Source organism: Mytilus californianus, unplaced genomic scaffold, assembly GCF_021869535.1.
Source record: "Mytilus californianus isolate M0D057914Y unplaced genomic scaffold, xbMytCali1.0.p SCAF_4, whole genome shotgun sequence".
In the NCBI taxonomy this organism is placed as follows: domain Eukaryota; kingdom Metazoa; phylum Mollusca; class Bivalvia; order Mytilida; family Mytilidae; genus Mytilus; species Mytilus californianus.
In genome coordinates this window covers 94,563,082-94,627,865 of record NW_026262690.1, presented here as the reverse complement: position 1 = coordinate 94,627,865, position 64,784 = coordinate 94,563,082, and the positions used below count along the sequence as shown (strand labels likewise).

The window sequence follows — 64,784 nt, the reverse complement described above, 5'->3', positions numbered from 1 at the left end:
GACAGAGAGCTAAAAGTGGCATACAACACACATAATCAACCAATCTTTTCAAATTACTTCTAAACGTATACCTATCATTGATCATTATTAGCCAAAAAATATATACCATACTGAAAAATACACGTGACGAAAGAATATACATTTAAAGAAAGCGGATGCACGAGCAGAAATAGGAAACTACAATCTTATTCAGATCTCAAAATTTTAACTCTTACCCGAATTTTTACTCTAACTCAAAGTATAACTCGGAAGTTTAACTCGAACTCTTACTCCAACTAAAATTCGAACTCAAAGTAAAACTCGAACTTTAACTCAAATTTTAACTAGAACTCGAACGTTAACTCTAAATCTAACTCAAAGGTTAGCTACAATCTCATTTGTGAGCTAATAAAAAGTTAAATAAAATATATCAATATGCTGTGTCCCAAATTAAAAAAAAAATGTTTGTAATTAGTTTTCACATTGATTTTTATATATCACTGAAAGTTTAGCAAAAACCTATTAATCGATGGTTTGAAGAAAACAACGAAAAAAAACAAAATAAATAGTTCAGATGTATTGTAGGTACTAGTTCAGATCACCCACTGTAATCACTTGCCTGTCAACAGTGAAATGGGGAGATCGTCGGATTCCGATCTTAACTGACAAGGATAACTAGTTTTCAAGTAAAAAGATAGCTGATTTTCTCAGGATACCTCTGTTCCTTCACCGAAAAAAGTGTCCACCATGATATAGGACAGAGAGCTAAAAGTGGCATACAACACACATAATCAACCAATCTTTTCAAATTACTTCTAAACGTATACCTATCATTGATCATTATTAGCCAAAAAATATATACCATACTGAAAAATACATGTGACGAAAGAATATACATTTAAAGAAAGCGGATGCACGAGCAGAAATAGGAAACTACAATCTTATTCAGATCTCAAAATTTTAACTCTTACCCGAATTTTTACTCTAACTCAAAGTATAACTCGGAAGTTTAACTCGAACTCTTACTCCAACTTAAATTCGAACTCAAAGTAAAACTCGAACTTTAACTCAAATTTTAACTAGAACTCGAACGTTAACTCTAAATCTAACTCAAAGGTTAGCTACAATCTCATTTGTGAGCTAATAAAAAGTTAAATAAAATATATCAATATGCTGTGTCCCAAATTAAAAAAAAAATGTTTGTAATTAGTTCACATTGATTTTTATATATCCTGTTATCAAAATCTTTGGTTTTAAGAAAAACAGTTTTGACAATTGCAAGTTTTTATCATTGGAATAAAGAATAACAAATATGATCATTAATATTTTGACTAGAGGACAACGCTATCTCATAATTTTGGTAATTTATCACCCATACAATTACTTTGTACACACAAAAGTATGTACTATGAAACCTTGAGAAGGGAAATTAATGCAACTTGATGATGATTATTTTTAAACTTTCTTGAGCAACTTGATCCATTCCATCACGAACTGTAAAACTGTGATATTTATCATCTTCTGATGGACAAATGATAACGATAAGTTGCTATAATAATTTTCCCGCCTTTTTTATGGAGAAATATCTACAAAAAAATCAAGTTTGATAAAAATTGACCGATGTGTTCTTGATGAAAATTCAACAGAATATGCATGGTTAGTTATTAAACAAATTAAGGAAATAAAAGCGTAGGGTAACCGTACTGGAAAAAGATATATCTTTAATAATTGCACCTTATATAAGAATGCCGGATTTTGATTGGTTGTTAGCCAGTGTATTTTTCGCTAATTCTAACATTTTTCCTCATTTCAAACGAATTTGCCTAGCGGCTTGGGAAATTTCACAGTCCCTTGACTGGTATTTTTCGCAAATACCCCTCCATAACATGATATATCTGTTCAATATACGTTAAACATTCATTTGAATTTGCGATAATACATTGCGCCAATGCTGACAGCAACGCCGAAAAAAGTGAAGGCGAATTGGCGATGTTTTCACAGGTTATGGACAATTCAATTCCTATCTATTTGCTGTTTTGTTTGTTTTCAATTACACTAAATGTACATTAGGATATCCACATGATGGTAGTTAAGTTTTTTTTTTTGGTGTAGACAAGTAATTTAAAAGTGATAAGTAGAAAACAATGCGTTGTACGAATATCTAGAATGAAAATTTCGATTTAGTTAATAAGAATGTTTATTATTTGAGAAGAAATTCCTTTTTAAACAACGAACATTTGTTTCTTAATAATTATCTGAATAGCGATGTAAATGTACAAATTTTATGAATAGTGAAAGGAGATCAAGATCTCTTAGACTTTGTTTTTTTTGCTGAACTACAAGATGGGGTCTAGTTGAGCAATATGCATACGTTGTTTAACGCATGCTTGCATATTATAACGATTGACACGTACGAATAGAAAGGGAAGTATCATTAAATCATAATTTGGGTGACCCATCTTGATGACAAATTTTCCGTTTCGGTTTTGTTTCTTGAGTTTTTGGTTTTGTTTTTTGGATTGCTGTTAAGTTGACGTATACCCTCGTCACCTCTTATTCGTATAAAAAAGGTAGGCCTATTCCGTCATTATAGAACATAACTGACCACCTTCTGTGGGGTATTTGTTTGTTTGCATTTATGTAAATTCCTTCCTTTTTCTTTCTATTGTTTCTTTGTATACTTCTTTTTTATATGTATATTTTTTATGTTTCCTAAATTGTTCTGTTATGTTGTTCCTCGAAAACGAAAACCAACAAAACATTTTTTTTAATATAGGAACATGTTAATAATCTTAGGACACTTTCATTTTCTTCTCAGCAAGTCGACCTTGCTGAACAATTGTCTTGCTCCTTCATCGGATCAAACAGAACTCTCATAGACGTTTCCAGTTCGCGGAAACCGCGACGTCATAAACCGTTGACGGCACAATACTGCTGCGCTTGTATGTGCACATCCCGTCACATTCTGTATTTGCTTGTCCAAAGTCAGGAGCATGTAATCAATTGGTGGTCTTTAGTTGTTGTCTGTCATATTAGTATTGTGTCTGTTAATTTAGCATACATCAGGCCTTTTGGTTTCTATACTGTGTGGGTTTTGATCATTGTTGAAGGCCGTACCGTGCCCTATAGTTGTGTACATCAAGTTGAACAACGTCATTTGATCACTTGTGAATATTTGTTTTATTAGCAAACATGACACATCTTCTTATTTCTATAATTTTTTGGTATGTGTATGATGGGGAGGTATAAGTCGAGTTCGCGTTTCGGATGACCTACTTTTCACAGGATTTCATTTGTTTTTAAATGAGACTAAGAGATCGAACTTGTATTTCCGGTTCTGAACGACGTACATCTTGCGTGAGGCAGGTTCATTCGTGTTGTCCCTATATACCTAATTCCATTTTTACTTCTCATTTAGAAAATAGAATATAAAAACAGTGATAAAAAATATAAAAAATTTAATATAATACAAATTTTTTTTTTTAAACTACAGCTTTGTCTTTTTCCTGTCGTTTGATACAAGAAAAGATTCGAAAAAATGCACGAATGTTTGCTGAAATTGTGTTTTTCTTTCCGTCATTGGTGGTATCCATTTTATCAATGTTTTCGTTCTTAATTTTCATAGACTCTTTCTTCTTTCCATCTTTGTTTTTCTCTGTCTCTTTCTTTGTTTTGCTTTTCTTCATACCATTTTGTTTAGCCTCTATAACATCTATAGTTTTGGCCTCTTTCTTCTCATGACCCTTGTTATTCCCTGTCTCTCTTTTTGGTTTGCTTTTCTTTTTATCATTGTGTTTTTCCTTTAAACCCATAGTTTGGGCCTTTTTCTTCTTTTCATTTTTGACACTTCCTTTCTCCATCTTCTTCATTTCTATAAACGCAAGTGTTAAAACAAATAAGTTCATGATTTTTAAATCATAATATAAAAATAAGCAGAAATGTTATAATGCTCAACGAGACACTTTTGATTTAAGACCAAAGGACAACAAATCTTTTTTTTTTATTGCATTCAACATATATTTCAGTATTAACTTGGTATCAGCTTTTTTAATCCCGTTGTTTTATTCATGTTTAATAAATTTAAATTAACTGTAATTTAAAGAAAAAATATATATATTGCACGAAAAGCGTCAGTAGCAACTCGACAAGCGATTGGACTTTTAACAATTAATGTGTTTTATTTGTTCTTTTTAAAGATTTATTAGTGTGTAATAAATAAAAAAAAATACAACATGTTAAAGAATAAATTTCATATTTTAACATGTTAAAAATGTTGGTTAAATTAAAAATTCATAAATTTCGAGTTTGTACGATGTTTTATACATCATCGGCATGTGTTGGTTGAAATTAAAAACTATTGCTCGTGCTGTAAAAGACGTCCATATGGAATCGTTTAAGGAGAATAAAATGAATACCTTTCTCCAACATCTTTTGAGCTTTTCTCTCCGTCTTCTCCATCTGTTTTCTCCTCTTAACTTCCTTTTTATGTAGTAATTTGACATCTTTTGTGTACCTTATCATAATCTTATCTACCAACTTAAAGTACAACTGAACAATCTTTTCCTCCTCTTTAGCTATTTTCTCTCGAATTTTCTCCTCTTTCTTCATTTTTCTTTTTTCCCTCTTTTTGTCCTTTTTCGTTTGTTTGCTAATAGCTCCATTCAGTTCAGAATTCTGCACTGTATCCTATAAAAATACACATCGTTTATGTAGTTCAACATGTTATACTTTCCCACTGTCCTTTGGGAAAAATATCTATAAAACATAACACCACACCAACCATCATCTCCTCCTTACTCCGAAGAAGAACAAACAACACATAGTCCAGATAGTTTAACATGTGGTGGGGTTAAACCTGTTTGACGTGTGCACAAACCACCCAATTTGCTTACCTAGACCATAAGTCGAAAAAGTTAAACACACAATTAAAAACCTTCACAGTACAACCACCGACAGGCTGACCACTATTAAGGAAAATTGACGGTACATAATTCGGAAAGTAGGTTCAAAATGTGCTACTTCAGGACGCTAGCTATAACAGGTTCCATTGAATATATTTGTTAATGGCATGCTTCTTTAGCACTTTATATTAGAAGTTTATATTTTTTTGCTTAGGGTAAACAAATACATACCATATATTCTAGCTACAAATTTTTAAAGTTGTATTATTTTTCTTTTTATTGTGACGTTGCTGCTTTAATTCCAGTTATGAAATATTTGCTGCTGGACATTATCAAATAAAACTAGCAATCAATCAACCATTGTAAAATCTGTCATCAAATAGTAGCATTTAATTGCCTAAACGCTTGGTATTTTGATAATGTGCAATTGACGGACAAAATGTAACAAGGCTTTACCGGTTGATTATGTAATGAATTAACTTCCTTGTGGATCGAATAGGGGAAAACTAACCTTAATCAAACGAAAAACTTAGATTGATTGATTGATTGATTGTTGTTTCCTTAAAGTCCAGTGGTACATATTTCGTGCATATCCAAGACAAAACTTGATGGATATAATTAGAATAGCCTTTGGTAGATGTAAGGGGCATGTTGCCTTTAACTTGTTGTGCACATGAAGAAAAGCAAAACAAGAATTGTGTCCACTGGTCTATTATTATTTCTCAGTATATCACGTGATTGTAAGTAACTGTCATCAACATCCCCCCCCCCCCCCCGTTCTTATTTACCAATATTCTACTGTACCTTAAAAACATATCCGGCATTCTTCGGCGTTTTTTCTGTTTGTCCTAGAAAATAAAAAAATTAAAAAAAATGAAATCCCCTCACCTGTCTTATTAAGAATCACATTAATACATATACTGTGATCAAAGTTGTCATTATCATTGAAAATAATGATGAGATAACATAAGATATACAGATCCTGCAAATTATGATGATGATAATTCTTAATCTCCAACTACAATACCGATTTCGGATTTACAATTTATAATATTCTCTGTTGTTAAATAAACGATCAGACAATATGACATTGTTCAGTTCGGAGTAAATAGCATAAAACAAGGAAATATCTAGTTGTAATTGTTTAGAAAGTATTATTTTACTTATATAAATCAAAAAATGAAAAGAAGTCCAGAATTAAAACTCGTAAAAAAAAAACAAATGGCAAAGGAATTCAAGAAACTACGTCATTACCTGCTGCTCTCATAGATGCATCTTGTTCTGCTGCGTCCATTTCCTCCTCCAAGTCTCTCAACTCATTAGCTACACTTTGAGTGTCGTCTTGAACTTTCAACTCATTCTCTTCTCCTTTAATAGTTTGTTTTTCAGTTGTGTTCTGTTCTTTTAATTTGTCTAAATGGAGAAACACATATCTATCTTAATGCTCTTGAACATTGGGGAATTAAGTGTTGCTTGTAATGAAGACGATATCGGGTGTATGGCAATGAGACAACATCCTAACAACTCAAATAAAAAGAAAGTATCTGGTGAATTTATTTACAACTTGTATAGACTCGAGGTTATTTTTACCTTGACATATTGTTAAGGACGTGTGTCTACTGATTTAGGCTGTTTATCGACATATGATGGTCGTACGTTTTGTGTCATTTGATTGCTGTCTCATTCCTGCTATACACGACGCCTTCATGTAATATTACACTAAGGTGAGCATACCCTCAGAGGGATGAAGACCATACCCCAGAGTGATGAAGACCATACCCCAGAGTGATGAAGACCATACCCCCAGAGTGATGAAGACCATTCCCCAGAGTGATGAAGACCATACCCCAGAGTGATGAAGACCATACCCCCAGAGTGATGAAGACCATACCCAAGAGTGATGAAGACCATACCCCCAGAGTGATGAAGACCATACCCCCAGAGTGATGAAGACCATACTCCAGTGTGATGAAGACCATACCCCCAGAGTGATGAAGACCATACCCCCAGAGTGATGAAGACCATACCCCAGAGTGATGAAGACCATACCCCAGAGTGATGAAGACCATACCCCCCAGAGTGATGAAGACCATACCCCACCCACCAAGCAGAACTGGAAAAGAAATGATAACCACAATAATGAACTTTGATTTGAGAGACATAAAGATTCAAATGAAGCATACAAGAACAAAGAAAAGATATAGACTTAGAAACAGTGAATCAAAATGACAATTTTTTATCTGAGAAATAATCCATTTATACACATTGTACATTTTACTCAATTTTGACTAAATACGAAACTATCTACAAAACATTTATTAATATACCCAATATCATCTCTAAAGATATATTTTACAAAACATAAGGTTATCATTTATCCATAGATTAAGGGAAATACTAGTAGTGGTCAAAAATGTACAAAAGGATCATAAGAGACAGGCTTGATTTTGTTTTATATTCAGAAGTGTAAGCTAGAACAGGGGAGGGAAATTATTTGACGGACATACCTAATTCCTTTATCAAGGCGGTTTCCCTGTCCTCGGCTGCACGTATGTCTTCTTCTACCACTTCCCACTGTTCAAATGTAAACTCAAACACGGCAACACTTAGGATCGCTTCACATAATCCAGCCACTGCCTGATTTTCTTTTTCATCTTCTTGCGCTATCCACTCCATACTTATCCTGTTGATTGTTGAGTCAGATGAAAATTAAAAATGCATTATGAAGTCCGTTGTAACCCCTCCCCGATATCCACCTTTAAAATTATGAATCTGCTTGAGCAACTATATATTATACTTGGACTACTTATTGTATTGTATAAATGGACAGAACACAAAATTTACAAGCCCTGCTGTCATGTTTAAGTTAATACTTAAACATTCATTGACCAACGCAATTATTCTAAGTAATCAAAAGTATCCGTCCTCAATCTAAGTTTGCTCATTTTAACTTTTCAAAAGACATTCAAACCCCGGAAGCACGATAGTTGTAGTCAGAATTTGAAAACTGATACATATCTATTATTTTCAAAAACACTTCTTGACTCTACAGTATCCTAGACTGAAGATCTAATTTGCTGATTTCTAAGCCAGAACGACAAGACAAAGAGAAGTTTGAATTTGCCCTGCGTGCATTTTATCTGAGACTACTGCGTTATAGTAATCTCAGATTTTAAGGTCAAAAGTACTTCGGCCAAAATAAAAATATTAATATTAGCTGTTTAGGCAAACAAAATTTATCACAAAATCTATGGAAGTCTAGAGGATTATTAGCAAGTTTAAGATACACTGAATTGTCTTGATAGGAAATCATACAACGACTTCTAATTAACACAAAGAACTTAGTTCAAGACAATTAATTACAAAACTCACATAAACTTGTAGACGCTGAAGGCCTCAGAATCAAATTTACCTTAAATGTCGTATTCTTTTTTGTTATCTCAGTAAGTTTAAAATGGTAAACAGAACAAAAAGCAAAGTACTTGAGAAAAATGCTTTAAAATAACTTACCACCTTCTCTTTCGATTCCTACTTTCTTCAGAAAAGCTGCACGGGATCAATTTTTTTAGACTTCCAAAAACTTATCCTTGTGCAATGTATCGGCGATGCTTCGACGATCTAACGTTGTCAGGAGAGACGTTTATGACGTCGATGAATGGTATTGGCGCAAGCGCAAGGTTTTCTCGGATTTCTATTTTGTGGTGTAGTGACGATCAATTTTCAATGTGTCATCATTTTCGTACATGGTACATTAATCATACCCCGCCTTTTATAGTGATGGAGGAGTCCGTCCGTATGTTTTTTCGTCCGTTCGTTATTATGTCCCGTTTTTTGTATCCGCATCAGCTCTGGGCGAAAATTTGTGAAAATTTTACTAAATATTACTGACATTATTTACTTTTGAACCTATTATTTCATTTTATTATCTGAATAAATTTTGGGTTTTACTTTTGGATGACATCATTTCTGCACATTATAGTAAATATTTCTGTCCGGTTCTCCTCCTAATCCCCTTATCAAAATTAAATGAAATATCAACCATATAATGCTATTGTACACTTTCTAAATGGGATTTTTTTTCTGAGGGAGGATGGGGCCCGAATTATTCTTGGGGTTTCCCTTAGTAAAGCATGGACCTTGCCATTGCTTTATTTTGGACCTACCGATATTATTTTTTTGGGCCCCAAAAAATGACTAGTGTAAAACCATTTAAACAGGAAAACCAACGGAAAAAACTAGAAACGAGAAACACTTATGTTTTCATCAACAAACGACAACCACTGAACATCAGGTTCCTGACTTAGGACAGGTGCAAACAAATGCAGCGGGTTTAAACGTTTTAATATGACTTCTTATTTTCTTATTTCATCAGAATTATTTTGGGAGTTCCCTGTAGCCAATCGTGACTTTTGCAAGGTATTGGGGTATAATTTTGTTAGCTCTGCCCGCCCAAAATTGTCCAGAGGCCTATTGCTAGTTTCTTTTCCTGAGTTCATCCCCGTTTTTTTGTGAAGATTATTTTGTTATATCTGCGATATTCTGTTTAGTGTTGTGTGGACTGTTGTACGTTGGTTTTCTTATCATCATTATGTTATCAGTTTTACTTCAACTCAAATGTTTGTGCGTTCTTGTTGCTTTCTCTGCATTTTTTCTAAAATGTATCCATAGAATAAAAACGTTATGCTAACCTTAATATAAAATAAGGAGACATGGAATGATTACCAATTAGGCAACTACCTGCCAGAGACCAAAGTACTTGGATGGAAACAACTGTAGGTCGACATTCGGTATTCAACAATGAGCAATTCCCGTACCGTATAGTAAGCTATAAAAGTTGCCGGAATGACAAAATGAATCCCATTCAAACGAGAAGACCAACGGACTGATTTGCGCTAAAACAATAAACGAAATAAAAATATGTCAAACAGTAAACTCTCAGAATTATATTAGTGTATAGGGTTAATACGTTTGTTATATTGGAAAGGTCAAGGCCATATTATATGTATAATTATCTATTCACCAAAAAAACCCAGATAATCTGTCAATTGTACTATTTCTGGTCTTCTTTACCATCAATTAGATAGTTTTAAACTTGGTTGTTCTAGTCCAAGCTTCATAACCCCTGCATGTTTTGTGCTTTTCTCTCCATATTTTTCATCTGCTTTCTACCCTTTACCTCCTTCCTTCCATTGTGACTTGACATGCATTTTGTATCTTTTTATTATACTCTTGTCTATTGTTTTAAAATGCTTCTGCACCTTCTTTGTAATTTGATTGGAAACTAATATTTTTAAACTTCTAGCATATGAGGTCAACAAAAAAGTAGAAAAATAGAAAAAAAACAAATCTTGCATTTTATTACATTTGATTAAAAGTTCTTTTTTCCTTTTTATTTGAAATTGATTATTCGGCCACGATTGTTCTTACTCCTTTGGACATTCACTTGGAGGAACGAAGACGTTTTCATCTCTGATGCCTAGTGACAGATCGAAGTACCTGTTAAAACAATTAAAATACGAATAAAACTTGGGTGTGTGAGTTGGGTTGTTTTTTCCTTTTTCTTAACTTTGATTTTCTGTAAAGACGTATTGGTTCAGGTTGCACATTTGTATTTTTTTTTTTATGTTTTTGCTTCGGTTTTCAACGTTAAGTAATGTAATTTCATCTTGAGATTTAAAGTTGATTTAATAATTATACGCTACCTATGATAGGTAATTGTTATTCGTTTGAAATTACAAGAAAGATGTGCACGTGACAACAAACCATGAAAAATCTTTTATATAAACTAGATTAAACCAGTTTAACAACCGTAACAGTGATTGCTGTTTGTTGTTTTAACATTCGCTGGATTGCCATCAACTATGAATGCATCAAATGAGATGCTTAGATTTTATCCAAATTGAACCATGAAATGTAAAGGAAGTTAACCAAAATACTAAGGGCAGATACATGATAGGTACAATGCAGCATTTAATTAACAGATCAACTTTAATATTGAAATGCACATTTATACCCTTAAGGGTTAAAGGCAGTAATAGGTAGATCTATTTCTTGCCTACCGAATTAAATGTATAACCGGATTTGTTCTTACATGAGCAACACGACGGGTGCCACAAGTGGAACAGAATCTGCTTACCCTTCCAGAGCACATGAGTTCAACACCGGTTTTTGGTGGGATTCATCTTGCTTAGTTTTTTGCTTTCTATGTTGTGTTTTGTATACTGTTGTTTGTCTTTTGGTCCTTTTCTTTTTTTTTGTCATGGCGTTGTCAGCTTATTTTCGACTTATGAGTTTGAATGTCCATTCGATAACTTTCGCCTCTTCTTTTGAACAGAAAAAGGAAATAATGAATACACAAAAAAGGGGTATGGAAGACATTCATGAATTATTTTTACAAAATATATGATAATCTAATTGATATTTCATACCGAAATTTAAAGAAAAGCGTCACACAATTCACATGCCTCCGTTTACGTATATATAACGATTGCTTGAAAACAAACGTACGGGCAACCAAAGATCAATAAATATATAGGGAGTGATGAAGAATAGGGTCTTCAACTGCAATAACCACGTAAGACCGACCAATCAACTAAATTTTATTTCCAGAATAATATTCCTGGCAAAAACACTTACGTCGATGTTACGAAACCAACTGGTGGGCTGTAATAAATGTATTCAACCGGGAAACAGTCAGGAGTAGAAACAGTTCCATAGTATCTGTTCGGTCCTTCAGTGAAATTCCAGCTGGCCACGTTAAGAAACTGTCCTTGCAAACCAGAAGCTCCTAAGGTCGTGTATCCCCTGAAAGTAGCTCCTGTTGGTACACCAAGTGGTCTAAACGGCATGGTAACAGTCGTTACATTACATTGTCTTGTCTTTAAGTTTACTATATATTTCTTGTTCTGAAATTATAAATTTACAGAGGGATGGATAGATGTTTTCATTTCTGTATTTTTTAATATTTTTGACGTCTATTCTATTTTCCCTTTCATTCTCTATTCTTTTATTTTTAGCACCAAATTATTCTTTTTTCTTTATTTTTCGGCCCATTTTTCTGTATTCTTTATTTCTCCTAGTATTCTCTATTCTGTGAACCCATCTCAATTCCCTTTAAACATTGAAAACGTGTTCACGAAATTTTAAGTGGAGGAACCGCTAAATACCAAATGCTAGAGTTGCGAAAATAATAAAGGTCATATCAAAAGTACAATGAAAACTGCCCCATGCCAATATTTGATGATTCACTAATATTCTACAAATTAATTGACATATATATTAACGTAACTTACAAGTTTATGAAGATATAACACTTCATACATTGGGTTGTCTGACGTGAAGGAAAATTCATCTATTTCTCTGATCCTATGGTTCACTTCGTCGTAGCTCACTTTTATTCTTTGATCCAGTAAATGCAGTGGAGCCTTACTCCTATCAACCTACAAGACACTACCTTAACACAGAACTATACATAGAACATGTCGTTGGTTTTCTCGTTTGAAGTGTTTCACATTTGTCATGTCGGGGCCTTTCATGGCTTACTGAACATTATGGGTTTTGCTCATTGTCGATGGTCATGGGGTGACCTTAAATTGCTTACGTCCAGATGAATATTTGTACCTATTTCCATTGGCGAGCATATCACATCTCCTTATTTTGATATGACATATTGCGGTTTTATTTTCAAAGCTGGTAAATGAGCAAATAAAATGTAGAAAATGCAGAACTGACTTCCTAAGTTTAATTGCCGTATAGATATGTCTAGTTACTGGAGAGTCTGCCTATTGATTCTGTTCTTTTTTTTTAAAATGTGATTGTATATAAGATTACTTGGCATCTCAACGCATGAGCCAACTTATCACCGTATACTAATTATCAAAAATATAATAATTCTTTGAAGTTATTGCCCTTCATATTAACTGCCTATACATTAACGTTTGTGTTTGTTTCTTATGACTATGGATTTCACTTACCCTTAGAATGTTACCTTCCCATTGTTTCGGAGACTCTGAAAGTAAACAGTCCTGTCTTGTACACTTTTTAACTAAGATGGATAAAGGAGGGAACATATAAAAAGAAAGTGTGAAATGAACGTTGCAGACTAAAGCTATAGATTAAAAGAAACTGGATTTTCTTCAAGCACTACAAAATAATCATAAGATAAAAAAAAACGTAACATGTTTAGATGGGGTGCAAGTTCTGAAAACATCTCCGGACTCAGAATCCCAAAAGGGATTAGTCTATTTGTTGTTCATAACACGTTTTTATACACTCAAAATAACATGAAAAGACAGAAAAGCAAAAAAGATAATGATTTGAAAGTATCTTTCTATTCAGAAAGAAAACGCAAAGTATGCTAAAAAAATTGAAACTTGAAATCTTGATAAAATTAAGATTTACTATATGACATATCAAACTTACCACAAGGCGTTGGTACCTGTGATTGAACAAAAACCAAACAACACAGGATGATTATTATTTTCATTATGATGTTCCGAAATGTATGGCTACCAAAAATCAGTTCTATATATATAAAATGGGTTATCTTATTATATAAATGGGTACTGAGTTGAACAGCTACAGTACTATGCATAATTGAGATAGCAGTACTTAATAAAGTACTTATGTTAGAGGTTGATACCAAGAAAGATAACCCAGTTAAAATACAGAATACACATGTACTAAACTTCAACTTCAAAAACAATATTCATACATACTGTGGCAAATTTAGGGCCGTGAAATAGTACCTATGAAAAAGGCGGCAACTGAATGGTCGTTATTGATATGTTCCAAGTTTTAAGTCGCTTGAGTGCATGACTTATCATGAACACATTTTGAATTATATGCTGATAAATTCCATGATTTTGACCCCAACAATTAAATAAAGTAGCATCTCAAGTTTTTCTAAGACAGTTTTGGAATATTTTTATTTTAAAGTTCCATTGGGCATTCAACTTTTAATTAATATCAGTACGTTCCTGATGAAGGTTAAACTAGAGCTTTGAAAGAAGCATTACAAGTAGTCCATGGAATAACCTTGCAAAATTGAGATTCATCTCACGAAAGGTCATATTGACTAGTTTTGTCCCTCCTTTACAATATAGGTGTAGATGACAGAAATCAAAAATATTTTCCAATCACTTCCTTTCCAAGATAGAGAACGCATGTTTTACAATATTTCTAAAATATATTAGCAGTTTCTTCATGATTAACTACGAGCGTTAAAACAACACCTGGGGGAATCACATTAACTTCAAAAAGAGCGAGAAATGGTGCATAGACAGGGTAAGCGTCTACTGCAATGCATACATCCCCCGCTATGCGAAACCACACTTAATAAAATATTACAATAGGGAATAGGACGCAATCAGTAAATTTTCAATCAGACAACCAACTTGCACCTTAAGATCTAAGACCGCGGAAACATGTCGCTAGTGAGACACAAACACATTGTATCGGTCAACCTGTTGTGTGATTTTTATAAAGTGTCGATTTCAGTCGTTCTTACTCATATCCCTGTTGAACAAGTTCTTGCGTCATGTTCACAAAGATTTGTTCTTGTCTTTTTAATGCACCATAAGGTTTTTATAACTTGAAGAAACACTGGTCAGTTATAAGGATAGACGTCATTTGCCCGGTAATAGCTTCTTTGGGCTATTTGTTTTAGTTCACTTGCTGTGTTCGTTTATAACGTGATCAAATTTTAAAAAGTAGATGATGGAGTTTGTCGATGAGATAGCTATCCAACAAAGACAAAAACTGAGAAACCATTTTAAGAGGTCAACTAAAGTCTTCAACGAGGAAACAATATAAAAATAAGGAGATGTGGTATGATTGCCAATGAGACAACGAACTATCCACCAGAGTTCAAATGAAGTGGAATTAAGCAACAATAGGCAACCGTACGGCCTTCAACAATGAGAAAAAAAATCATATCGGAAAGTCGGATATAAAAGGCTTCGACATGAAAAACATGACACATGGGAAACAAGAAAACTAAAGAGCTAATTTATAACAAAACAATATAAGAAAAACAAATATGACAGACATGGACCAACGACAACCACTGAACTACAGGCTCCTGACTTGGGATAGGCACATAAAGAACGAGGCGGGGTTAAACATTTTTGTGAGCTCTCAACCCTTTCCAAACATAGGACAGTGATGTAAAAGCACAACATAAGAACAAACTGTAAAATTAGTTGCAATTTGCTTAACTCAAAATATCGGTACGAGAAACAACAACAAGTATGTTTACAATATGCCGAGCTATAAACCTCAACGGGTTTGCTTGCTACCACAGTTCAGACGTGCACACCCAAATCTTTAAAAGAACAAAAACAGTCTACATACAAATAAGAATTATTTCTTCATTTATGTTAAACTAGTCGTCTTTTTTCTGAATTTAACGTCTTAAGTTGTACCTTACTCTATTGACGTTCTTTATTCATTGTGTATCACACAGGTTTTTTTCCTCAGAAAAATGAAATTTGATAAGATAATTGTTCCTTTTTGTACCTCTGAATTATCTCAGTGGTTTAGATATATTATCATAATTAATAACTTGTAATAAGACTTTAAACAGACTGTTAAAGGCTCATAATTCCTAAATATGCAGCTTAACGTAACTAGTCCATGCAACCGTAATATCTTCTTTTTTTTTAATTTTATTTGCTTTTTTATTTTTATTTGCTTAACTCAAAATATCGGTACGAGAAACAACAACAAGTATGTTTACAATATGCCGAGCTATAAACCTCAACGGGTTTGCTTGCTACCACTGTTCAGACGTGCACACCCAAATCTTTAAAAGAACAAAAACAGTCTACATACAAATCAGAATTATTTCTTCATTTATGTTAAACTAGTCGTCTTTTTTTCTGAATTTAACGTCTGAAGTTGTACCTTACTCTATTGACGTTCTTTATTCATTGTGTATCACACAGGTTTTTTTCCTCAGAAAAATGAAATTTGATAAGATAATTGTTCCTTTTTGTACCTCTGAATTATCTCAGTGGTTTAGATTTATTATCATAATTAATAACTTGTAATAAGACTTTAAACAGACTGTTAAAGGCTCATAATTCCTAAATATGCAGCTTAACGTAACTAGTCCATGCAACCGTAATATCTTCTTTTTTTATCTTTTTCTTTCTGGCGAAATTCATGTTAAGGAGTTCTTACAAGGACAGCTTATGTAGAAACTCAATAAAGTAGGGGAATAATTAATCTAATAAGTCAAGAAACAGAAGGAGTACCTATCATCCACACCAAGAGGCATTATATTATAATCCATCACCAAATTATCGATTCTTTAAACCACATAGGGTTTTTCAAATGATGCACCAAATGTTACAACAGAGCATGATTCTTTATCCAAAATAACCAATGCACCTGTCGGCGATCGATCGCTGAAAAATGTATATTTTTTTGGTTTTTTTTTTTTTGGTTTTTTTTTGCTGGCATAATAAACTATCGTTGTACCACCTGTTAATGATAAAGGAGTACAAAATGTATCTCATCAACGCGATTGTGCTAGATTAAGAGAAGTACCGCATCACTAATAAAACCTCGAAAACAGTATACCAAATTTGATATTATTTTTTTCCCCAGTAAAAACTGTTATCATAACACCAATATTTTATTTATTTTTTAAGATAAGGTTTATTGTGTCATAATTTATTCTCGATTACACTCCAATTTATTCTTGATTACACTCCAATTCATTCTTGATTACACTTCAATTTATTCTTGATTACACTCCGAGGGTGGTGTGAACACACTTAAATCGTTTATTCCAAGATTTATGTCGAAATACCTGTAAAAAGATAAAACATTGTAAGAAATGCATTTGTAAATAATCTAGATAAGGGAATAAGTGAAGAATACCATTTTATCCAAAACGTTGATATACATTTTGACAATTGACGTATGGTTATTCAAAATATCTCCAGACAATTGAAAGTTTGACTAAAAGCCTTTTGATATCCAATTTAAAATTTTGAGGCTTCATGACACCTTAAACAATTGTTCTTACCCCTGTCTCAAAATTAAAGCTAAACTTATTTCATTTCTAGACCGATGTCGTGTTAGGATATTTGTCGGCGTGATGGTTTTTCACAAATCTTTTATCGTTTCAATTTGAATTTGGAATAAAAAAATATACCAATGTATCAGACATGGGGTCAATTACTTTTGAAAGTAATTAATTACATTCAATAACAATTACAAAATCTTCAATTAAATTACACATTACATTTGACTTTTTTTGACAATGTAATTAATTACTTTCCAATTACTTGGCAAATGTAATTAATTACTTCAATTACTTTTGAAAGGAAATTTAGAACATGCATTTATTCTATCGTATGTACATAACTATCATACATTGCTTTATAGTAATAACAAATGAGATCTACAGTGACTATTTTCAAATTCAGCCAGTATCAAAGAAGAGTAAATGTTAAATATCTGGTGTGTTACGGGAATAAAGAAAAAACAAACATAAATGTGAAGTGCACATAATACTTTGTCTATCAGGAATCGTTAGGACTAGATGTCTGGTTTAATTTAATGTGCAAAATGATAAAAAGCCTTATTCAATATTTGGAAAATATTAAATTTTGTTTAATTACTTATTGAAATTTTATGTTTTAATGTATTTCATTGAAAATGATACAAGAAGAGAGCCCTATAGATAAAATTTTATTTTTTTATTTTGATCACAACTTATTAAAATTATTTTTCCTAAAGATATGATTTAGAAAGTCTGACTTTTTTAAAAATATAATGTAGTTTTAATCACAATTAATTAATCAAAAAAAAAAATCATGTACCTAGGGGTATATTTATCTCTCTCTAATTGGCTTAACACCTGTTTAACATGCAAACATAAATGTTGTAAAAACAGTCATTATATAGTTTATGATAAAACAAATAGCCAGAGGTTATATTTATTGATTGACTTATGACCTTTCAAATTTATTATGTTAAATCAATGTCTAACAATACCCATCTGAATATACATGTAGGTAACAAGCTAATTAAGGTATAAGACAGTGACTTACTAATGGTTTCTTTTAAACACAAATTATGGCATAGTTCTACAATATTTTTTTTTTCTTTTTAATTTTTTGTTCATTCATTACAAAATAAAGAATCTTCCATGGTTGTGTAATTACAGAAGGTATACTGTGTAGGCTTTGATTTGTCAGCTAACTACATTTGCTAAGGTCATGGCTTTTCATAATTTTTTGAGAAAACACAAGATTCAATCTTTCTGATCCCAAATTTCAAATGTAATTGAATTGTAATTGAAAAGTAATTGTCAGTTACAGACAATTTTGGCTTTGTAATTCATTACTTTCAATTACTTGTAATTGAAAAAATGCTCAATTACACATTACATTCAATTACTTGAGAAATTGTAATTAATTACAGCCAATTACAATTACGTATTTCAATCACCCCATGTCTGCAATGTATATGAAATTACTACTCACGATCTTCATTCTAGTCATTTTGATTGTAATTATTATTGTAAAGTATGTTAATTTGCACACAAACAACTGTTGTTTTTTTTTAATTTGGATATCATTCCGAACAAAAAGATGTTAATTTCAAAAAAAAAAATGTTGTTTGAAATGCATTAATTAATTTCGAACTGGTTTTTACAGTTTTTTCTTATGTTGTGCTGTTGTACCACTGTCCAGGTAAGGAGATGTTGACCGTTCACAAACATGTTTAACCCCACCACATTCTACTTTGGGAGCCTGTGGTTGAGTGGTTGTCGTTGGTTGCTGTCTGGCATGTTTGTTTTACGTTTATTAATTTGTCATAAACCAGGACGTTGGTTTTTTCGTTTGAATTGTCATGTCGGAGCCTTATATAGCTTACTCTACAGTATCGGGTTTACTCATTGTTGAAGGTTGTGAAGTGACCTTCAATTGCTTACATCTACGTCATTTGGTCTCTGGATAGTTGTCTCATTTGGAATCATACCACATCTCCTTATTTTATATTCGATGATGATTTGTAACGTGATAATAGTTAAGATCTACGCATATTCAAGGAAAATGCCTACGGAATAAAATCCTTTCTAAATCTTGAAGTAACACTATTCTTAGTTGTCGTACTCACGATGAAACGATGGTACTTGCTGGAGATATGTAATGTGTATACTGAACAGGGATGCAGTCAGGACTAGTTAGTACGACAGAGAACCTATTGTTAAATACTGATGTTTCCCAGTCTTGTACATTCAGACTCTGTCCAGTGATACTAGAAACACCTAAGGTTGCAAATCCATTGAAGGTGGCATTTGGTGGAATTCCAATAGACATGAAAGGTCTTGTTATGGTGGATACGTTACATTTTCTTGTTGTTATGTTGATCCTGTACTCCTTTTTCTGCAATGCAATGATGAAAAATGTATCTAATTTTATAAAGAAAAGAAAGCGTACAACTGATTTCCAAAACGCGAATAAAGCACTGAAATTTTTCAAAAGAGGTTTTAGCTCTAGGTTTTATATAAGTGCCAAACTAAGAATTTTGAAACGGTATGATTTATTCACTATCACTGGAACGATACCATCGCCAACGGACCGTTAGCCCCGAGAGTATCATAAGCTCAGTAGTCAGTGCTGTGGTACTGATATGATTTATAACATAGTATTAAATTCTTTGTCGGTGAATTAAGATAATTAATAAGAAACTTAGGTTACAACTCCCTACGGCACAATTAACCTTAAAAGAATATTAGGTCCCTTTTGGTCATATAGCTAATATTGATTTAGGTAATTATACATCCTTTGGTCTCAAATTGTTTGCTTTAAGCGTTCCTGATGAAGGTAAGTCCAGAATAGTGTTTCGGATGCACAAAATTTATAAAGTCTTATTTTCATTTGGAAGAAAGAATAAGAATGTATAACTAAAAGAATAGGTACACAATTGTAGTGTCTCATTACATTGCACTACAGATACGGCATTGGCCCCCATAAGCTGTTACATTATATTCTGACAGCATATATATATATATATTGCTGACAAAACTACTTCAATTATGGTCAAAAAGATTGCAAATATGAAATATTGTTTTATATAGAAGCTCCAGATAGACATTTTTGAATTAAAATCTAGTTGTTTGGTTATGCCTTGTATCAAACTGTTATTCATCTTGTATCTAATTGCATTGTTATTCATTTGTTTATAATTCTATGGTTATTCATTTGTATCTAAGTGTATGGTTATTCATTGTTACATTGTGCTTTATTGTATGGTTATTCATTTGTATTTAATTTAAATAAGAAGATGTGGTATAAGTGCCAATGAGACAACTCTTCATCCAAGTCACAATGTATAAAAAGGTAACAATTATAGGTCAAAATACATTATATTTGTATGGTTACTAGTATTCAATTGAATCTAATTGTGTGATTATTCATTTGTATCTAATTGTATGGTTATTCATCTGTACATTGAATCTAATTGTAATGTTACTCATTTGTATTTAATAGTATGGTTAAAATTGAGAATAAAAATGGGGAATGCGTCAAAGAGACAACAATCCGAACAAAGAGCAGAAAACAGCCCAAGGCCACCAATGGGTCTTCAACACTGCGAGTGAATCCCGCACCCGGAGGCGGGCTTTAGCTGGCCCCTAAACACTAATGTATACTTATTCAGTTAAAATAGACGTCATACCAAACTCCGAAACATATAAATGAACCAAAAACATAAAAAAAAACACAAACAAGACTAACAAAGGCCAAAGGTTACTGACTTGGGACAGGCGCGAAAATGCGGCGGGTTAAACATGTTTTGTGAGAACCCAACCCTACCCCTACACCTCTAGCCAATGTGGAATAAACAAACACACAGCAATACGCACAGTAAAATTCAGTTTACAAGAAGTACAAGTCCGATGTTAGAATAGGTAGCGAAAGAAACTGAGCAGAAGAAACTAAGCAAAATGACAATTATCAACATAGATTATCAAATGACTACTAGCAGTTACTGACATGCCAGCTCCAGACCTCAATTAAACTGATTGAAATATTATGTTTTCATCATATGAAAATCAAGCACAATCCCTCCAGTTAGGGGTTTATCAACATACCATCATAAAATATACAAGAAGAACATAACCCGTATCGTGCTAATAACTGATTTTAGAATAAATGTGTTTATTTCCGATGCGAAGACCCTTTGAGTGAATCAATATTAATTCCAAAAAATGCCATCTTTAATGACTTTACAACAGTATCGTAACATTATCCCTTCTGAATAAGTCTGTTTAAAGGTTTGGTTAGCTTTTGACGTGAATGACGACATGTTTGTGCTTTGTATAGAATATTACAATAAAAGATGGGATGTGAAATACTTGAACGTATAAGATGTCTGCACGTTGATTTATATTTACGAATGATGTCCTTGTACCGATGATAAAATTTGGTAAATGTTTTGACAAGTTTGTGATATCGAAAACCCTGGTGTAATAATCTTTCAGTAATACAGAGATATCTTTTGTTAAAATCCAATACGTTGTAACATACACAAGCGAATCGAACACGTTGATATACATAAATCCCATATGATGATGCCAAGGGAACGTCACCATCTAAAAATGGATAATTAACAATAGGAATTGAAAAATCATCTCTTTCATCGTAAATTTTAGTATATAGCTTTCCGTTAAAAATATATAGATATCAAGATCCAGGGAAGGGCAGTTTTTATTGTTAGTATTAGCTTTATTCAAAGTAAGTTCAGCAGGATAAATCTCTTTCTGTACATACTGAAGTCATTACTGAGAGCCAATATATCAGCCAAATATCTAAAAGTATTATTCAATTTTTGTAACAGATGTTGTTTCGATGGATCATAAATTGTAACTCGTAACAATACAGAAACAGGTCTGCAATAAGTGATGCATAGTTTCCCCATTGGAATTCCGATAACTTGACGATATACGGAATCTCAATAGCGAACAAAAATGTTATCTAGTAAGAATTCAAATGCATTTATCGTATCCAAGCAGTTCTTATTGAACTAGTTCTTCTGTTTGTTGTTACTAAATATTACCTAAAAGAGTTTGAACATATATATTCGCATTCCGACTTTTTAAATTGTTCATTTGTTTATAATTGTATAGTTGTTAAATTGTTTATAGTTGTATGGTTATTCATTTGCATCTAATTATATGGTTATTTATTTTGTAATTTCGTGTATTAAATCATTTATATCTAATTTGTGGTTAATCGTTTTCTCATCTCAATGTATGGTTCATGAATATGATAAGACACGCATCTGCTGAAAAAATAACCCACCTTTTACCTCATGAATATAAGCATAACTTACAGTTTGGTGTAGATAAATAACTTTATACATTTCTTGTCCTGGTTTAGGTGGAAATGAAGACTCAGTTATCTCTCGGACTCTTTGATTGGTTTCATCGTAACTGACTTTAAGTCTTTCATTCTTTGGTTTTATAGAGCTTCCTCTAGCGACCTGTTTATCATAAATATGAAAATAAAACCAGAAAATCAGATGTTTTCCCTTCATTTAACCCTATTGAGCAAGGGCGTTATTTTCGTGCTTTTACTCGATTATTTGGTAAAGGCTTTCACAGAATTGTGTCAGAAGGTTTAATCTAACGACAATGTGGTAGTTTTTAGCTGAAAAGAGAGACATTAAATTCATTGGTATAAGTTACACGAGTGCCACTAGGGAAGCAGGATCTGCTTACCCTTCCGGAGCCCCTTAGATCAACCCCGGAATTTTGTTGGGGTGCGTGTTGATCAGTATTTAGTTTTCTGTGTTGCGTTTAGTTTTCTGTGTTGCGTTTAGTTTTGTTTACTGTTTTTTGTCGTTTTTAGTTTTTTGCCATGGTATTTTCAGTTTGTTCACAACTAACGAGTTTGAATATCCCTTTGGTATATTTCGTCACTCTTTTACAATAACATGTCTCACAATGAAACTGTTTTAAACTTAACCATGACTAATTTGACTGACACCGTTTAATTGAAATCAGATATTTCTCCATGCTCCCTTCGATTTATTAGTCGCTCGGGTAAGTTTGTTTTTTTTTTTTGGACGGATGAAAACTATAACATGTTGTTTTCATTTTTTAATCATTTAATCAACATATCAAACTGTAAAATTTTGTTTCAACTGTGACAGTTTATGTTTCACCATGTAGAACCTACATGCTAAGTGTTGGCTATGTTTGACACGTGGTGGCGCGAAGCGAAAAAAAAATGATCAAGGAAAACAAAAGGTTTCAAATTATATTTTTTAGTATGGTTAGCACCAAATAATGTATTGCATGGAAGGTATCAAACCGTAATCTATTTTCAACAAGCAAAGGCAGACGTCCCCAATGCTCTGTTTCTCAAACAACTCTCGTCAGTATTCTGGGTCACATATTTTTTTTTTACTTCAAATGCTAGATTCAGAATAAAAACTACTTTTTGACGACATATTTCAGCTTTTTTTTATATAGAAATTAATTCATATCATATAATTTGACCTAATGCCAGCTTCTCATTCAACATTTCCTGGTTTTAGAGTTAATGCTAAATAAATCATAAACTTTTCTGATCCCACCCCTATACCATGCATAACCTGTACTGCTATGAAAAGACATTTTTAGTCCAACCTACTCATATTATCAAATTGTTAAATATATATATATATATAAAACGTCTGAATAATAGTCAACGATTTTTCCCACGAGGGCGCTGGATCGTTACGAGTAACGATACATGTACACAATAAATAAATTATATAAACGCCTAAAAAGTGTACACAACAACACCAATAACAAAAAAAGGAACTATAAATGTAATTATTTATAAATATTTCGGATAACAGATATCCTTCATCAGTAAATATGATTGTGATGTTGAATGAATCATATATCAGTCTACTTAAATTAAACTATAACATCTTGAAATATATATATATATTCTTATTTGCAAGACAATACCTATCAAGTACTAGAATATATGAGTTGTACTTCTTGTATACTTTAGAAACTTCTATACATGATATAGATGAATGTGAGACATATGTGTTTTTGTCCACAAGAAGAGTTCGATCTAGTCACATATATACTAAAATTCAATTATCATGTTTAACTTACACGAAGAATGTTGCCTTCCCATTGCTTTGGTGGATCTGGAAATTAAGATTGACAATTTTTGTCAAATGGTGTATGATGTAACCTATCATATATTATGTTGAAACGTCTTCTTGTTTGTTACTATTATTGTTATTTTCTATTGTTATTATATGGATTTAGAGCGTACATCGTCAGACCTCAAGAGTGTGGGGAGCCAAATACATGAAACATTTTGAATATCAAAACTGAAAAGGACATTAACACAGAAAAAGTGAAGTCGTCAAAGTCATTGCTCAATGGGAGATGCAGCTGTCGTTCAACTTCATCACATAGCTTAAAACAAACATTTTAAATTTCTCGCTGCATTGAAGACCTGTTGGTGACCTTCTGCTGTTGTCTGTTCTATGGTCGGGTTGTTGTCTCTTTGACACATTCCCCATTTCCATTTTCAATTTTATTTTAAAAGCTGTAATAGTATTGTGATTTGTAAAAGAAATCAAAAATTCTAATCTCTTCTAAACTTATCTAATTTCTTCGAATTCCAGACTCCAAACCCGTCAATAATGGTAATTAAGGTGAAAATGAGCTTTTGTAAATAGTAACTCGTAGATGATGATAACACACTTATGCAAACATTTTGCATTGACAGCGGCTTATTTAAAATGCCCTTAATCTAGCACAAAAAGGTAAAAAGAGAGGCGAAAGATACCAAAGGGACATTCAAACTCATAAGTCGAAAATAAACTGACAACGCCATGGCTAAAAAAGAAAAGAAAACTAACAGACAAACAACGGTACACAAAACACAACATAGAAAACTAAAAACTGAGCAACATGAACCCCACCAAAAATGAGGGTGATCTCAGGTGCTCCAGAAGGGTAAGCAGATCCTGCTCCATATTGTACATTGTGTTGCTTATGTTATTACAAACCCAGTGATAATTCTAATTCGAAAGGTCACATTCGGGGAAAAGGGGACGGAATTGTGAAACGGATATTTCATAACGGTCAACCAACTCGTGGTGGCGTCCGTAAAATTTACAAAAGGATGATTTCAACTTCACCTCTTGGAACTCTTGGTTTAAAAGCTTCCTTCTGAGCAGCAACCCTCTATCAAGAAAGTCATGATAGGAAATACAAACCCCGGAATATTGTATCAACTGGGAGATATATACTCCGTATGCAGGCGTTGCCGGAATGCTGCTACATAGATATGGAAAGTTCACAATTGGAAAGCTGAAATCATTGGTTTTGTCCTAAAGCTTTGTTTTCAACCGACCTTCATTATCAATTTCTAGATGTAAGTCAAGATATGAGGCAAACTTAACTGTATCTGTTGTATTCTTTATCTCAAATTCGATGGGATAGATGCGTTCAACATAGGTCACCCAATTTCGAATTATTTAGTGAGAGAACATCATCTATATAGCGGAAAGTGAAGTTAAAGGATACTACTAACTTCTTTCATTCTTCCTAAGAAGTTCCTGTATGAAGTCAGCCTTATGTGAATAAAGGAGCAAGTCAGGAAGAAGAGGAGCACAGTTGGTTCCCATGCGAATGCTGATTGTTTGTTGAAAAGCACATCCCCGAAACGTAACACATACCTTGTCAATCAATAAATCAAGCATCTTGATAATGTCGGTTTCAGGGAATTTTTTGTTTAAATCAGAGTGATTTTTTACAAAGTACGATTTATCCCTCCCTAAGACAAGATACGTGTATCTATGTTGGCCACTAAGTTTTCAGAATATGAAACATCGTTCACAATTGTTCTCGATGATAGACAATATCTTAACTTAATAGTTCTATATATTAGACATAACACTGGTGTTAATATGTAGTAAATGATGATTTTTTTCCTGTTTCATGATCTGCTAACCCTTCCGAAGCACCAGAGATTACTCTCGGTTTTTGGTGTGGTTCGTGTAGCTTAGTCTTTAGTTTTCTATGTTGTGTTTTGTGTACTGTTGTTTGTCTTTTGGTTTTTTTCTTTTTTAGCCATGGCGTTTTCAGTTTATTTTCGACTTATGAGTTTGAAAGTCCCTTCGGTATTTTCGCCTCTCTTTTACAACAACTTGGTCGATGTCTCTGCTGGTGGACATTTTGTCCCCTCATCACCATTTTGTGCCATGGCGTTGTCAGTTTAATTTCGACTTATGAGTGTGAATGTCCTGTGGTATCTTTCGCCTCTCTTTTGTTTGGTAACTGTTTTGTTTGCTGTCACACAGGGAAAGATTGAGTTTCATTTTATAACGTAATATTTGAAATGCTTTTTGGCTTCACATCTGTTGGCATTTAAAAGAAAAAAAAATGCATACAACTTCATGTTTTCAAAAATTGAGCAATGAATTATTTACCCTTTCGAAGCACCTTAGGTGCCATTGTTTCCAGCGTTAGAGGGTATGGGCATCTACGCATCTCTTTAGCGTTCCGAGGATTTTATCTATTTTGTTTTTTATGCTCTCGATATATTAATCATAAGTATGATGGTTTTCTATTTTTAGTCACTTTGTCTCCAAAAACAGCCGTATAGAGCCAGATTACTTTATCAAAGCAAAAATGCAAAATTTGCTTTGTCCAAAAGACAAAGCTTTATAAATACATTTTTTAATACATCACACTGTTTTCACCTCGTCATATTGTTCTTAAAAAAGAAAGTCGCTTAAACATCTATAACAGACTAATTTTCCATATTCTGCTCGATAAACCACATCGAGAGATTCAATATCAAGAATGAAAGAAACATTTGTTAGTTTTCAAAAATATGCATATCAAACTTACCACATCGAGTTGGAATTTGAGCCTGTGCAAGAACAAAACAACAAAGAGCTACGAAAAGTTTCATGATGATGGCTGTCACAAGTCGGTCATTCCCCGATATACTTTTAATATGTCGGATCTCAAACATCACTAGTACTCGATTGAAAACCAAGTACGGACAATGGCCTTCAAATATTTTGGTCCACATGCCAAATTTTAATTTTGAACAACAAGTCATGTTTATCATAATGTTTTGAATTTTGCCAAATAATCTTTTCAAAATGAGATTAAAAACTACGCATTTTACAATATTTATCAAATTATATAAATATTTATTTTTTCTGAACATTTTAATGGAAAAGATTGAAAGATGTTAAAATAAATATGATCGATAGTCACTTTATTAAAAAAATAAAAGTAAAATACAAGATGGTTGCGTTTATGAAAATCTGTAAGGGCTGTAGTTGATTGCGTGTTTTTCTTTTCTTTCTCTTTTTGTCCTTTGGTTCAGTTACTAATCTTGCATGTCCTTTGATAAATGTAAACACATTTCGTTTAGTGGGTGAAAATATGTAATTATTTCAAGACTTCATATTCTAATTAGTTCAAGTAAAATTGAACTTTGGTGTTTTTTTTAAGAGTTCGTATTTTCGTTCAGCAATAAAATTTACATTCATGTACATACTTAGAGACTTTATTTAAGCTTCATCTCCCTGTATGAATCAAGCAGGATATGTGACATCCTAATATTCATAGTTTTTCAACGGCTATCAAGGTTTATTTTTATTTTCCCAATTTTGGTTGTTTTGTTTTTTTTTACTGATCAGCTTACTATCGGCCATTTAACTTTAAAATCCATTGATATAATCTGGTCACTTTGTACACTTTGTGAAGTGTTTATATGTTTTAATCGCCCTATTTCCTCTGATTTGCCTTAGTGGTCTTGAGGTACAGCGTGTTGGACTTGAGCGTTGGGGGTTGAGGGGAAACCAAAAAATGTCATTTGAGGCTTCTCCGCTAATCATGCAGCATTTTCAGGTGAAAGCAAAGACCGGTCGTTTTGGCATAGAAATACCTTTCAATGTTAGAATGACATTTCTTTCTTAGAGCTGTTACTTTTTGAAATGTAACTTTTTTGGATGGAGCAAAGATTAAACATCGATATTTTTAGGTCTACTAAACTAGTTTTAGTATCATGATAAGTTGTTAACAATTCTAGGAGTTCGATAGTTAATAAATATTCAGTTTACTGCATGGTATTTCGACTTAAATCGCTCAGGCATATACAAATGATTAAGCTTAATAAGGAACAAACAGACTTTTTTAAGCTGTCAAATCAAAATTACACTTTATTTATAAACTTGGTGATTTCGGCGCGCTTATTTGGATTCGCTCAAACTAAAACACGTGATGAACTACATGACCAAAGGGAACCTTAAAAGAATAGCCAAATCCACCTGACGTCAACTTTGCCTGATTGAGTTTGGTTTCATGAAATTTTCTAAATTCAACGAAGAATTAAAAAGTTGTTAACCATGTCAGTACCGAAGCGCCGGCTACTGGTCTGGTGATACTCTGGAGGAATAGCAGTCCACTAAAAGTGGTATCAACACAGTGTTACAAAAGAAAAAAATACTACCATATAAATTTGGTGCCTTCGAAACGCAGAAAGATTGTGAACGCAATAATTTGTAGCTATTGGTTTTTATCTTTGTATACTCATCTTTCTTGTAGGTCATTCTTCTTCTTTTTTTCTTTTTTTCTTTTTGATTTGAAAGGCTTATATCTATATTTAAACATGTTTTAACAGATTGTTTTGTTAAAACCTGTTTTGTGTTATACTTCTTATGATTTATGTGAATATGAATTTATAAAAGACAATAAAAAGTCTTAGCTAAGTCGCAATCATACCACATCTTCTTTTTTTATATAAGCATCTTACAATAGCGTATTTGCAAATGAATGTTGTATCACCAAATTCATAAACCATCGATCAAGAAAATTATATGACCCTAAACCTTGTCCGAATGTGAAAATATGGAATGAAAATATGGTTTCCAAAGACGACAAGGAATAGCCGAAACTGTTACCGATCAAACCAACACAAACACTGAACAATAAAATAGAACAAAATGCGACACTAAAAACTAATGAAACACCCCTTTTAAACAAAACTATGATTGTACAGTTAATGGAAGGCAGCTATAAATCTACTTGGTAACCTACCAACCTCAAACGTACCTATATAGTTTATATTTACACAACTAATGAATGTCGGTTATTAGTTATAAATCAACTAGGCCAAGTAAAGCATTATTACAATCGTAAAACGTTGAAAACTGCATATCATATTTTGATATTAGTTCAGAAATTTTTACACGAAACAAACCTGCCATCATAAGAATAATTGTTTTCGGAATTGAAAAAAAGTAAGATTTATAAGAGAGGCGAAGGATACCAAATTTATTCTTGATTACACTCCGTTGGTGGTGTGAATACATTAACATCTCTTATTCCAGCTTTTATGTCAAAGAACCTGTAAAAGATAAGGTGATGTATGAAATGCATTTCCAAATAATCTAAATGTGGATATTTTCTATACTTATCATTCGGCGCTAACATCTACGGCATTTGGTCTCTGGTTGATGGTTCTCATTGGCAATCATACTACATCTCCTTATTTTACATTCGAATATCATTTATATTTATTGTTTTTTAATTACATATCTATAAGTTTTTACCAGAAACACTTGTCGTGAGAACGGAATTTTTATGTTTTTTGTGATATGACATAGTTTTTTATTCATATGAAGATAGACGCTAATTTGGGAATAATCACAGTGAATTTTTATTGGTTCGATTTAAATTTGGCAAACTGTACTAAATGAAGAAAAGGTAATTATTTCCTATTTCTGCCAATGAGAAAATATAACCAAACATTTTTTTTTTCTGTAGCTCTGCATTTGAGTCGGTTACATCATGTTGCACTATTTTGTTACGTATTTATACACTAAAAAAGACTATCGACAAAACTCTAATCAAGAAAAAAGTGTTATGTCCAAAAGAAGACCCAGTTCAATAGCTTTAATATAGGGGAAAACGAGATAACATTGCCAAAAGGTTTGTTTAAAATGCAAGTATCATCCAAACCTTAATCATTCGTTACATCTTAATAAATTATCTCTGTGTGCATTTCTGTAACGCCATCTGAAAAAAAGCAGCAACAAATCTCGGGGCGACAAATTCTAAATCGTCTTACTTACGATGACACGATGAAAGTTGATGGTGGCATGTAATGTGCATGTTGAACAGGAACACAGTCAGGACTTGTAACAACGCCATAGAACGTTTCTTGTCCTGCTGAAAATTTCCAGTCTTGTACATTCAGACTCTGGCCTGGGATACCAGCAGCACCTACGGTTGCAAATCCTTCGAAGGTAGCATTTGGAGGAACTCCATTAGGCATGAAAGGTCTTGTTAAGGTGGACACATTACATTTTCTTGTTGTAAGATTGATTCTATACTCTTTTTTCTGCAATCCAATTATGGGAAATATATATATCAGTATCTATCTTTTATAAAGATGGATAATGCTGATTTTTCCACAGCTCAAATCAATCAACGAATTATTTCAGACGAAATTTTGGATTTTGAAATAGCTATAACCTTGAATTATCGCAACATATAAATGCATTGCTGATATTACTACTTTAATTATGATTAGACAGTGGGAAACCTAGTGAACGAAAACAAAAGAAAATTCACTCTTCTTATGATAGAGTCGAGAAAGTCAATAATAAAACAATGCCGGTGACGATACTGATCAAAAATTATTTCTAAATAATAATAATTATTGTACATTTTAAAGAAATTATTTGTTAAACTGTGTTATTAGAAATATGCATGCAAATACACGATGTTTTATGTTCAGTATTTATCGAGATAATTGCAGTAGAAGCTTGTGAAACTGAAATTTAAAAAATGCCAATCTTTGCTGCATATTGATAAAAAAAATTGGAAAAAATCATGTACATACAAAATTCTAATGATCTTTCGGGTCACCAATTTTTTGGACCGTTCCACAAAGTCCTTAGCATGTTACAATTTCCCAAAGTATACTTATTTTTCACACCTAAGTTATCGAGCACACCGGTCTGCTCTTCTCACATGTACATTCAATAGAGAAATATTGTCTTTTCGTGAATATAAGAATTTAAAAATCTGTCTGTGCCGGTTAAGAAATTAAAGATAACTATTCTTATAAAGTAGGTATCTTTTTATTATTTTTTTATACAATTTTAAGAAAAGGTCGTCTCGATTTTTTTGTACATGTATTTGCAGTTTTCTCGATCTTTTCACATTCAATGTTTACATCGAAATAATGTCCGTTTGAATTTGCTTAGTAACTTAATTTCAAAAGTGCCAATTTTTGCTGCATATCAATCGATTCCTTTGGAAATTTTTCCCCGACATTCTCTGATCTAGCTGTATATATATATATATATATATATATATATATATATATACGGATAATAACAATGTTCCAGAGAGGTATACAGCCAGTAGAAAAAAAAATTGGAGTTGGTACTCCAGGAATTTATTCGCATAGCAACGTTTTAAACTAATTTTACATCTAGCTTCAAAAGCCTGCTGTACTCGTCGTTTTCTACTTAAGGAGGGAAATGATAACATCAAATGGAAGTTTTGTTTTTATTTCAACTTATTTCTATTTTTCAGTACTATTTACCAGAACGTTTTCCCGTGGATTCATACTTGATAGCGTCCTTGCTAAAATGGGACAAACATTGAGAAGATTTAGTTTTCAGTGCTTATAGGGGAGGTAATATTGTGTAACTAGATTTCCCACTGTAGAAAGATCGCAAATACGAGTATTTTCAAATTAAAGCTCCAGATAGCATTTCTTTTTTTATTTTCATTTTTTGAATCTAATTGTATGGTTATTCATTTGTATCGAATTGTATGGTTTATTTATTTTTAAATAATTTATTTCGTGCGTTATTAATTATTCTAATCATATGTTTATATAAATAATGATCTTTTTTTATAAATTGTATGTTTATCCTTTACTTATGCCAACATAAGACATCAAAATTTTTTTCGTTAAAAACTTTTATCTCATGAATAGAAGTATTACTTACTGTTTGGTGTAGATAAATAACTTCATACGTTTCTTGTCCTGGTTTAGGTGTAAATGAGTACTCAGTTATCTCTCGGACTCTTTGGTTGATTTCATCGTAACTAACTTTAAGTCTTTCATTCTCTGGCTTTACTGGGGTCCCTCTATCAACCTGTAAAACACGAACTTATCTAAAACACAAAACACTAGAAAACCTGTCACAATTTATTGTATGTAGACTTATTTAGAAGAGAAATAGTTACGATACTGTTATCAGATCATTAAAGATGGCATTTTTTGGAATTAATATTGATTCACTCATAGGGTCTTTGCATCGGAAATAAACACATTTATTCTTTAACCAGTTGTTGGCATGATACGGGTTATGTTCTTCTCATATATTTTATGATGGTATGATACTAAACCCCTAACGGGAGAGATTGAGCTTGATTTTTATATGATGAAGACACAACCTTTCAATCAGTTTAATTGAGGTCGGGAGCTGGCATGTCAGGAACTGCTAGTAGTCATTTGTTAATTTATGTTATCATTGTTATTTTGCTTAGTTTCTTCTAAATTTTAACATCAGACTCGGACTTCCTTTAAACTGAGTTTTACTGTGCATATTGCTATGTGTTTGTTTATTCTACATTGGCTAGAGGTACAGGGGAGGGTTGAGATCTCATTTAACATGTTTAACGCCGCCGCATATTTGCGCCTGTCCCAAGTCAGGAATTTCTGGCCTTTGTTAGTCTTGTATGTTTTTTTTTATTTTTTGGTTCATCTACATGTTTCGGAGTTTAGTGTGACGTCCATTTCCTCTGAACTAGTACACATTTTTATTTAGGGGCCAGCTGAAGCCTGCCTCCGGGTGCGAGATTTTCCCGTTGAGTTGAAGACCCATTGGTTGCCTTGGGCTGTTTTCTGTTCTTTGATCGGGTTGTTGTCCCTTCGACACATTCCCCGTTTCCATTCTCAATTTTACTTAGATGTTTCTTTGATTTTTCTGCATAGGTGTTTATGTTGGTATGTTCTTACATTACACGGGGGAGTGGGGGAGGGGCATGTCTTTCTATACTGCTTATGACGTTGTTTTATACTACGTCGATATTTTGTCGAAGGGCGACATGATTTTATTTAAGCAGGTTATGTTTTCTGAGCTTTCTTTCAGTAGCTACAAGCATTCTTTGATACTGTACTGTGTATATAGTTTGTTTTTGTACTAGTGTTTTTGGTGGTATTTTTTTTTTTGGGGGGGGGGGGGGTGGTAGGGGGGGGGGGCGGAATCGGTTATCTTTTGTCAGATTGTTATATAATTATGTGTTTTTCATGTACTGACTTTTATTCACATTTTGTTAATGAAGATTATAAAGAGAGAAGATTGAAATATTATAAAATTATATAAAAATATAAAAACGTGAGATAAAGGACTTTCACGATCACATGCTAAATGATTTTTAGTATTGCGCAAATTGTGATATCTTATAAAATGGTGTTTCTTTTAATAAAAAAAAAAGACCAATATAATTCATTGGTATCTAAGTCACACGTCTATGGTGTCTCACAAAGATGCCTTTGTTTCATTTTCTGACTTGACTCAGCAACTGTATTCGCATAGATATCTAGGCTTTTTAAACGTTTGGTTTAATTGTAATAGCAATTGAATGGTTTATAAGTACTTAATTATCAATTGATAACTTACGCGAAGAATGTTGCCTTCCCATTGCTTTGGTGACTCTGGAATTTAAGATATATAATTTTTGTCAGAAGGTGTATAATGTAACATATTTTATGTTATGTAAAACGTATTCTTTTTCTTGTTTATTCTAATCGTTTTTATTCTTTTAATTGCTATTGTGCAATCCTTTAGTTCCAGATCGTACAATGACCTTTGTCAGAGATCAAAATTATAGGGAGACCGAAACAAAAAAGAATACAAACAGAAGAATTCAACTTGAAAGGGACCTGCTACTTCCGTTTAAATGTGAATTCGCATGTTGGGCAGTGCCTGCATAGCGGGAGACGCTTACCCTGTCGACGTACCCGCTCTCGCTCCTTTCATGCAATTCCATAAGGTAAGTTATTGTTTGTTATCTCGAGTTGTCTCTTCCCAATCGTTTTAATAGATCTGAACATCAGTAAACTACTGTAGCCATAATCTACTGTATTCCTTTATATACGAACAAACATTTATCAATCTATATTAGTTTTATTATTTTGATCCGAAATAAAAATATGTGATCTCCTCTCTACTTGAGTATTTACTTCGGGATGACGGATTTCATATCCCGTCAACAATGTTATTTAAGGTCAAAATGAGATTTGATGATTACACAATTCAAATATTGAGGTTAGTACATATTAACAACACACTTATGGATAGAGTTTTCATCGACAGTAGCCAATTTAAAATGTTCTAGATCTAGAGTAGTTAAAAGAAAAATTGTAAACTTCATTCACAGTTGTTTTCGATAAGAGACACTTCAGTAAAACCTGTATGTAAAGTTAGCCCTTGGGATCAAAGAAAATTTACCAAAATGTGAAATGACCTTTGAATAAGGTTCAAAATGTATAGGTATTGCTACATCATGACAAGGAGAGGGTGACCTGATAATACAGCTTTTAGCTCATAAGGTGACCTTTATGAGGTGTGACTGTAAAATAAAAAGTGTGAATTGGCACTATATATTTCACAGAACACTAGTGTTTTCATGCAGTAAATCGTGATGTTTTCCCTTTTCGTTGGTACTTCATGACTCATAGTTCATAAATTTTTAATTATTATTTGTTTGCTTTAACACTGAAGGAAATTGAGGTTTTCTTTATGCATTTTTGATTCAAATTTTTTGGCATGAAAAAAAAAGATCCAAAAGGGTGTGATAAAGATACACGTTTTCAAAAATTGTTCGATGAGTTATTTACCCATTTGAAGCACCTAATGCAACGAGAGGTTGCATTGCATCAGTATTAACAGGTGTTAACATTAAGGTAAATGGTTAACCTTTTTTCAGTTATACGAGAAGTTATGGTCTCCATTTTTTGTGTAGTTGTCTTGATCTCGTAAAATCTATTGAATCTACACATGTTGGTTTCTTGTGATAAAGACGCTTTGGTATTCTTCTTATCTTTTCAAGTTTATGCGTCCGTAGCATAGACAGCGAAAGACATATATTAGTGGGGTTCAAAAATAGTTGTAAGACAAGAAGCACATTTTGCATAAAAAAATATAAAGGGTTATCGCATTTTAGGGTATTCACAATCAAATGCATTGCGTCTTAAGTTATATATTCAACTCATTTCAGATATTTCCAGCGTTAGAGGGATGGGGCGGCTATGCATCTCTGAAGCGTTCCACGGATTTTATAAATTTTGTTTTTCATGCTCTACATATGTTAATTATAGGTGCATGGATTTCCATTTTAAAGCCATCTTGTTTTTAGAACAGAATCATGAAATATCGTATAAAGCTATATTGCTTTATCAAAGCAAAAATACCAAATTTGATACGTTCAAAAGGCAAGGCTTTATATATATACAATTTAGTATATCTCACATTTTCTACTTGTCATATTATTATCTATAACTGACGTAAAGACTGTTTCCATATTATAATCGATAAATCCTATCTATAGATTCAATATAAAAAATAAAAGAAACATTTAGTCATTTTCATATATATGCATATCAAACTTACCACATGGCGTTGGAATCTGGGCCTGTGCAAGAACAAAACAACAAAGAGCTACGAAAAGTTTCATGATGATGGCTGTCACAAGTCGGTCATTCCCCAATATACTTTTATATGACCTGGCGAACTTTTTATCTTATCTCAAGCATCCCTAGTACCCGATTGAAAACCAAGTACTAACCGTGGCCTTCAAATATTTTGGTCCACAGGCAAAATTGTATCTTTCAACAACAAGTTATTATCATCATAACGTTCTGAATTTTGCCGAACAATCTTCAAGTTGAGATTAAAAACTACTCATTTTACGACATTTATCTTTTAATTTTTGAAACATTTACACATTTAAAGAGGAATGACTGTAAGATCTAAAACAATCAGAATCTCTAGTCATTTCATTGTAAAAAAAAAGAGTAAAATAAAAGATGTTTACGTGTATAAAAAACAGTTAGAACTGTTGTCGATTGCGCTCTGTGTGTTTTTTCTTTTTGATTCAATTTCTCAAAAGTGGAACATTTTAAGATTATACATGTTATTTGACAAATGTACATATATTTCTTTAAATTATTGGTTGAAATAAAATGTAATGATTTCAAGACTTCAGATTCTGATTAGTTTAGAAAAAAAGATGACCTCTGGTGTTTTTTGGAAGTTCATATTTTGTCCCCATAATACATATAGTATAGACTTTATATCAGCTGCATCTCCCTGTATGAATATCAAGCAGGCCATAAGAAATTAAATTATAATGTATTCGTTATTCTTCGAATAATCGCAACTATGAAGTTTTGTACCAAGTAGTTTACACGTCGTAAGAGATCAAATAAAAAGCCTTTATCAACTGAAACATTGTCTATTTTTCATTCATTTTTTACCAGAACAATTGATTGAAATTAGAAATTGAGATTGAAACCTGTGCTTTTCACTAAACAATATCGAAAGATCTTCATGTGCAATATGCCTTGGTCAAACGGTTCTTAATTTAAGGAATGTTGATGGGGCCGCCCGTTCGACCATCCGTCGTATCACTCCAAATTAATTACCAGATTTTCCTATTGGGTTTCCAATAGAAAAATCCGGTTAAAAATACCTAGACAATCTTCATCTTTTACATGTCACACCCCTCTTAGATTGCTGTTGGGAAGTTTGTGGTAGTTGTTCTATTGCTGTTTCTGGGACTCGGATCTGGTATTTTGAAAGTGACTGAGAAAGATATGGGTTGTAAATATCTTTGTTATATAGAATTATTAATGGTGATGATCCCGAGTTCCTTCGGGAACTATTGCCACAGAATCGTCAACCAAGGCAACAATTATAATCTATGTTATTATTCGATCTTCTGGGAATCTTTTGAATAACATTTCCTATAATATTAGAAAATCTTTTTACTACAGTATTTTAAGTATACGCTCAAAAACTCCCACACCAAAGAAATAGGATCGAAAGAGTTACTTTGTTTTTCGACTGGAACAAGAGTTACAGTAACTTATATTTTACATGCACCATTAATAGCAAAAATGCAGTAGTTTGATAAGCGATCTTTTTATGTGCAATCTCACAGATTAATGCTACGACCAATATTGCAGACGATGAAAACGCTGACATAAGTTTTTTTACGTTATCGTTCTTAATACACACATCCATGACATCAGAGAACTCAAATCTGGCAAACTTTCAACGATCATCTAAAAGTCGAATTAAACATTAACAATATTCTATTTGAATGTCTTGATATGGACTTTGAGTTCAACTGAATACTAATAAGAGCAGTCCAAAATCAATATGCCTCTTAAACTTTTAAAGCTTTCCAAAGCTCTACAGTGAGGGTGTATATACATTGATAAAACTGTTCCGTAGCATTTCCCCTTACACCAAACGGAGAATCTATGTATTTCAAGCAGTACATTGTGATATAATTGTCATCCTAAAATGCTTCATGGATTGGCGCTAAGATCGATTATAGATATATACGGAGTCTCCCTGTTCAGAAAGAAGATTTGTATGGAAATAGCGTAAGAAAACTTCAGAGAAAGAGAGATATCCTTCTGCCTCCCAATTCATATAACACTTAAATAACAGAAATTTTCAACTCCGAAAAAAACAAGTCAAATAAAATGAATTCAGCGGTAATGTATTAATATATTAAAAAATAAACTTCAAAATACAAAATATGATACATTTGCAATTTAATATCAAAATCAAATTTTGTCCTACTGTAATGGAACCAAAGCAACAGTTTATATTCATTCGATATCTCATTATAACAAATATAAATTTGTTCAAGGGAAATAAAACTTCAGTTCGAAATAGAACCTATATGAAATGAGTTTAAAAAACACTCATTTATTATTTTTAAAAGAACTATTTCTTGAAATTGTTGTTCAAATATGATTTAACAGTTGTAATAGCATAAATTTAGACGTTGGCCCAAGTTATGAAATATTTGTTTCACAGATGACGACGAATATGTTGCAATTGTTGTAACCACAACCCCGTCCTATGTTACTCGAATGTGACCTATCGAATTAGACTTATTGCCGGGTTTGTACTTGAACGAGTAACACGATGGGTGCCACACGTAGAGATGGATCTGCTTACCCTTCCAAAGCACATGAAATCAGCTGCTCATACTTTAGTTTCTATGTTATTTTTTGTGTACTGGTGTTTGTCTTTTTGCCGTTTTTTGTTATTTTGCCATGGCATTGTCAGTTTGTTTTCGACTTATGAGTTTGAATTCGGTATCCATTTGCTATCTGTCGCCTCTCTATTACAGGGAAATATGTTTCACCAAAATATTAAACTTAATGTTTAGTTTCTATTAACTGTTAGTCCGGAACATTTGTTGGTGTGAAATCTCCGATATCATACGCCGATTGGCGCCATGAACCAGATTTGGAGTCAGCAGATAACAATTTAAACGTTTTAAAATTATTGTTCAGTAGCTCTCTGATTTACGATTTCGATCTAATACATATTTATCCGTCTCTTGACAACAAGGTAACAGTACTCGGTCAAACACTCAAATCCGCTACAGCTAATGAATACGATGGTTTAACGTGCGCAGGTTTAACCATCCAAACGATTATTTATGTGTGAATACATTTGATATCAGGTGGTTTTACGGTTCACAATATGTCCCTCACTCCTGCTCTGTGTGTGTTCATTTTTCTTTTGTTTTTAAAGATTTCAACTATCATATAAGCTTAGATAATATGAAAATGTGAAACAAAAACTATGAAAAAAGGGCACATAAGGATCCATGAAATTGTAGTTAATGGCGATGACTTAACAGAAACCGTATCATATATATATATATATATATATATATATATATATATATATATATATATATATATGATAAGGTTGTTTGGTTTTAAAAGATGATGACATTTGAGGAAATCGTCAGAATATGAAAGTAATACTAGTATACCAGTCTCTCAGAGTAGCACACGACCACGTATGGAAACATCAAATCAGACAAGATCATCTACTTATAGACAGTCATAGTAAGAAACTAAGGTTACAGCTCCCTCAGGTAAAGTTTTACCTTATGTGTATTTGGCTATTATTTTATGTTCCTTTTGATCTCAAAGCTCATCAAGTATACACGAATTTATACATCGTTGGCGTTCAATTTTTTTATTTTTTTTTTTTTGGTTGGCATGTTCTTCCTGATGATGGATAAATTCAGAAAAACGCTTCGGACCCTCTTAATTTATTAAATGTTCTGATGGTAATAGGTTTAAGCTACCGTAGTTTACCGGTGTTCAAATCTCGTACATCAGTTAAACAGATACGAATAAAGTTAACAGACAAACAAAAAACTGATGGAATCGCATTTACTCTTAAGGATGTACTTAGGTCAGGTTTAGGAATTTTTATCAGATGTTCGGACTCCTTGGTTTTTTTCTTACGATACAGGGCAAAATATTTTGACCCATAACACCCATTTTCTTTTCATATAAGACCCCAATAGCTCATAAAAGGTCATTTACCAAAATTTAAGCAAACTCTAGATTTCTTTTCTTTCGATTTGAGACCCAAATAATACCAATGCAAATATAAGGTAAAAGTCCGAGTCATCCTTTTCCCGCCATTTAAAAAAAATAAAATATCTCGAAAACGAGCTCCATAACCTATCAATATTTTAAGCTTATTTTGGTCCTTAACTAATGCTCTTCTTACTTATAATATCAAGTTTAAATTCTAGATTTTTTTAATTTCACTTAAGTATATCCTTAAAGGGTCATCGACATGGTAAGCGTCTCCTGCTATATACATATATATCCTACATTGTACGATTCCATATTCCTGCCATATAAAGCAAACAGCAATCAAGTGTTGAGACCAATTACATACTTAAGATATCAAAACTTCTACCGACATGTGGTATAATAATATAGTAATATACCTCCAAGTAACCAATAATATTCATGCAGTTTGTTTTGATGGACTGTAGATTAATTGATTTATTGATTGGTGTTTAACGCCAATTTTAGCACTATTTTGCTATTTCGCAGCGAGCAGTTTTTATTAGTGGAGGAATCCGGAGTGCCCGGATAGAACCACTGGCCTTCGGTAAGAAAACTGAAGAATAACGGCTTATAAGTAAATACGTTTCTTCTGTGGATCGTTATTTACGTTTTCTTTTTCTCTTGATACCATGAACCCATGAATAAAGATGTAATATCTGACTATATTTTCAGTTGAAAAAAATGTTGTGTTATTACATATATGGTTTTTAGATTACAGCAAATTAAATGATTAGTGCTGAGATGTATTTCCAGAAGTTTTGTGTAGTCTTGCCCATACTAAAATCCATCAACGACTAATTAGTTTATGTGTTTTAAACTGTTGACAAAACAATGGAGGTTAACTTATTATATTTTAAATGTTTTATTTTCAAATTATAACATCATGCACTCTGAAGGTGGAATAAAAACATTTGGATCTGTGATTCCAACGTTGATGTCAAAGAATCTGTAAAAAGAAACAAGCAGGAGTAAAATTAATTGGTTGCGTATATTTATAAGTAAAATAACAATATTTTAAAACAAAATGTATGTTTATTTTGATATCAAATTTATGAAAACTTAGTAAATTCTCTCATGAAAATATAATCACACTCCTGTCTTTTGTTCTTATTAGGTCCTGAGGAGTATTTATGTTTTATATGATTATGAAATCAAAAACGTTTCAAGTCGCTCAAATGTTATATCGAACCATTTATCTGTTGAATACAACAAACATAGTTTTCTTTGTATTCCAAGATAAAGTATAGTTTAAATCTAATATCATTTGATAAAAACCAGATTTAATCCACCATTTTCTACACAAGGAAATGTCTGTACCAAGTTGGGAATATAACAGTTGTTTTCCATTCGTTTGATGTGTTTGGTGTTTGAGCTTTTGATTTTGCCATTTGATAACGGACTTTCCGTTTATAATTTTCATTTGAGTTCGATATTTTTGTTATTTTACTTTTTAATATCCATTAAAACATTGCTTCTCTAAATTTTAATGAAAGAAATATTAAAGTTTAGTATCTGAGATGTAGGATATAGGGGATGAAAACGCGAGGATGTAAGATACAGTAGGTGAAAAATTGGGGATGTGGCAAAAAGGGAGTAAAAATTGGGGGGTCTGGGAAAAAGAAGGACAACAGTGGGAAGTATGATTTTTTTTTTAAGGAATGCAACTGAATGAATATTTTATCAATTTCATAAAAGAGCAACATATATCTGAATATCCTGCAAATCATTTTTTAAAAGCACTTACGTTGTAGTGATTAAGCTGGGGTCTGGGAAAAAGAAGGACAACAGTGGGAAGTATGATTTTTTTTTTAAGGAATGCAACTGAATGAATATTTTATCAATTTCATAAAAGAGCAACATATATCTGAATATCCTGCAAATCATTTTTTAAAAGCACTTACGTTGTAGTGATTAAGCTGGACTCTTGTGAGTAGAAGGCATATTCAATTGGAACACAGTCTGGAGATGAAACCATTCCGTAGAATTTGTCGTCTCCGTCAGTAAGAGACCAGTTCTCGACAACAATAGATTCTCCTGGAACACCAGCGGCGCCAATGGTAGCAGATCCGTCAAATTGGGCATTTGGGGGTACTCCATATGGTCTGAATGGTCTAAATAGGTTTGTTACATTACACTTTCTTGTTTTCAGGTTCAATCTATATTCTTTTCCCTGTATGTATAAAAATATAACTTTAACTCTATGTTTTGATGATAGATCGAAGACATTGTGGAAAAAAATGAAAACAACACTTTAAAAATGCGTCCAAAGCGCTTTTCTGGATTAACCATCATCAGGAACGCCCAAAGCCAAGAATGTATAAGAAGCGAAACAAGTGAAGGGCTATATGACCAAAAAGAATTTAAAAAATAATAGCCAAATACTAAGGATCCAACTTAGGAATGTTCAATAGAAGTTTTTAATCAAAATAAGGTTCCAATGTTAATCAACATTCAAGCGATTTTGTAATAAAGTGGTACTTATTGTTCAACATCTAGCATTTCTAACTGTAAACAGATTGTCTCCGGGTCTTACCGGAAGTCGATATATTTTGATCATGAGGTTTACAGGGTTTCATTCATCCTTGTTGACTTTCTTAGTCGAGCTGGTTGTTTTTCGATTTAATTGCACACCCTAGATATCAACTATTCCCGTTTCCTTGTGCAACTTTGATATCCAGAATAGCGCTTCGGACGCATGAAATTTATAACGTGTTGTTTTCGTTTTTTGAACACAAGTTTGTGTACTCTTAATTTTGATTACACTTGTGCTTAGTAATAGAATTATGAACTTTTTATCGTATTGGTTGTAAATCATATTTATGACCTTTCACCTGAACAAGAAAAAAAAACTAAATAAACACTTACAATGTTATGGAGATAAAGAACATCATAATATTCCCTGTCTTGACCAATTTGAACTTCCTCGATTTCTCTGGCTCTTCTGTTAGTTTCGTCATAGCTCAGTTTAGCTAATTCACCGAACATTTTTGTTCTGTCGGCCTGCAAAAATATAAATTGAAGTGTTAATAGCTTCTTGATAAACACAACACTAAAGCTAAAAGGATAACTAAATCGCACGTTTTTTCTGCTTTTTTCAGTCTCTTAATCAACACATCATAGCCAAACAGTGTTGCCTATTTTAAGCTCCAGAAGATATTGTCGTCGACCTTTTAGTGCAGAACTAAGTTTTAATGAATGATCAGTCTATAGAAATTAGAATTCTTGCATCGTTCCCATTTATTCTAATTGTAAACCCCAATTCAAATTGTTTAATCTGTAATGATAGACATAAACTGTTGAATGCGGGAGTAGTTTTTAGTGTTTGCTCTAGCTTATATTTACGTACTAGTGGTCAGTGTATCAATTTCATCACGAATAGTACACAATGTTTATTACTGTTATTTTTTTTGGTGTGTTTGCCAAGAAATTAAAGTATCTATCACGGTATCATCCAAATACTAAATTATTTTTTTTAGTTATGTCTCAAATATTTTTGTTTATGTAAATAAATATAAATAAATATATTATGTGGTCAACTATGATCAACTATATCCATGCAGTAAATAGATTTTAAAAAATCTCATTCTTTTAAAGTATGTTTTCATTATGTTTCGAATGGTGTTCGTTCGCTTTACCTACCGTGCCATGCTTCTGTAGAAAAATGAATGAATTTGAAAGAAGAACAAACTATTACTTACTCTAAGGAACCTTCCTTCCCATTGCTTTGGAGATTCTAAAATGCAAGAATATTTTCAAAATGTTAAATCGAAATTCACATTTGATAACATGATTGTGGATAAATGTTGACATGTTAAGCAAAATTTATTCGTTTGCAAGATACATACTTCTTTATTATATGTATATAAACGGTTTTCTGGTAACGGGAGTACTACAGTCAGATCCGCAGTTGGTTTTGAGAAGGTTTGGTCCCAACTTAGTAATGAACTTTTATAAAACGTATTTTCTTTTACGAAGAATCAAATTTTCAGTAACCTTTCGAATGGTGTACTATGAATCTATGCTTAAATTACTTCGCTGAAATGTTTAATTTAAGTTTTTCTGATTAGCTCGAAAAAAATATAGTTGTTGCTCAGCGAACACTAATATCACACGCATTATAGTTAGAACTTTATAGTTGTTGCTCAACGTTCTCTAACACCACACGCATTATAGTTAGAACTTCGGACACATTATAGTTAGAACTTCGGACACATTATAGTTAGAACTTCGGACGCATTATAGTTAGAACTTCGGACGCATTATAGTTAGAACTTCGGACGCATTATAGTTATAACTTCGGACGCATTATAGTTAGAACTTCGGACACATTATAGTTAGAACTTCGGACACATTATAGTTAGAACTTCGGACACATTATAGTTAGAACTTCGGACGCATTATAGTTAGAACTTCGGACGCATTATAGTTAGAACTTCGGACGCATTATAGTTAGAACTTCGGACGCATTATAGTTATAACTTCGGACGCATATAATTTATAAAGTGTTATTTTCATTTTTTTTCATTATAGCAATAGTGGAAAGAAAAAGTAACATAGAGAGAAAAAAAAATAATCGGAAAATATAAAGTTGTAATTATGAGTATTATTTATTATTATTTATAATAGATTATCATGATATTCGCTCTATTTATAAACTTTACATAGTTATCAGTCAAAGTTAAAGTCGATAAAATATACCGGATTTGGTATTAAACGAGAAGAGAAGGAAGTGACAATTAACTGTTCGATGAAGATAATTTCATAATGGTACGTGTTTTTTTTTTGTATACATATTCGAAATTTTTAATATATCCTACTCTTCGTCTCTCTCTGCTCACCAAAATACCAAGTCATAGCTTAATCAGTTATTTGAACCTGTACTCATAGCGTTAAATTTTGATCGGCCGACCCTTTTATTTATCCCATTTTAATGTAACTGAGCTTACAATCACCTTGATACAGTTTGCATGCATTTTTTATTTGTTATTATTTAAATTGAAAAATAATATCGCAAAAAAGCGATATTTTTAAAGTAATTTGCTAACTTACCACATGGACGTGGCTCCTGAGCATATACGACGACCAAACAGCAGAGAGCGAGGAGTATAAGTTTCATGATGGCGATGGATTTGTACAAACTCGGTCAACCTGGATTCTTCTTTATATATGACCCGGGTATCCCTCTTATCTTATCTCTAAACGTCTTATGAAACGTTATAAGACACATGCATACCCCATGATTTTATTTCAGAAGTCAATACACAGTTTTCTGTGTTATGTATCGTATGATTAACTTAAAAGTGATGATTTTGCATTTCCCGGGTAATCACGGTCATATGCAGACTGACATGATGTTACATAACTGAAGCCAATCACTTTTTTATGAACTTTTGATCAATACTATCATACGCTTGAAAATACCATTGAATGTTAAGTATAGTGTTACAAATCATTAGGTGTTTGCACTTTTCTACTTTATTTCCAAAATAACGGCCATATGTCGCGTTCTTTGTGTACCTCTTGTCCCAGATCGGGACTCTGCGGTTGTCGTTGTCTGTTGTGTTTGTTTTTCTTTAATTGTTCTGTCATATTGGTTTTCCAATTTGGGTTGTTTCGCATTTTGGAACCTTTAACATAATGGGGCTTACTATACGGTATGGGTTTAACTCATTGCTGAAGGCTGTACGGTGACCTATAGTTTCTTACATCCACATAATAATTTGGCTCTGATGCATTCTTGACAAATTAGCAATCATACTACATCTCCTTACTTTATATTGAACTAAAATTAAGCTATGCAGGCCCATATAAGGCCGTGTTAGCTATTGCCATCACCTGGTGTCCGTCGTCGTACACCTTTTCAAAGATCTTTTTTTTGAAACTACCGAGCTAATTTTTCAACCAAACTTAGGTAAATGATTCTTAGGGTACAAAGTACAAAGTTTATATTTTCCCCCGGTCAATGAACAAACATGGCTGCAATAGCTCAAAACAGAACATAAGAGTAAAATGCATTAATTGTTTTATATCTCGAAATCTATAATCGATAGAGAATATCTGACAGAAACAAAAAAGCTCAAAATGTCAAAATCTACCTTCTTCCTGTTTGCACCAAAATTATAAAATGACTCATTTAGAAGTAAACGCTTTAAAATGAGGATTTTTTGCTAATTTTCATATTTTTGCCTATTAATTCTATGGTTATATTAGATAGGTCGAAACTGTTTATGGCAAAAATGATAAGCATTACAAGATCTATAAAAATGTCAATATGGCTGAAACTATTGGATGATTCCTTAAGGATTTTTTGTCCTTAAATGACGATTTTTTACAACTATAATATATAAGTGCAAACTGTGCACTGAAAACTTATCAGCAATACAAAATATACGAAAATAACATAACCGATTGCAAAGGTAAAAATTGACTCTTAAGTGCCTCTTGTTATTGGCCGTTACTGTTTTGACAGAAGTAATGTTGAGCTCGATTTTACTTGTGACAATAGAAAAATGTCATCAAGGATACCAGCCTTGTGATTTAGTACGCGAGGCGCGCGTTTCGTATATATAAGAGTAATTACTCGTTTTCAAATCAAAACAGTCGGAATGCGAAATCAATCACGAAGTTAAAGAGCATTGAAATAAAAAAAAAAACACCAAACCCTAATGTCAATAAAAGACCATCTAGTACAATCTCAGATTGATAAATAGTTATTTTTTAAATCACAAAATGATATTTTTAAACGCGGACTAATTTTTCCTAATTCTGTTTAAAGCTGATCTTGAGCACGAAACTTTAACTTTACCGGTTGGTGTGCATGTGTTTTTTTTTATATCTGAAATAAGAACTAGATTAAGTCTAATAAAAAGTAATAAAAGGTGATTATGTCGAAGTACTCGAGGCCAACATTACTATACATCAAATTAATTTAACATTGAGAGCAATCCCCCAACACTTATAAAATTATTAATTTCCGAGATCTTTATGATTTTTTTTATGTTATTCAGATCTATAGTAGATTCGTCATCGGATCTACATTGTAATATGATGGCTGGATTGTTGTTTAACTATTTGGAGTTCTAATTTGAAAGGGTTGTAAGTCTTCTGTCGATATGATACTATCTTAAGTATCCTCAAATGTTTACTCTAAAATTTTCTTAGTATCTGAGATATTTATACAAACATTCTATAAAATGACCGATAGTGTGTAATTCTGTATTGATTGAAGAGTATCAAGTGGAAAAAGATGAATATGGTGCATTAGCTCATAACATAAAATCAAAACCCCACACACCCTTGACAAAAAAGCAAAACATATAGGAACAGTGCATCACCTTGAATTCGTAGCGAAGACTTACACACTGAGCACCCAAAGATTGACAGTGGTATAGACATATGGTCACCTTGGTCTTTTCCCGACCGACACGAAACCCTTGCCAAAATGGGGCATCCATTTGGCTATGTCTGATGAATAAATTCGCAGTCACGTCCTGTCAGAATCAGGACATTAAAGATGCCTCGAGAACAGAGAATAATAAGAATAAGAATAAGAATTTTATTAGTTTAAAATCCAAACAATAGGATTGTTACTAAATAAACAACCAATACAAAACCAAAACAAAACAAACAAACAGACAGACAGACAGGCATATTAATGACAAAACGATAGACATTAAACAATACAAACATGTAGCATTGAAAAAAAAAAAATAAAGATTATTAATATTAAGTATTATACTATTTTTGACAGCATGCCTCCTCTATAAAATTATCAATTCAAATATTATGATTATATATAACATTATAAGTTAAGCCACCAATCACACACAGATCATATACTGACATTATAATTGTTTCTCTCATTATACATTTCACTTATATTGTTAACAATGATAAGTAAAATATCACATTCTTCACAAGAAAATATAAAATCAAATTTGTTTTCTTTACTCATTGAATTAACAGAGAGAGCCACGAACTCTGCACGTTAACGTGACCTAATGCGCGTCAAAATTTCCATCCCTATCCATGGTACTATTGTTTTTCTGTGGCATCCAAATTTCCCGTCCTGCATCCCTGTCGTCCCACCATGAAGACCCGACCTGTTGTATTATAGCTATTGGTTTATCGTCCTGATATGCATAAAATAATAATCACTGGACGTTAAACAAGCAACAATCAATCAATCAATAAGATTTCAAAACGTTTCTATTCCGACCATACGTGACTGTGTATTTATACAACCCATAATCCCAAACGGACGCCCCACTTAAGCAAGGGTTTTTTTGCCTGATGTGAAACTTGCATTCTATATTTATATTTCTATATTCCAACGGTTTTATGTTCGTATGTTAAAAAAATATTTTGCTACCTTCGATTCGATTCGCTACTCTGGATCAACCATCATAATTATCGCTCCGATTGGTAAAAGTTTGAAAAACCAGCGATGTGTAACTACAAAATAGACATGACTGCAAAAGTATTCTAAGGTCAATTTTAGTTGATTAAGTTAAAATATAAAAATAATGAGATGTGGTAATAGATAAAATGACGTAAATGTAAGCATTAGGGGTCATCGCACAAATTAACCTATTGTGATGGAGCATAATTGTACATTCATATAATCTGTGTAGGTAAGCTACACCACAGTTGTATACGCAAGTTCCAATAGAATATGGATTCAGAGAACGTCTTGACTTCAAGATGGTATACAACTATCTGACTAAATTACATACTATTAAAACATCGAAATAGACGTATACTGCATTTACAACATATAAATGAGTTTGCTGCTGACAAAAGATTATAGAATATTCAATTTTTTTATTACTGTAATAATAATAGACGTAATTTGACCCTTTAGAGTCATATACTCAGCGAAATGAACTTAAGCTCCACGCCCTTTTGACGACACTTTATGTAGATAGAACAAGGATCATGGACATTGGCACTCCGTTAACCAACCGGAACAAGATTTGTTCGAATAAATCGACAGTTCATCTCGCAGCAGGTGTGAAAAGGGATCTGAATGATGTTGGAGACGGACATACGTGTAGATGTATTAAATTTAATGACTTCAGGAGATGAGAAATTAGACCAGTGGTCAATTTCCAAAGGGTCTAAAAGTCAGATTTGAAACAGCTCAGTGATCCCCAAGGAAATAAATGGGAAGAAATGAGTTACAAGGAAACCTTCAACTATAAACATAGAGAAATTCTAGTAAACGTTTTTTTTTTTAAGTTTAAACATCGAGGAAATACTTTTTTTCATAAAAAATACATACTTTTCCTTTTGTTTATACTCATACTTTTGTGTTATATATTCTATTCTTGTATTCTTTCGTTTAAGGAGAGCGTGATATTCATTCTCATCGCTACAATTGCCATAGCAGTCTTTCACAGTAGGGTTGCCGTCAGCTTTAGAACAACTAAAGTAGTTCCTACGAGAATTTTACAAAGACCCACGTTTCCAGTTCCTAATGAAAAGATCTGGTTAAATCATGCTAATGAACATCATAGCATATATACAGATCTCACTAAACCTCGGCGGTTGATGGATGAAAGCCTTACCGTGTTTTCAACTTCTTTGTAAGTTTTATTTCATACTACTCATAGACATATATTTTGGAAGTATGATCCCCTTGCAGAAATTCACACAACGTTTTCCATGGTTACACTGTTTATGAAGAGCAAGTTTAGGAATCATCTTCTATTTTTTTTTTTTTTTTGATAAAGGTTATACTTATATTTTGTTGCGTCTAATTTTCTTTTGGATGAACAAAAATTCGCGTAATATTTGTAGTTTAAAGACTAAATAAAACTTTTCCTTTTATAATTTCTGCATTATAATTTTCATTATTAATTCTAATAACAGTAGTATCATCGTGGTAGCGTGCTCGTCTCGATTGTGAAAGATGGATCTAATACAAAGCAAGTTATCTGTGTAGGGTTTTGTGGACTGTTGTTTGTCTTTTCGTCTTTTTACTTGTATCCATGGTAATGCCTTTTCTCTTCGACTCATGGTTTTTAAATTGTCTTATCGGTACTTCTCCAATTCAATATTTTATCTATGAACAGATTTCCTGAGAATGACAGAACTCGACCAACACTTGGTAACGGCCATATTGCCACAGTTGTCTATACAGATACGATCTATATGAATGGTCTCTACAATGGGTTACGTGTATTTAGTCACCGAGCAAGGATACCATCAACATGTGCGATTGAAGTTGTATCCACTACCACCCGCATTACAAAATCGTCTTACTCATTGGATATAGAAAAAGGTGCGTATCATAGAAAAATAATCACCGTTCTTTAATATTTTTTCACAAATTATTAGAGAGGTAAACGTTGTAAATTGGAAATGAAAGGCTATACCGGTATGCATATGGACCTCATGTTACAACTTCATAATTAGCGGATAAAACCTTAAGAAGTCTTGTTATAGTCATTGACGGCAGAAAATGTCTTTAAGTGAAAGGTTTCTTAGATGGACCATAATCTTTTGACAAGAAAAACTGAAGAAAAACTTGCAGGATTCCTTCTTTACTTTTAAGAGGATTTTTATCTTGTTTCAAGGCCGTTATGCTATATTTAAATATTGTTGCCGCCTTTTAAATACTGTTGACTGTATAGAAAGGTTTGGTAGGGGAGTTATTCTTTTTACTTCATATGTGCTTCTTTTAAAGATACCGTTTATACCTAAAATGACCCTTATATAAACTAGCTTTTAGTTTATCTCGCTGTAATAAACAATGCATAACGTCACTCTGAGACTAAAATCAATTTCTTTTTGTCTTTAAACACGCACATATTACAAGTACAATTTTGCTTCTTTGATAGGAATCTTCATAGAAGTTCGTTCAGGTCCAGGTTTTAACATTGAAATAAAACAATATGCTCATAGATCTATAAACCAGCTCATGGTAACAGAGATGACAGTTGAGAATTGTTGTCTTGGCGATTTCAAAGTTGACCTTGAGATGAACTATGGCAATGACTCTGAAGACATTACCTTGCGGAATCATATTGAGAGTGGTGTCAGGTATTTTTACATTAATCCTTTCGTGGTACATGTATTCAGTTTTCATTGAATGTACATTTTGAAAACCATTTATTTATGTATTTGACTAGTTTTGTTTACCTGCAATATAACTTCGTTTGCTCATAATACTTAAATGTCAACTTACTGTCTGTGGTTCTAATCCTTAGGTTAATGTAACCCAATAGCTTTAAAAAAAAATAACGGGATAAACACGTAAGGTCAACATAAGGTCTTCACCAAAATATATGTGGATGTCTTGACTACTCAATGAGATACAATGTCCACCTAAAGTTGTCAATAATCTATAGAATAATCTAGATCCGTCGTAAATGTCAAAATCTTTGTAGAGTAAAACTATTTTAGAAAATACTGTATAAAAAGCTAAACTACCGAAAAGAAGCTCAAAGACCTTAAGTAAAGTGCTGATACATAATGTATAGAACTACGTGTTTTTGTAATTTAAGATATTTTCTTTTCTAGACACACCTATGGTAAAACAAAAGTTTTGGAAGATGGGTCAGTGGGTGGGTTGCAAATGTACATGATATCTACAGAACTACCCCCAAATGGAACGGTTGTTGTCAAAAAAGGACAAAAGTCTTCTTATCTATTTTTGACATCCATCGACACTGAAAAGGGTTCAGCACTGAACGCGTTCAATAAAGGTAATTTTTGTAAATAAGTGCTTGAATGTATGAATAAAGGCAACAGTAGCTTGCCAAAGTTCAAAGTTCATAAATCGATAAAAGAAAACAAATCAAGGTAACAAACAAAAACTTAGGGAATCGCATGAACTCCAAAAGGAGCGAGACCGGGTGTGTCAACAGGGAAAGCGTCTCATGGTATTAGCAGCACCCGCCATATGAATCACTACTCAGTGTCACATTCGGTAAAATTACAAATGAGACGGCTATCTTGGTATCTAAATATCTTAGACTACTAAAACATGTTTCTAGTAAGTTACAGATATATATCCTATCGGTATACCAATTCGTTATGGTAATAATAAACTTTTGTAGTGTCGATTTCAGTTGGTCTTCATCATTATTCTGTTAAAGCGAGGCGGAAGACACCAAAGAGATATACAAACTCATAAGTCGAAAATAAACTGACTATGCATGGGAAAAAACAACGAAAAACGACGAAAAGACAAACAACGTGTACAGTATACACAACACAACATAAAAACTAAAGACTAAGCGACACGAACCCCACTAAAACCGGAGATGATCTGTAAATGATTCACGGTCTTTTATACACGGTATATAAATTTATGTAAATATTTGTCTGTTAATTAATATCTTACTCGTTAATATTGTTCTCTGAAATTTATTCATTTTATTTATTACATTTTTCTCGCTGTTAAAGACGGTTTCCGATCACTTCTTCATTTTGACTTCCTTTGCCTTAAACATTTCCAGGTGTGTCTGAATACTTCCATGATGTACTGGAAGACCAACATATTAAAGCTTGGAGAAATATTTGGGCCAATGGTAGAGTAGACATAATTGGTGACCCAGAGACTGCCAAAGTTACTTATGCTGCATACTACTATATTATAAGTTCTATCCCAATTACTAATGATAGTGACTTGTCCTTTGTCGGCCTTTCACCAGGAGATCTTGCCCATGGGTCATATTATAAGGCAAGTATTATTAGTTTAAGATAAGGCAATTGTTATAAGTTCAAGATAATGCAAGTATTTTTAGTTCAAGATATCATTGAGCTTCCTATATTAATTTTGTTACGGAGTAATTAATCAGACTTTAAGGTTACAACACAATAAACATATTTAGTTATTGACCTGCTACTTTTTTTGAGACAAGATTTGGTGAATACAAGATGTGCAACCATTGATTTTCAAATGCTCCAAGTGAGATCGGACCGAACACATGTTTGACAATTATGAGAATAGCAACTCGTTTTTATCTTACTTTGAGAAAGGAAGACGCATGGAACAACATGTGCTGATCTGTTATTAGACAATCAACTTTTAATGGTAACTTAATGTTACATGAAACTAAGTCACTTCAATTTCATAAGTTTTGGTACTAACGTGTTTTTTTTGTGAAACTAACAACGAGACGTACTAGATGATTTGTAAGCAATGAATACAATTTTGCATTGTTTTGTTTGATAATTATGGAGCATTTTTATCGATGACGCATCAAAGAATCTGGTCATAATATCATGAAAAACGCACGAAAAACATTATTCCCTCTCACTTTCTTAAAAGAAATCTAGTTTGAAGTCGTGCATAGGGTTCTGTCAGATTGCCTCAAAGTATCCTTGTTGAATATGTTTTATTAATTAAATTGAAGTCTTTCAAACAAAATGCTGTACGATAGCGAATAATGACTTTCAACATTCTATTTTAAGGATTACCAAGGGCATGTATTTTGGGACCAAGAAACTTGGATGTACCCTCCAATACAAGTACTACACTCAGATTTCGGTAAAACGTTGTTGAAATCTAGAATTCGGACTCTTGATTCTGCTAAACAATTAGCGAAGCAAAAAGGATATAAAGGTGCTATGTATCCGTGGGAAAGTGCATACACAGGTAAATTATACAATTCAGAGAACATTGTCAGTTTTTATTCAGCTTACCTACATATTAATGGAGAATCTTAAACATGAAATCAATAATGTATCGATCCTCAGTGATGCTCGAGGACAAAGTATTTGAAAATCAAAAATACAAGCCTTGAAGAGCAGATCAAACAAAAAATGACATGTATGTTATTCTTCTGTAACCATTCATTACAATGTTGTCTTATATTTCCATTAAAATTTTTCTGTATGATCTTTTTAATTGATAGATAATCCGTTTCAGATTCAGATTTTGACCGTTTAAAAATCATACTCTTTGAGACATGGCATGCAATTCACCATTACAATGGACACATCTTTTTTTAAACCAAAATGCATTTCTTTATAGGTTTTGAGACATCACCATCAGCCGAAACAGCAGACTATGAACATCATATTACAGGAGACATATCGCAGGCTTTCTATTTCTATCTGACAATGACAAATGATACAGATTTTATGACTGCAGGAAGAGGTGCAGAAGTCATAAGCAGTATAGCTGATTTCTGGGCATCACGAGTAACTCTAGACAAAGAGACTGGACTCTATCATATAAACGGTACTATTATGGATTGTTGATATATTGTCTGAAAATGGAATTGAATCAGATATACATTTAAATCAATAGAATGCGAAATCTAAAACTCAAGGAGCCAAAAATGAAATTTAATTGGAACAAATGGCAAATTTAAGAGATAGTTTATACCACTTGACACTACTTGACACGAGTATTAATAATCTTCACTTTAAAAAATAACCTATTATTGCATTTAAATATTTTCCATTTACCTCGAAATATGAAAGTACAATGTAATATGCACATTCATGTTAATTGAAATGTTGTACCGGTTCGTTCTGACATAGTTTTGGGAATGAAAATAGTTCGAATTGCATGAATTGAACCAAGTTCATCGATAAGTTGAACAAAATAAATCGACTATCATATTTGCATTTTGATATAGTTCATATTCTTATCTTTGAGAGGAAACTCACATTTTTTTTTACATAGAAAGTTTCAATATTTCAAACAAAGTTTGAAAAAGAGAGGCGAAAGATACCAGAGGGACGTTATAGCTAAAAAAGAAAAAGACTAACAGACAAACAATAGTACACACAACACAACATAGAAAACTAAAGACTAGTCGAGCAACACGAACCCCACAAAAAACTGGGGGTGATCTCAGGTGCTCCGGAAGGGTAAGCAGATCCTGCTCCAAATGTGGCACCGTCGTGTTGCTCATGTTAGTACACACACGGTAATAAGTCTAATTCGGTAGGTCACATTCGGGAAAAGGGGACGGGGTTGTAGTTACGATATTAGGAACATATCCGCTATCATCTGTGAAACGGACATTCCATAACGGTCAACCAACTCGTAATGGCGTCCGTAAAACTTAAGAATGGATGATTTCAACTTTACCACTTGAAACTCTTGGTTTAATAGCTTCCTTGTGAGCAGCAACCCTCTGTTAAGGAAATCATGATAGGAAATACAAGCCCTGGAATATCGTTTCAACTGGGAGACATATACTCCGTATGCAGGCGCTGCTGGAATGTTGCTACATAGAAATGAAAGTTCACAATTGTAAAGCTGAAATCATGTCTTTTGTCGTAAAGTTTTGTTTTCAACCGACCCTCATTGTCAATTTATAGATGTAAGTCAAGATATGAGGCAGACTTAACTGTATCTGTTGTATTCTTTATCTTAAGTTCGATGGGATAGATGCGTTCAACATAGTCACCCAATTTTGAATTATTTAGTGAGAGAACATCATCTTTATAGCGGAAAGTGAAGTTAAAGGATACTACTAACTTCTTTCATTCTTCCTGAGAAGTTCCTGTATGAAGTCAGCCTTATGTGAATAAAAAAGCAAGTCAGGTAGAAGACCCTCATTGTCAATTTATAGATGTAAGTCAAGATATGAGGCAGACTTAACTGTATCTGTTGTATCCTTTATCTGAAGTTCGATGGGATAGATGCGTTCAACATAGTCACCAAATTTTGAATTATTTAGTGAGAGAAGATCATCTATATAGCGGAAAGTAAAGTTAAAAGGATACTGCTAACTTCTTTTCTTTCTTCCTAAGAAGTTCCTGTATGAAGTCAGCCTCATATGAATAAAGGAACAATGCGGCAAGAAGAGGGGCACAGTTTGTTCCCATGGGAATGCCGATTGTTTGTTGAAAAAACACGTCCTCCAAATGTAACAAATATGTTGTCAATCAAGAAATCAAGCATCTTGATTATGTCAATTTCAGAGTTTTTTGGTGAATCAGAGTGATTTTTTACACAGTAAGATTTATCCCCCCTTCCCTCTAAGACAAGATTATTTGCTGTGAAAAAAATGTTTTCTCAAACAATGAATCCAACTAGTATAACTTCGTTGAAAAATCACACCTTTTTAAATATTTCCTTTCGCTATAATTTTTTTTCGAAATAATGCGAGAAGTGCATGAAATATCTTTTTTGGAGTCTCAAATGTTTGGTCAACAGAAAACTAATGAGTTATGCATGAAGAAATTGTTGCGCGAGTTTCCCATTTGTTCTTATTTTTTAGGTGTGATGCCACCAGATGAGTATCACTGGCCTGTTAATGATTCTGCATACACAAACTATGTTGCTAAAATCAGTTTAGAGGCGCCATACAAAATCCAATCTACACAACCAATGACAAGCTATCAAAATATTGCTGACAATATGTTCATACCATTCAACAAGTCAGGACAGTGGCACCCAGAATATGACAGTTATTCAGAAGGTATCCTTTTTGAGTAAAAGTTTAGTAAGGTAATCAAATAGTAAAGCGTAGTATGGTAATCAAACGTTTTGAAGCTGAGAATATTTTTAAGTCGTAGCAATTGTCCCTTTTTCTTCTTTTTTTATGTCAATATCTCCATTTCTTGCATGCTTGATCAAATGGCTAGTTTTCACATAACTTTCCAGCTATACACTTTTCCAACACTTCTAATTTATCAAATTTCAAGATTTTTTTATTTATTTTAATTTTCATTTATCATAGCGAATAGTAATTCTTCTTCTTCTTCTTTTTCTTCGCATTTTTAATTGTTGTTATTTGTAGATGTAATTGTGAAACAAGCAGATGTCATATTACTTGGCTTCCCTTTAATGATGAATATATCAAAAGAAGTACGAAGGAACGATCTTCTCCAATACGAAAGGGTAAAAACATAAACTTTAATGTGAACTTAATTACTTGCATTTCTAATTACGTAACTTCTGGCCTCTTAGTTTAAACATACATAATTCAGTAGTATTTTCAAAAATAGAATACAATGGGATAATAACCTATCCTTAAAATGCTATCATATTTGTATCTTCAACCATCTAAAGAGTCCGGTAGTGAACTGACTTCAAAATTAATTAATTATCTTTAGATTTAATGATATGAAATATGAAAGTATTTAGCAAACATCTGTGATTACATAGAGGTGTAGCGAACTAAATGGTTAACCAGTTTTCTTTCCGCAGTGCCATTGTATGCTATATGTACTTCTGATTAATGGAGGCACAAACTGCACAAGTTTACTCATAAGTAATGTTCTTGTCAGCGTATCTTTTTAATTATATAGTTCTTCGATATGTTTTATTTTCAAATTTTAGACGTAAAGTTTTATTTTATTAAAAAGGCCCTTTCACTGACATATTTTCATCCTCAACCATTTTATTATAAGAAGTAGATTATCATAATGTCATAAATAATAGTGTGTGTACTCAGTAGACAAACAATTTTATCTGTCAAGGTTACACCTGGAGGACCAGCAATGACTTGGGGTATGTTTGCTATCGGATGGCTGGAACTTAATCAGTTAGACAAGGCAAATACCTTATTTGCTAGACAATTTGACAATGTCAGAGAACCATTCTATGTAAGTGTAACGATAGTGGAAGCAAAGAAGGTATAAATAGTTCAAGGGCTGATTAATCAGTAGAAGTAGATCTAATTTTGGAAGAAAAAACTACCAGTCAAAAAGGAAATAAATTAAAAAAAAAAAAAAATATGGGATCAGTTTTGGAAGAAAAAAATATCAAGGTCAAAAATGTAATCACAGGTACAGGCTTTCAACAAGATAAATCATGGAGTAAGAAGTGCTTATTCTTCCGAACACCTGAATTCGTTCCATCCCTTTTTTGTTCTTCAAATTAGCAAATTTTTTGTGTCTTGTATAGTTTTTGCATATTTTTTTTATTTCATTTTGCCGTTATTTTTGCCTTTCCTTCAATTTACCTTGTTATTTATTTTGAGAAATATACTTTTTTTAATTCCATGTACACATTTTATTTTCGCATGCAAGAAGGATAAACTTATTTACAGAAATAACAGAACAACAGTGGTTTATTTCATATGGGCTGTTTCTATATATTTATCGTTATTTTGATACCCCGTTTTGCATGGTAACTTGTCTTTTATATCATTTTACATATTGAAATCATATTTTTACTTATTTTCAAAATCTATATCCTTGCTTTTTTATTTTTTAAAGACGTGGTCAGAAAATTCACAAGGGCCTGGTGCACACAATTTCATCACTGGAATGGGTGGTTATCTTCAATCTGTCCTCTTTGGATATGGTGGACTCAGGGTATATGATGATAAATTGACAGTAAATGGTGCGCTTCCTTTGACCGTCACTGGTATGAATGTCATTGGCATCGATTATTTTGGAGGAAGTTTGGACATACAGTTTACCAGATCAACATTGTCTATCACGTTAACAAAGGAGGCTATGAACACTTTAAAAACTGAAGATGAATCGACGGGGAAAAGTATCAATTTGACACTTGGAGTTCCAATTAAATATAGTCTTACTACCATTTCTATAAGCCCAGTTTAGAATTTAATTGATTTATACGTTAAAAACGAAATGAATTGTAATTCGTTTTTAGAAATAAACAAACAGATAACACTGGCAGCATACGACTAAGAAACGTGTAGAAATTATTTTGTTGAAATGCATGTACAAGTGATTTTCAAAGTATTCATATTTGTATATGTTTGTTATTTTCTTATTTCGGTTGTAAAAAGATGTAAGGCTAATTCCCCATTAAAATTTTTAACAACATGTCTATTTTTAAAAAGTCTTTCAATCTTTACTTACAGTATCACAGCCCGATGTGTCTACTTTGGGGTTCTTATCATATGAAATATGACTATATTTTTAAAGAGATCATCAGATTATAAATGCCTACAATTTTGACATATTCTTCTTAATTTTGAGTATTTATTTCAAAAATGTACAAGAAGGACATCATTAACCAAATCCAAAGTTAAATTGAAGTACTAGTAAAGCTATGTATTGTCTTTCGTATACAAATTAATTCGTTTTTGGTTAGTGTCCTTCGATGCATTTGACCAACAAAAAATTAAAATTTGTATCAAAATGCCTTCGGCAGCAACTTGTAGCACTGAATAGCATTTTGAGTTTTTGGAAATCGTTAAAAAATATTTTAAATACTAGTATATGATATAGTCGATAGACCTGCAAAGCGTATCTTGCTGTAATACTAGTATATGATATAGTCGATAGACCTGCAAAGCGTATCTTGCTGTAATGCCTTAATTTGGCAATTTATCAAATAATTAAATCTAATGCTTTATTTATGCTGAAAAGGGAGAAAAGTCCCCAAAAGAGAGGATTTTGAAAGGCATATTTAATGACAACCTACACAACGTATTATAACACACTGGCTTTGGAGAGAACAAGAGAATTTCAAGTCATGACTTGCTACAGAAGAAGAATAACTCATTTTTACTGGTGTACATTTGACCTTGATTTTAATAGTTCTTTTGTACTAAAGTTAATGTCACAAATATTGAACTTAAAACATATCTCTAAGTACATCTCTTGAGTATCACAGTGTTTTGACCGCTCAGGTACTTATATGGAGAACAAATTTGTCCGATAAGATTATTTCTCAATTTGGGTTTTAATGTTTTTGTCACCAAGCAAACAAGTAACCCATCATTTTGCTCTGGATTCTACCCAGATAAGTAGAAAATCAGTCAAGGGTGTACAGATAAGAAAGACCTGAAATATATACATAATTCTCAGTTCCCTTACCTGTTTTGAGTCAACTCTATCCATCATGAAAGTCTTCATTGCCATTTGCTGTTTTGTGGTTGTATTTGGCCAGGAACCACCACCATGTGGTAAGTTTTATTGCATTTATTGTAATTACTAGAAATAAACTGGGTCTTAAATCAGAGAATGAAAACAAACACTTACAAATACATGTATAGAAGTCACTGCAAGGTGATTAAGTAAAGGAGGCACAACTGACGTGCTTAGCAGTACTGATAGTGAAGTATTAATGATTTGCAAAAGTAGGCAGTCAAAAATAATAAAAATGTATTAAATTAGAGGCAACAGTATGTTACCGATGTTCAAATCTCATAAATCCATTATACAAATCAAATGTAAAAACAAACAAATCTGAGGGAATCGCATGAACTCTAAAAAGCTAGACCGGGAGCGTCGACAGGGTAAGCGTCTCTTGCAATCCACGTAGTCCCGACTCTGTTAAAATATCACAATCGCGAATAAGACACAATCGGTAAAGATCCGACGACTATTCTGTCGGTTACAGGGAGGGGTCCGAACCACAATGAGCTCAACTAGGATTCATCCCTTTCTAAGTCAGCGCGATGAAAATTACAAGAACCTATTAACTAAACATTTAAGGTATCATAACCCTACAAATTATAGTTAATTTAATTCATTTACCAGAAATTAATAGATAGAAAATTTACCAGATGGCATTGATGTTTTTAATTTTTTCAACGATATATGATGGTATGAATAGATCTTTTAATTCCAAAACCAAACATAGGTGTACATAAGACCTTGAGCTTGTTTTTTCTTTACAACAGTTAAGAGTAAAGTGACGCAATACGTTTTCCTTAAATGCCAATTAACTATCAGTATGTCTCAAATGAATAAATAAATAATAGGAAAATTGTCAATGCTTTGTCTGTTTTTTATAACATAAACAAAGACATAGAACATCATTGCTGAATGGAAAAGAAAAGAAAATCCACAAAACATATCAATGAAGACCAAATATTGAGCAGTTTCAATATAGTTCACATGAAATCCCCGAACTTTCAGCATATGTCGTATAACATGTATAAGGTTGTAAATATATGGAAAACATTGAAAAGTGAAAAGTTTGACAAAGCATTCGAATTACCTTTTTTTTTTATATCGTACCATTTGTAGTGTAAGAAATAGCAATTGATGTAGTTTCACTTATCTACAAAACAGCCTGTTTATTAAATGTTTTCTCACATTGCAGAATCCCCAAAACAATGGGAAGGTCGACGTGTAGCGGTAAGTAGACCAGTAAAATACTAAACACATTTGTGTTGCGCCTGCTCAAACTTCTTATACATAAAAAAAAGTAAAACTTCCTATCTGACCATCTGGTTTCAGAGAGCTTTAAAAACATTCTAAAGATAAAAAGTAATAGAAACAACAGCCATAGAAATTTTAAAAACCGTTCATCAGCCTGGTATATCACTCCTACTTTTAGAGAACAAAAAAAATATATTGTCGGAAAAGACAATATAAGATAATAGGCAATATAATTTTAACGATGTGCAAATCTTATAAATCCATTAAGAACATACAAATCAAGGTAAAAACAAAAAAACTGAGGAAATCATATTAACTGATAAAAGAATGGAACCGGATGCGTCGACAGGGTAAGCGTTTCCTGCAGTGCATACATTATACGCCATACGAACACACACACAGTCAAAATTTCACAATCGGTACATTTATTAAAAAAAAATCACCAACGATACTAGGCTTATACTTTAGTACGCCAGACGAGTGTTTCATCTATATAAGACCAAAAATTTTGCTCGAATCAAAGCGGTTGGCAAAAAAGGGGGATTTCCTATAATAATTACGATTTATGTTTAAGGTATAATAGAAAATAATTCAACTGCTGATTTTAATAACTGTCTTTCTAAATTTGATACAGTATGACAGGTCAAAAATGTTTGAAGAAAGATCAAAGGTCAGCTACGATGAAACCAACGAGAGAGTGAGGATAATAGAAGAAATAGAAATTGGTCAGGACAAAGACTACTACGATGTTTTATACCTTCATAACATTGTAAGTAAATTGGTGAAGACAGATTTACACTACGATGTTTTATTCCTCCATAACATTGTAAGTAAATTGGCGAAGACAAGGACTACTGCAATATTTTATACCTCCATAACATTGTAAGTAAATTGGCGAAGACAGAGATTACTACGATGTTTTATACCTCCATAACATTGTCAGTAAATTGGCGAAGACAGAGACTACTACGATGTTTTATACCTCCATAACATTGTAAGTAAATTGGCGAAGACAGAGACTACTACGATGTTTTATACCTCCATAACATTGTAAGTAAATTGGCGAAGACAGAGACTACTACGATGTTTTATACCTCCATAACATTGTAAGTAAATTGGTGAAGACAGTGACTACTGCGATGTTCTCTTCGTACATAACATTGTAAGCTAATTGGTGAAGACAGAGATTACTACGATGTTCTATACCTCCATAAAATTATAATTAAATAGGTGAAGACAGAGACTACCACTTTATATGTTCTTTTTCTTCATGCATACCACTTTAAGTAAAGAGTGGAGACAGGGACTATACTACGATGTTGTATTACTTCTTTTATATACCATTGCAACGGTAGTTTATCGATGTTAAAACAAGTTATCAAAGATACCAAGTTTATATATTGGTACGCCAGACACGCTTTTCGTCTACATAAGACTCGTCAGTGGCGCTCGAATCAAAATAATAAGAAGGCCAATCCATGAACGAAGTTGAAGAGTATTGAACACCAAAATTTCCCAAAAGTTGTGCCAAATATGACAAATAGAATTTCATAAATCTATTTTCAATATTCAAAAACAGGTATTTTATGTAACATTTCATATGTATGGATCGAAAGCTTTTCTAAAATTTTGGAGAATGATTCCCAATAACTGCTTGAAGATGACCCTCGAAGATATCAAGGGGAAAATGAGCAACCGGCAGTATTATTTATAAGTTCATCTAAAACATATACAAACTTGTCATAATTTTACAATTTAAAAACAATGCATTTATTTTTACAGGGAAAAGAATACAGATTAAATTTTAAAACGCGCCAATGTAATGTTACACAACTGACAAGACCATTCCGACCATTCGGAGTACCTCCAGATGCAGAGTTTGAAGGATCTGCAACTCTTGGGGTCTCAGGTCTACCCGGAGAATTTATTACCATAGAAAATTTTGCAGGTTATTTGCAACGTGAAGGCGCACGATACTTTGGTTTTGTTACATCACCTGACTGTTACCCTGTTCAAACCAACTTCGTTAGCAACGACACCGGTTTAGTTACCATGTCGTAAGTATTTTGTTGAACACAAATGATGTCTTTTCAAATTGTGTACTCGAACACATACTTTCATGATTATTTATCCTGTTCTTAGTGATGATATTTTAAATGTTCGTATTGGTTGATCAATTCAATTCAAAGATTTTGTTGTTTAAATCAATTATGTTTTTACAAATGGATTGGCTCAGCATATGTAAATCCTTTCCCCATACAAGATTGATAGAATAGTAATTGGTTTTTACATATAAACATTAATTCATACATAATTTTGTCTCACAGTGAGTCAGGGGAGGCAACCCTCCATCATCTAACAATTGATTAGATTATACTTCAAAAACAGTGAGGAATTGTTTAATCATGAAAAAAAGTGTAACTTTGAAACATTTTCGATATAAATGGTTAGCATTAAATTAACATTGAAATTAAATTTGATAGTGAAAAATTATAAAATTGCACATTTCACTTGAAATCATCACGACATTGACCTTGTTTAAAGCTATGTTTGATAGGGGATTGTTCATTCAAAACAAAACATATCTTTTTCCATATGGAATCCATCACAAAATCCACACTTTTTGTGTTTACTAGTTTTATAAAAAGGCCAGTAGCAATAAGGGTAGAGGGATCGCAGCACGTTTAGACTACATTTACTGCATGATTGTACTGATTTACAATACGGCGACTTTATTGACAAGTTGCTATTATGTACTAATAACTTATCGTTTTACATTTACAAAATCAAATCACATGAATCACACAAACTTGAAATTTTGTCTAATAGAATAAATGCACTTATTTCAGATTCTATGATATCAACGTTGGAATCACAGATCCAAATATCTTTATTCCACCTCCAGAATGCTTTAAATAAAGTAAAATAAGATTATTAGAAAAGAAACAAAAGCAAAAAAAACCAGTAAAAGTGTAAAAAAAAACTAACAATTTGCATACCTCATTCTAGCATATGTGGCATAGTTTGCATTACATTATAAATAAAAGTAGATATATACTCATAAGATTACCTTAAGTGTGCAAATACTGTAAATTGTAATTATGAACAAACATCAACACCAATAAAGCAGACGGTCAGTTTTTTAATAAAGGTGGACTTGATATTTAATCTTTATCATGTTTTTATCGCTCATATTCAATATTATGAGTACAAGTAATTATTCTTGTTTGTTTTACTTTTTCTTTCCTTTTCTTGTGTGCGTTTTTGCTTTGAAAATCTGTTTTAGGCCTTAAATCGAAGTATTACCGGATCCTATGAATTTGCTGTTTAAAATATTGATAAATATAATAACTGTAAAAGGAGTAGATGATACCTAGGGGTCAACCAATACAATAAATCGAAGAAAAACCAAGATTACATTATGCATGGCCAAAAGAAAAACGACGGAAACACAAAAATAAAGAGTCTACATACATAACACAATCCAAATGATTGTGTTAAGCGAACACAACCGAAAGCCATGAGTAAACTCATGTGATCAGGAAGAGTAAGCGGTTCCTGTTCTATTTCATACATTGTGAACATTTGCTTAGATTTTTAGTTCAAAAATTCAAATGAAACAAATTGAATTTCTTGCTTACAAATTGTCAAATTTACTTAATTTTGACAAACAATGTGAATGGGAAAATATGCAAGAACCATGTAAGATATTGGTGAGATAGACAGACACTGTTGTGAATGATTAAGCTTGCATTTGCAAAGGAGGAACACTGGAAATCAAACGAAATATTAAAAGCATGTGCTTATTACATGCTTTACAATTGTTGTTTGCTCAACGTCCAGTGACAATACTATTTCTTGCATTTTCAGGACACTTGAAAATCCTCAAAATCAATGCATTTTTCATAATAACGATAAAAAGGGCAAGTCTCTGTGACGTTGTAGCCCACATTTCTCGTGACAACACCATTCATAATTCCTGTTTAACATTTTAGTATAAATTAAATTTAATCAATATAATCATACTGGTATTAGAATATACGTCTCTTATTTAGTATAGGCATAAGTTAAAATACTATTCTAAATCAGTTTTGATTATGTCCCTTTGATTGTTTTATTGTTTGTCTTTATTTTCTTTCTTGTATTCATTAGC

General features: G+C 32.6%; 5 protein-coding genes and 1 long non-coding RNA gene across 6 annotated transcripts; 2 read left to right on the top strand and 4 right to left on the bottom strand.

The window, feature by feature from the left end:
• Window positions 1–3,461: 3,461 nt before the first annotated feature.
• On the bottom strand, window positions 3,462–7,556 carry LOC127737154 (cylicin-1-like). Its single transcript, XM_052247687.1, has 4 exons — window positions 7,388–7,556; window positions 6,127–6,293; window positions 4,395–4,665; window positions 3,462–3,850 (listed from the first exon to the last, which is right to left on the bottom strand). Exons 1-4 carry the CDS (start codon window positions 7,554–7,556, stop codon window positions 3,462–3,464), a joined length of 996 nt encoding a protein of 331 aa, XP_052103647.1.
• A 2,715-nt stretch (window positions 7,557–10,271) lies between these two features.
• LOC127698908 (mammalian ependymin-related protein 1-like) lies at window positions 10,272–13,393 on the bottom strand. Its single transcript, XM_052202642.1, has 5 exons — window positions 13,302–13,393; window positions 12,854–12,888; window positions 12,173–12,319; window positions 11,517–11,785; window positions 10,272–10,376 (listed from the first exon to the last, which is right to left on the bottom strand). Exons 1-5 carry the CDS (start codon window positions 13,363–13,365, stop codon window positions 10,304–10,306), a joined length of 588 nt encoding a protein of 195 aa, XP_052058602.1. The 5' UTR covers window positions 13,366–13,393; the 3' UTR covers window positions 10,272–10,303.
• Window positions 13,394–29,213: 15,820 nt separating this feature from the next.
• Window positions 29,214–35,772, bottom strand: LOC127698907 (mammalian ependymin-related protein 1-like). Its single transcript, XM_052202641.1, has 5 exons — window positions 35,595–35,772; window positions 33,603–33,637; window positions 31,923–32,072; window positions 30,027–30,295; window positions 29,214–29,299 (listed from the first exon to the last, which is right to left on the bottom strand). The coding sequence occupies exons 1-5, from the start codon at window positions 35,656–35,658 to the stop codon at window positions 29,227–29,229; spliced, it is 591 nt and encodes a 196-aa protein (XP_052058601.1). The 5' UTR covers window positions 35,659–35,772; the 3' UTR covers window positions 29,214–29,226.
• A 4,690-nt stretch (window positions 35,773–40,462) lies between these two features.
• LOC127698909 (mammalian ependymin-related protein 1-like) lies at window positions 40,463–44,795 on the bottom strand. Its single transcript, XM_052202643.1, has 5 exons — window positions 44,669–44,795; window positions 43,318–43,352; window positions 42,485–42,619; window positions 41,521–41,789; window positions 40,463–40,565 (listed from the first exon to the last, which is right to left on the bottom strand). Exons 1-5 carry the CDS (start codon window positions 44,733–44,735, stop codon window positions 40,493–40,495), a joined length of 579 nt encoding a protein of 192 aa, XP_052058603.1. The 5' UTR covers window positions 44,736–44,795; the 3' UTR covers window positions 40,463–40,492.
• Window positions 44,309–49,898, top strand: LOC127698922 (uncharacterized). The gene is made up of 3 exons (XR_007980981.1): window positions 44,309–44,386; window positions 48,968–49,206; window positions 49,696–49,898. It is a non-coding gene; the product is annotated as an uncharacterized LOC127698922 (long non-coding RNA).
• Window positions 49,899–59,318: 9,420 nt separating this feature from the next.
• Window positions 59,319–63,805, top strand: LOC127698911 (mammalian ependymin-related protein 1-like). The gene is made up of 5 exons (XM_052202644.1): window positions 59,319–59,427; window positions 60,573–60,607; window positions 61,266–61,400; window positions 62,414–62,688; window positions 63,481–63,805. The coding sequence occupies exons 1-5, from the start codon at window positions 59,364–59,366 to the stop codon at window positions 63,548–63,550; spliced, it is 579 nt and encodes a 192-aa protein (XP_052058604.1). The 5' UTR covers window positions 59,319–59,363; the 3' UTR covers window positions 63,551–63,805.
• The last annotated feature ends 979 nt before the right edge of the window (window positions 63,806–64,784 follow it).

Excerpts from the sequence above, each read along its gene's own strand:
- LOC127737154 (XM_052247687.1), bottom strand. The coding sequence starts at position 7,556 with ATGGAGTGGATAGCGCAAGAAGATGAAAAAGAAAATCAGGCAGTGGCT. Across the intron at positions 6,294-7,387 it reads CGCCTTGATAAAGGAATTAG|ACAAATTAAAAGAACAGAAC; the intron begins GTATGTCCGTCA and ends TTCTCCATTTAG. Across the intron at positions 4,666-6,126 it reads TGAGAGCAGCAGGTAATGAC|GATACAGTGCAGAATTCTGA; the intron begins GTAGTTTCTTGA and ends GTATTTTTATAG.
- LOC127698908 (XM_052202642.1), bottom strand. The coding sequence starts at position 13,365 with ATGAAAATAATAATCATCCTGTGTTGTTTGGTTTTTGTTCAATCACAG. Across the intron at positions 12,320-12,853 it reads GGGAAGGTAACATTCTAAGG|GTTGATAGGAGTAAGGCTCC; the intron begins GTAAGTGAAATC and ends AGTGTCTTGTAG. Across the intron at positions 10,377-11,516 it reads GTTGGTTTCGTAACATCGAC|GTACTTCGATCTGTCACTAG; the intron begins GTAAGTGTTTTT and ends TTGTTTTAACAG.
- LOC127698907 (XM_052202641.1), bottom strand. The coding sequence starts at position 35,658 with ATGAAACTTTTCGTAGCTCTTTGTTGTTTTGTTCTTGCACAGGCCCAG. Across the intron at positions 33,638-35,594 it reads CCAGATTCCAACGCCATGTG|AGTCACCAAAGCAATGGGAA; the intron begins GTAAGTTTGATA and ends CTTAAATTCCAG. Across the intron at positions 32,073-33,602 it reads GGGAAGGCAACATTCTTCGC|GTTGATAGAGGGACCCCAGT; the intron begins GTAAGTTATCAA and ends CGTGTTTTACAG.
- LOC127698909 (XM_052202643.1), bottom strand. The coding sequence starts at position 44,735 with ATGAAACTTATACTCCTCGCTCTCTGCTGTTTGGTCGTCGTATATGCT. Across the intron at positions 43,353-44,668 it reads TCAGGAGCCACGTCCATGTG|AATCTCCAAAGCAATGGGAA; the intron begins GTAAGTTAGCAA and ends CTTGCATTTTAG. Across the intron at positions 42,620-43,317 it reads GGGAAGGAAGGTTCCTTAGA|GCCGACAGAACAAAAATGTT; the intron begins GTAAGTAATAGT and ends ATATTTTTGCAG.
- LOC127698911 (XM_052202644.1), top strand. The coding sequence starts at position 59,364 with ATGAAAGTCTTCATTGCCATTTGCTGTTTTGTGGTTGTATTTGGCCAG. Across the intron at positions 60,608-61,265 it reads GGGAAGGTCGACGTGTAGCG|TATGACAGGTCAAAAATGTT; the intron begins GTAAGTAGACCA and ends AATTTGATACAG. Across the intron at positions 61,401-62,413 it reads TTTTATACCTTCATAACATT|GGAAAAGAATACAGATTAAA; the intron begins GTAAGTAAATTG and ends TTATTTTTACAG.